Consider the following 72089-nt stretch of genomic DNA (forward strand, 5'->3'; position numbering starts at 1 on the left):
TCTGAACTCAAGATCCGGTTATTTCCATTTATATTAACCCAGTAGGGGAGTTTTATCATTTCGACAGTCGACAACGAAATCAAATTCTCCGACATTATATGGCCTTCTAATAAAAACGGGGTGCAAGCATCTGCTGTAGAATTGCATTTCTCCTATCAAGCTGAGCAACGATCTTCAATTGATAATTTCTTTTTAAATAAACCTGCACATTTATTTTCTGTAGAAGCACCTAACATTATCCACTCTTAACCTTATCGATTATTATTATTATTATTATTCGAAACAAATACCGGTGTGATATTTTCAATATCAACATACAGTTTTAGTTCCGGTTATATATTGCTACGATAATTCCAGCTATACATAATTATGTTCTCCATAAAAGAATTAATAATAGTTAATTAGACCTTTAAGCTTAATCAAGTTTTAATTGCGTGAGACGTGTTACATTTTCTGGAATGTCTGGGCTTACAGCTGCTTTTTGTAGAAGTAGTGGTAGCAGGAGCAATAGTTGTTATCATTGGTGGTAGTGTTGTCGTCGTTGTTGTATTAGTAATTGCAGCCCAGTACTAACAGGAGCAGAGGGGGATGTTAAATGTTATTTAAGGCCTGTAGACTTTGGTTTTTCTTTCACTCTGCTTGAAATATATGTCAAAAAGTAACTAACACTTGGCTTTTCAACCAGAAATTAAATCTGACTGAAGTTATATATTTTAAGAAAGCATGTTTACACGTTATGTATTGGATGGGTACATGTATGTGTAGTGATGACAGCTTGTGTGAATTGTAACTCTTGAGCAAGAGCTTTCCTCTTGTTATATTGATTCATTCCATATACAGTTACAACAACATCGAGCAAACAAGCGCTTCAAGATCAAGATTTCTTCTATGAACATAAATCAAGATAACATTGTAGAGCTTCAAGACGTAATATGTAATCATCATCATCTGTACTTTCATAATCTGGAAAATCTTTTTTTTTTCTGAGCAAGATTGCGAAAGTCCTATCAAAATGTGATAGAAGCTTTTGTTGTCTTACTAATATATATAAAGGGACAGATACTAAAAAGTATTTACAAAAGGGATTAGCAATAGTACGAGATTTGTTAAGCAATAGGCATCCCAGTATTCGGACTTTGAAACCAGCAATACATCTTAACGGAACACTGTAAGGAATTGTCTGCATGTTAAGTTTTAAATGTTATCAAAAATAATAAGTATAATTTAACAGATATTTAAGCACCTTTAAAGTCTATCTTAAACATAGAGATAAATGGGATTTATAGCGAAGACATGAAATACAGTACTGATTAAAGCAATCAAATCGCCGATCAACGGTGCTTTTTAGAGTAGTTGCAGCTAATAAAAACACTCTTGTCTGATTTTGTATCTAATTATGGTCACCCGCTGTTTTCTGTACAGGATATTCACTCAGCATGTTGGCACTTAATAGTCACAGGGAGAATAGTAAAGATTTAATTAGGACTAAACGCGGAAATAAGCAAAACGTACACTTTTAATTAAAGACTTCTTAGTTAAAGGTGATAAAGGCATCGTGTCGTTTAAAAAGATCAAAGGCCCCAGTAAGCAACGTTTCAAAGTGCGTTTACACAGACTTATTCTGACCTACAATAGAAAAATAGCCTTAATTTTATTAAACCTCAAATTTTACATGCATGCCCTTAGCGGTTTATCTATAACCTTCAGGCATACAAGCATATTTATATCAGTAGTTTGCAGATTCCCACGGGTAGTTAAATTGTAGGAATAATAAAAAACAATGATAGAAAACAGTGTGAATTGAAAAAAACAGAATCTCAATCAAATGTATTGAACACTTTCACAGGTACAGTCTTAAACAACTAGTCCTTAGATCAGTGGTCACTCTTATAGCCATTTTAACAGAACTATTTTTCTTTTGCTTTGTTTCATTTTAGTTGGCTATTCGATATACACTAGAAAGCTTAACAAAAACTAAGGAGGGTGCAGAGAAGTAACATCAAGCAGAAACTGCAAGGGAAGCTCTAATCTAATATTCAGGATAACAAGTATGAAGTCAATTGTGCTATAATTCAAATAATAAACCGTAGATATAGGAATAATGTATGGAAAACGCATCCTATGTTTTAAGTGCAATACTTTTCACATTATAAACAGGATTACACTGTACAGCAAAACAATTAAGGGTCAGATTTTAAATTTACTTTAGTGGCTGTTTTAAAACGTGTTTTTTAAGGAAATGTCTAAAAAATAAACTCTTACTATTATTATTGGTCCTGTGTTGTTGTATAATTTGCTTATTTGTAACGATTATCGTTGGTGTTTTGTTATTTTTTTTTAGTGGGAACGAAACATTGCCACGTTGTCATCTTATTTGATTGCTTTCATTTCAAACAATCTTGAGATCCAAGACAGATTTTACACAAACGGTTCAAGGCCTTCTAATTAATTTCCCAGATAGCTAATCGGAAATAGGAGGGATTTGTATTTTGTAATGGGAGATAATTAACGTCTTATTGAAAACATGCCCAGTGAAGGTTAACACACAAAAGTCTGATTTTTTATTAAATAATTGATTGTAACTTTACATCTTATAGCTGTCCCATGTCTTTTTCATTTCTAGTACTATCCAATACCAATCCAAACATATGTTTGTGCTCTATTGCTGTATTACACTTCCATTTAGTACCATTTCTACCTCCGTCTTTTTTATTTTATCGTTTACCACATTTCTCTGAATTCATATTCATCTAAAAATTAAATGTTTGAGTGAATAATTCGTTAATTTAAATTATATATTATTAACCGTGGTGAACGGCGTAATATGACTTAAAACACAACACTGCCGTCCTGTTTAAAACTGTCGATTAAAACTGACCTTTTAATTCATAGTTCGCCGCAGTCTTGAGATAAGATCACTTTATTGGCCGTAATAAATGTTTTAAGCAACAGGTAATTTTTAATCTGGCTTGGAATGATTATTAATAATACATATAAAAAGAGCGGAAATTCACCTGCACATCTTCCATTCCATGCGCAATGCCATGAAGTGACAAACTGTCCCCCATTCCAGAATCCAGCCCATGGTGCGCTGAATGAAGAAGCACATCTGGCCGTCTCACAGAGGCATAGTCCCGCCTCGGGTCGAGTCCGGAGAGCTGCGGTAAAGAAGCCCGAGGCTGGGACAGTAAAGAGCCAGTTTCAGTTCCAACTTCTTGTCGTTGCCTCTGCCCCCAAGGGTGTTGCTGGGGTTGATGCAGAGGGTTTAAGGAGTAAGGGTCATTAACGTGGGCATACGGATCCTGGCTCTGGTGGTATGGAAGCGGCTGATAAGGTGGAGGAAAGTAAGGCGGCTGGAAGTCCGAAGATGGAGTATGGGAGAGCGGGGGAGCGCTGGAATACGGTCCCTGCGATACTGAACCTAGCTGGGACAGCCTGGAGCTATGGCTCGGGACTCCGTCGTGCCGGTCCTTAAGAAAAAGAAAACAAAAACAAGAAAACAATTTATTTTAAAAACAGCTGCGTTGTACAAAATTGACTGAAAAGAGCGAATAAATGATAAAGCATTAGGCCGTACACACAAAATGGCTTGTCCTTGTTTCAGCTCTGCCTCGGCATAAATTAATCATAAAAAAGTAGAAAATAAATAAAAGAAAACAGACGGGATCTTTTTGATTTTATGATACTCTATTAAAGCAAGTATAGGTTTATTCTATTCTTAAAGTAATCATCTAAAGTATTTCTAAATGAAAAATATTGACAAGAATAGTACAATAATACAATGTTATCCATTCTCAATATAATTTGTTTCCACGCTCGGTTTCCGTTCTATATTATCTGACTATATATTTTGAATACTGATAACGTAGTGTCTGGGTTTAAGTGTGCTGACGGATTTACCTTAACACTCCTTACTGAGGTTGTAATGTCAAGTAAACGAATTAATATATTTAGCCAAAATTGCTATCCAAATCGCCCAAAGCTATAGTTACATTTTCTAATTGTAATTCGTTTTTGGTACAGAAACACTTTCTCCTTCAGCGATTTAGCTAACACCCCCCAAAAAAACATAGGTAAAACGGTATAAGTAAATTCATCTGCTGTAATCTACAATTTATTTTCCAATTTCCATTGCAAAAGCCAGGGCTGCTAAAGAGAAAATGGACCTGTGTAAAAAAAAGCAACGCTCCGACTCACCATGGCTGAATACGTATGGACTAACATCTGGAAGAAAGTCTGTTCACAGCAAAAAACAATAAAATTATGAAGAAATCAAGAGCGACGAGCAGTAGAAAAAGCAGCCTGAGGTATTTCCAAGACTATCCATCAACGGTTTCTCCAAAACGAATGGAAATGTTTATATATATGTGTTTTTATTTTATTTTTCCTGAGCTCCTGTTCCAATCCTCTTCTACCCAAGGCAAGACTCAAACTGTTCTCATGTACCTTCCCTCTGCGTCTCTACACCACCTCATAATAATTGTTATTCATGACTATTAATATTACAGGAATACTTAAAGGGAGAATGGAGGACAAATGGAGCGTGAAGCTGGAGTCAGCTCTGGCGCTCCCCTACTATTGTAAATGACGTTCATTCAGCTGAGAATTACTAGATGTAATCAGACAAGGGGGCTGGCAAAGGCAGACTTTCCGCAAAAGTTTAGTAAGCGAGTGTCAACAAGACAGCTAATGCAACCAGTACGGTTCCTTTATAATCTATAAAATCTTTTGCTGGGATTAACTGGCCAGCGCTGTTCCAACCAATTATAAAAAGGTTATATTTCTACACCTGGTCTGTCTATGCGTGGTTTGTATGTATGACATACTGATTCATTTTTGAATATTTAAAGGGTATATAGGCCTCTATATGTATGTGAATGCAATTGCATGAATATACTTAATTGTTCATACAACAGACACTTTAACCTTCACGAAATTTAAAGTTTCAATCGATTTCAAATTAAAACAATAAACATTTAATATAATAAGTGTTCTACTCATGTCTCTAGTTTTTGTCATACGTTTTACGTTTATTTTCACTATCCTGTGTATCCGTAAAGTATTGGTCCGTCTACATTGCTTTCTTCTATTCATTAGAGTAAACAAAACGTATCGTACCGAAACACTTTAAAGATGCATTAGACAGAAGGTTTCCTCGAAGGGAAGGCTGATTAAGTTTACTGGACAAAAGATAATGAAATATATGCTATTGTTAGAAGCTTTTGCAAGTTTCATAGACCATATCTGCCTAGTTTTACTCTGTGGTCGAACATATAATTATCCCAGAGGTGTCTTTCACTGCTGTTTCAATTACTTGCGTAAATTACATATTTCCAGACTTCGGTGTTTAAAAATCGGGATCACTGCAATTTATAAACACACGTTCACAATTTAATATTCCTCTCTTACGGTTTGTTCTGCACGATTTTGTACGCTACGCAGGAAATGTTGAGGTTGACGCTTTGCAGAATGTGCCGGATTTCGCCAGCTTGCAGTTGATAATTAGCCTGACGACGGCTGTGAGAGCTAAGACATTTGTGGTTATCTGGAGGGCGGCTACCCGCCGGGCTGAACTAAAGAGCCCATAAAGACACACACTGACTTTCATTCAGTAGCTGTTTACACTCCCACATAAGCCCGTTTCTAAAGTCTTTGTGTATTTTATCCCATTCATTTAAATCTCGAATACCTCCGATGGCACAGTTTAACATTTGCGAACGCGTGGCATTTCCTTTTCTCTCTCCCTGTCAGCTGGCTTTTATTTTTGACTACTTACTAAATGTTGCATGTTCATGATATTTCACGTCCGTTTATAATTTTGCACCACTTGAATTGCAAACTTTCGTTTATTACTATTAATTTTAGACAATTCCAATTATTCTTATGTAAAGTATGTAATGGACTTCTTCTCAGTTTGCGACAATTTTCTGGTTCGAGCACTTTGCAATATTCCCTTTTCTATTCAATCGACGGTTAAAAAAAACTGAGAGTTTAGGTACAGTTTCTAAAACCAATTGCGTTATTGTTGCGTGTCCTAAACATTATCTCACTCCCAGAATTATGAAGTCCTTAGTCTTCTGATCTTTTTTAGGCCAAAGAACAAATACCACTCAATAGCAGTTTTGAGTCGAACATCGTATTATACTTTACAGACTATACAGAAAATCACACATAGAATGTCAATAAAATATACTTTTGAGCATTATTTTAAACAGTAGCCCAGTTATGAAAATAAAACGTCTGCGCCCCCTTTTCCACACAAAAAATATGCTGTCTATAAATCTGCTTTTACCTGTCTTATACAAAAGTTGATTCAACTCACTTATCAATCTTTAACGGAGTTACCTTTTAGAAGAATGATGGCACGAGTTTTTAACCAAGGAAGCTTTTGAAACGTGCAAAAATGACAATCATAATAATACGTTTCGATTGCTTGTCAGAAATGTTAATATTTTGCAATTAGGCCTATTCGATGTCCACTATGTGATGATCAGGAACAGACCATTCCTAACGACCGAAGCTGTTCCGTTGTTGAATGTCTTACCATCCCTATTTTGTGAGTTTATATTTTTGGCTCAAGCATATCCAAAATGAATAAAACTCTTCAAATTATTTTCAGCACTCCTAAAAATCAATACTAATGACACTTTCATTCTAATTACGAGTTTGTGATAAGTATTACTCCTCTCTCACTCAGTAAAATTAAATTAATAATAAAACATTAACAGCAATGATGAAAATACAAAAGCAAAAAAGGAACCCCTCCGCGTTATTTGAAATAATTGTCATGAACATTACCTCATAAATATCTTCATACTTGACATTTTCTACTAGTTTCCAGAGCATGTTTGCAGACTGATCTCTGTTAACTGAGTGCATTCATGTGAGGAGCAGATGCCTGAATTCTTAGTACCCCTTTCTCAATCTCTCTCTCGCTCGCTCTCTCTCACCCCCCTCCCTCCCCCTTCAGACATACACATACAAAAACACCCCCACCACCACCTTTGGTCTAATGACCCGTATATGACTGAAATAGAGGGGATATCTACCAAACTGAAGTATCCAAAATTCTTGTTAATAAGAAAAATCAATGGGCACCTCCTGTCTATTGTTCCGTTGACACCACTTCAAGAAAAAGAAAAGCGAAGCGTTAAAAACCTTAACTTTCGTAAAAAAAAAACAGGGCTTTCATAATACGTTTTTATGGGACTCTATATGATTATTTTAAGGTTTATACTGTACCATGAAAACAACAGTAGTAATACCAAAAATAGTGTTTCTCTGAATGGGGTCACTGATAAACAGCAAGCAATTGAGAATTTACGCCTTCTATGAAACATCCAGCGGTACATAGAAAATCATTTTAATGGTGATTCCGGCAAATTTAAAAGAGAAAATATTGTTCTTCCACACATTTATGTTTTTATGAACATGCTAAACTGAAATTAATGTTTTCATTATTTATCCGCTATAACTATAGGTAATGACCCATTCTATTTCCTTCATATTGTATTTCTGAAATTTGTCCTAAAATTATTTAAAAATCATTTTTCAAGCTCTAGGTATATATAGATTAAAGATCTAAATTACTGACAATCACAACAACAATAACATCGTTATTAGACACAGCATTAATAATATCTTCGGTGTGGAACGTCTGATTATATATTGTTTCTCAATGCAAAAGAAAAAAGAAAATATCTTTAATATATAATATATGAAGTTTAATTTAAAAAAATGCAGTTGTTTTTCAGATAAGGTGTCATGGAAGTGTTCGCGTAAGAAGCCTTAATTATACTGTATACGCGGTATTTCAACAGTATATAATAGTGTTCTGTAGTACACTGATTATACTTGCAGAACGAAAGTCTCACCTCCTTATTGGTGAGTCAAATAGAAAAAGAGAAAAAAAACTTTAAACAACATATAGCACATTAAAGAAATATATAGAACCTTACATGATATTTGACTATTTTAGTATCTTTCACATTTGTTTCAGTACAGCTTACCGAGTTTGTAAACGGCCGCACGAATTTCAACATTCTTTAGCCTAACAGGTAAGTTATATCTATTTATACTATTTATTATTGTTTAAGCTCTTGTGTCATTGGAAAGGGAAACTATTTGAAATTACATTGTATTTTATTTAAATAATATTCGATTTTTTTGGCATCACTCACGTTCGCTTTTGCTGTTTAGTGTTCTTTTTATTTTGAATCGGAAGCCGATATTTCTGAATTTGGTTTGTTCTTAGAATTTTTGTCTTTTGTAGTGAAAGGGCAAATAGTTAATATTTAAGGAAAGCATGTTCCCAACTAATTTATCATCTGAAGTCTCTCGAATCCTACAAATTAATAGCTCGATTAAAAAAAAAACTCCATCTCCAATTTTTATCGAGCAAGCCTCATAACTGTCACTTGTTTCCACGGGACGGGAAAGCGGCATCAGTGAATTGTGACTCCAGATATACGTGTGTTTATATCGCCCCCTACTGGGGACTGAGCTTCCCAAGTTTATTTGGTGCGTTTCTCATTTTTCATATATCATTGAAGATAGGACATAAAACATTACTGATGAAAGGGAAAAGACTGTCATATTTCAAAGGTTGTAATATATCATGGGTAGCCAACACCGGTTCTGAGGAGCCACAATCAAGCAAGTTTAATGGGTCACCACTGAATCATCAATTCCCGAGCACCCGGAACAACTTTATTTTGTCCATTGAAGCATGTGATGCACTCAGTTAATTGCTCAGACATCACTTGAAATAAAAATTAACAACACCATATACAGTAACTCTCAAGGACAACAAGAGGCCTTTCCTTGCATCAGTGAGCCAACTATCTTCTTACAATTGTTCAAAACTCACATGTAAGGCCTACTGGACTATAGCTCTCCATCATCAGAGTTGTCCAAACTTGTATTGAAAGCAGCTGAAAGCAATACAAGTAATTCTCCTATATGTGTCATACTTGTGCACTGTCTAGTGTCATTCCATTACTAACATGGCCCTGATATACATTGTGTCAATAATTGTTTAATTGTTTTCAGAGTTCATCTGAATAATTAGCTTGCAAACAACAGTTAAATGATGCAAAATGCATGATCTTATTTTAAGTCATTAATGATTTAATCATTGACCAAAAACATTCTAACAAATGTGTTTTTAAATACTAACTGTAAACAGACATTAAAACAATGGACATTAAAACCAGGTAATAGCATAAAAGAGAACAATAATAGAGTAATAGAGGATAGCGGTGGTGTCATTCCTCATCTTCTCTGAGCTGAAAGTCCAATAAATTCTCTTAGGATAAATATTAAAGTGGGTCCAGAACACATGAAAACTTAGATCCAACTGCTAATTAAAGAAATTATAAACTATGTGCTTGTTGACTTGTTGTTTTCTCTTTGACAGGTTTCTCCCTTTGACATTTTGATGGCAAAGGCCATTAAGAATTGGGATACAATTCGCATTTGGCAGGTATGCCAAATTGTGATTTTTTTTTCAGAATCCTGCTACATGTACAATCCACGCGTGTTGACGCACTGTGCATTATTCAAATGTGGAACTGAAGTGCCTTGTAGTTTTTCCGCCTGGCTAGTCCACAGTGTTAAAACCAAGGTCCAGATTAAAATTGAATCTTTCACCTACCGTCAGTTATAAATTTCCTACCCAGCATTTAAAATGGTAAGTCTTGCACAGGGCAGAAGCAGGAGTCAGTTTCAAGCACAGGTTTTATAGATCGAGATTGCTAGGTAGGTAAAATTTAATTTAAGCCATGTGAGAATAGATCAATAAATATGTAAACATTGTTATATGACAATTCATATTCTCCTAAATGCATACTAATAGCTAATACACTCAACTTTTATTCCTTGTTATTTGGGGGCAATAGATCTATTGCGTTTGCAGAGAAACATACAGAGGACATGCAAACATACAGATTGAGCATTTCTCTGTTTTTTTAAATTGTTTTTCTAGATTTTGCATTTGACTGGTATGAATCAAACGGTTATTTAGCTAAACATAACAGTGTTCCATTTGCTATTGAAACGTCAGATACAGTAGTTAGAATACATGTTGTGGAATGGAATATAACAGGGTTTGGAAAACAGAAGCAGACAGGAAGCATATTCCCTTAGGGGATCCCCTATGAGCAAAACTGGGACATTTCTGCAAATATACATATTTAATTTCAGGATATTACATTTTTTACTAGTTTGAATGAAGTGCACTTTTTATTTTCTTAATATCCATTTCAGATTTTGACAGGTTGAAGTCTGTGGCACCTTAATTTTGGGATATGCATAGTTTAAGGGGAGTGTCATCAGCAAATGTTTTGCATGAACACATATGCAGATATGTGGCTGGTAATCATACAAAGAAACCTGTGACCGTGTGGAACCCTCAGAAAAAAGAGGAAAATGTTCTGCCTTTCAGAACATATTGCAAATTAGTTCAGCAGAGTATTTTAAGGTCCTGCCAAAAAGCAAAACACCACGCAAGCATAATCTGGCCACCAAGTACTCCTGCACCAAACAGCATTCATTGAAATGTAAATGAATAAAACAGTATATACTACAGCTAGGTTTGAATTGCAAGTCTGCCTCAGGCCAATTGATCCTAGTGGACAGAAAAAGGAGATAGAAAAAGCTTGTGGGGCCATAATATGGTAATAATTTATACAACAGGAGATGATGCCTCTGCTGTGCTATAAAATAAATTAAATGGAAGTTGTTTTGTTGCTTGTTTTCAAAAAGTCAAGAATCTACAGGTCCTTAGACCTCTGCACAATATACTTGAACACATGTGACTGCAACAACCATCAGGATAAATGAAGAATCTGTTAATTTAATAATTTTGTATTAACAGGCCATTCTCGGGACTTCACAGTATCGTACTGGTAGAAAATTGAAATGGAAAACAAATGCTCCATTTATTTCCCCTAATTCCTCATTCTGAGGCATCAACTTTTCATTCAATTTTATGAATGCAATTCAAAGGATTATCCCATGTTTTTAACTAACAAGAGAGATCCTGACAATGGCATATTTAAACTTTTTATTAACATATCAAATTAAAAATAAATAAATAAAAGTGTTGAAATGTTTTTTAAATGGTATCTTGTATCAGGCCTGATGTAATAAAGTCCTGAACTGACATAATAGAAAACCCCTGTCATGAGAAATGTAAAAAAATAGTTTTCACTTTATATGAGTTTAGGATAACCTACACCTTGCAATGTAGAGCAGGTTTCACATAAAAAAGTTTCTTTTATTTATTTTAAAGCTTCAGAGGTCTAAAGTATAAGTAAAAGTCATCAGTAGAATGTATAAGAAAGTCATTTTACGGTAAGAAACCAAAAGTTTCATATCAGATGGTATTTACAATCATTTTTAATTTACATTCAATAAGACGCAGGTATATTATGACTGCCTTCCATCTGCCCACCTGTGATACACAGCATCTTTGCATTGTCTTCTCTATCTAAGATGATTGTCTTCCATAAATCTGAAGTTGAACAGTACGGCCAATTACAAGATCTTGCCACTCTCCGGAAGATTGAGGAGATGCTACCTCAGGAGATATCTGGTCATGTACTGTGTAATTGGTGAGCTCTCTTCAACACTTTGACTTTGCTCTCTTCGCTTTGACATTTTTAGGTCTCAGAGTGCCAGACTCCTTCCCAAAGTTCTTTCCTTGATCTGTTTGGTCAAGGGCCATTTCCCCAAAGTTCATAGTAATGTTGCTTTTCTGTGATATTTGCTTTGAAATTTTTTTAACCTGGTGTGATTGTCTTGGCTATGCTGGGAGTAGAAAACACTGGTGCTGGTGCATCTTCCCTACCACTTGATACAGAAAACGTCCATAAACATTGTGGATGACATGACTCTAGTTTCTGTTTCAGCACCCTATAATAAAGTAGGAATGTTGACTGGATGGTAGGCCATCAACTTGATGTCTGTTTTGATGTCAAAATCCTCAAATGCCTGCTTGTTCAAGGCTGCACATAGATTTCATAAAATGCTGGATTTCTCTGTTAAAGTCAACCTTTTAATGAAATGTAACTCCCAGGATTGGGAAGTTTGTGCAGGATTACTTGTCACAGTAATGACTTCCTTGAAATCTGGAATTACGTCTTCCAGTCTGTGAGATGAATGTGTGGAGATGTATTGTTTGTTCCTGTCAACTGTGGTTAAAAATGTTTCGCAGTTATTACATCAGATCCTGCGGCTTTGTGGTTTTTCATTTGTGTAAAGGATGTCATCATCTCATCACGAGTTCCGTGTTTGTCTCTAATTGGGTTTCTTGATTGAATTGGATTCTGGATTAAACAGATCTTTCATAGGAATTGCCTGGCTTTTTGTCATTGATCAGACTCCCATTTCTTTAGGTCTCAAACCAACTGGGTCCTGCATTCTCAGGCTGTACACAGTCCTTATGGCAGCAAAGAAACCATGGATGTTGTTTGTGCCTCCGAGATGTTGAATTTATCTTGCTTTGTTTGTTCTCCATCTTTGTCGTCAAGTCAAAGCTCTCCTTTGAACCTCTGCCTTTGCTTGCTGTTGGGTCAGGATCTTCTGCTTGGATTTTGAGTCACTCTGCCATTCAGATAAACCAATTCTGGTGCTTCTTGTTATAAAATCCAGGTGTTTGCTTGAAGAAAGATCACTGGTAAGATACGGTTTGAGGTACACTGTTCTTCTGTTCTCAGTTGAGGCTTGAAATCTATCCTCTAATGCATTCTTGAAATTATTTTTGATTGGATCCTTTTGTGCTTCAACATGAAATTTGTGGGACATGCATTCTTCCAGGGAAATATTTGAACAACTGAAATAAGAGAAAATAAGGTTAGAACCTTATTACTTATTCCTACAGAGAAAATTAAACTCATTATTTGTGATAAAATTGGAAGGATAATTTTCTTGCAAACAAGATAAGCTGGATAATGGAATTTCAAGATTGATGTAAATTTCTTTCATAGTAATTGTACTTTGACCCTACATTATTCTAGATTTAGTTCCTTCACAAGAAAATCTATGCATACACTGAAATCCAGAACTTTCAGGTATAACAACTCTTTTCATCAGCTAGTAGACAGTTTGTAGGAAAGGATTTTAAGTGCACTGTTGATGAGCTTGTGTTAAACTACCCTTGCGTAACGTTTAAACAAAAATAATCTCCTTCTTATTCAATTTATTGGAAATGCAAAAGGTTGCCAAGTTGTTTAAGTGTAATTGGCCAATTCACATACATGATAAGAATCTGTACTTTTTCTCATAATTTTTCCTTTAAACCATTCTGATTAATTGTTGTTAAATCCCATTCTTTGTTTTGCATGATTTATGCAAAAACAGGGCAAACATGTATTTACACAGTCATCCATTCTATAACTAACAATGTATGAAACTGAATCATTGTTGAAAATTCTAGTCAATGCTGTGGCACATATTTTCCAAATTGAAGAAAGAACAACAAAACTGGGAAAACAGCGCACTGATTTATGTGACCTGAATATTTCTATTTTCTATTTTACAGGTACATTGTTTACTTTACAGGATTCCTAGATATTTATGACTTTTAAGATGAACAAAACATACATATTTTTGCATCCTCTTTCCTGGGTTATTAATAACCAGATGATCATGCTATTTTACAAAAAGTCTGTATTCTGTCAGGGTTTGAAAACTGGTAAACAGGGACATGCTAGCCTATTGTACAGATTAAATATCAGCCCACAGACTGTATTTAAAGCGCTGTTCAAACACCATGTATTAAACCTAAATCTAGAGTATTTATAACTAATTCTCCTTTGAAAATGTATAACTGGATCCCACCTCAGATGTGTTTTGTATCAAGCTTTGCAAAGCAATTGTCTTAATTCCCCTACTTATGTTAACATGTAACACTGGCAATAAGGCAAGAATCATAAGTGCATGATACAGTCTTGGAGACTGTCCAGAGAATGGCCTAGTTTCAGTCTAAAGATGAATACAGAGAGCATTTAAATCAGCTTTGTGACTGCCAATGTTCTGTAGCAGACTACATAGATGAAAACTGGCACAAAAACAATCTCAATGGGTAGAAGGCTTGAAGCTCTAACAGATGTCCCTGTCAGTATGTGCAAATAACAGGCCAATTTTCTGTTATTGTTTCAGAAGGTGAATATTGTTATATAACCCAAATGAGCTTCCTTGTGATTTTCACAGCATTCACCTTGTCAGTAACCTCATAAATAACTGAAGTATAAAGGCACAAATAAGATACAGTATACATTTTGTGCATATATAGATATATTTTTTCTTTGTCAGAAATGGCAGGCGAAAACAAGAAGCAGAAGTCTTGAAAACAATTGGTACCAACAGCTTGTCACTCCGTGCCCTGCAGAACTGGCTTTGAAGCTCCTGGCACATTGGAGCAGCTGCAATGTTGTTAAAGAGAATCTAGACAGTAAAGAAATTGTCACAGGATGCCGTATGCATCTTCCATTGCTTGTTAATGTGTATTTGACCACAGAATAAACCCTGAAAATACAGCATGTAATGCTCATGTTTTCAAGAGTCAAACTTTATCATCTCTAAATATTTAAATTAATACAGAGCCATCACTTTACTGAGACACATAAAGGACCAGAACTACAATTCAATAAGACTGCTGAGTACGGAGTCTAAGAATATAAAATTCTTAGTAATATTCTTAGAAAATAGAGTAACAGAACATGTGAGTGGCTCATCTTGGATACTGTCTGCTTGGTCTTCCTGATCTCTCCAGACCTACTCAGGAATGAATCAAATTAGTTATTTCTCAAACTGATGGAACAGTGTGCTTGTTATTTTCTTTTTTCCCAAGAAGATGCCTACATCTAATCATTCTTTTTGCATACTTAACTTGACATAAGCATGCAGCTCATCCAGGTGACTTCTGCATAGATGTAAGCAAACAGTTTTTGAATGAATAAAACAACACGAATTATGGATTATGGAATTCATGTAAGTCTCTGACATTTGAAGATATGAAATAAGGAGATTCTCCTACTAATAATCTGTGTTTGATTTCAGTCGTCTTGCTTCTTACCTATGCCTACTCTGAAGTACTGTAATGATTGTTCTTAGGCTGTAACAATAACCTTTACTGTTCACAGACTGCAATAGTTTTGAGGATGTTTTTTCTTCTTTCAGCATGTGACTCTTAAATTTGACAGCATTTCTCTGTAATATACTGGTACATATATACAGCAGGTGTTTAATCAGCAAAGCTTTCATGTAACACATTTTTTCTCTTTCAGACATTACCTCTTGCGTTTGATTCCAGCCAGAGGCACAGTTTGTGTGGACTTTGTACATCCCTCCATTGACTTTGCTGACTCTTTTTCTGGTTTTCCCATTTTATTTCAGAAAGAGATGCTGTGTAGGTTCATGGGTATCCCTAAGTTTACCATTCCATCTATAAATCACTGAAACCCTGAAACCCTATTGGAATCAGAACTTTTTGAAAGTGTTTGGAAAGATACATAAATACAATAGAAAAGATGAAGGCCAAGTTGTTTATGTGCATTGCTCTTTCAAGTTTTAACTCAGCAAACACATTCAATTCAATAAGACTGCTGAGTACGGTCAGCATAACACATTCTAGAAGTGTTATGCCTTTTCAAGAATGTAAGACAGCTTACAAGCATGAGAAGGCCACCTGGCCCACTTAGACAGTTTGGTAACATCCTCATCACTTTATTAACCCTTTACAATTTCTTGCATTAGGAACTATCATTTCACATATCACAGCTTGCTCTCCATGAGACACAGACAGGGAGAGAGCCTGGGAGAGCCAGAGCACAGGGTCTACCATTGAATGGCACTCCTGGAGCAGTTGGAGTTAAGGGCCTTGCTTAGGAGCCCAACAGAGTAGGATTCCTCTGCCAGCTGCAGGATTTGAACCGGGAACCTTCCAGCCACAGGTATAGATCCTTAGCCACCACTCCACCCCTAAAGAAATGAGCAGGTCCTTGATCCAAGGATCTCATTCTGTTTGGGTCTGTTTCTTCCCACAATTCACTTTGCTAATGGAGGGCAGGTGAGGATTTATCAATGTACCTCACAGCTCTAGGTTTGGTCCTGTGCAGTGTATGCCGGCTCTTCCCATGCTTTCATGGTGTTTCTCCAGGAACTCTGTCTTTTTCCTACCTTCCTTAGAGATAGGTTAATTGGCTGTGCAAAACTGTTTGTTTTTTTTTTCTCACAGGAAGGAGCAGTGGGTCTCTTTCCTCGTTAATCCGCACTGTTTGGCGTAGTTTTCCTACAACGCCAACCCTATCTTAGACAGTTAATATCCAGGTGGCGGTAAAGAAGATTGATGGAACTGTTGCCAAACTGCACCCATTTAAAATCAAAGCAGCTGCTGGTTGTGTTCAAACTTAATCCTAGGAGGAGTCAAAGACCCTCTTTTGAGGCCACTTTTTATGGCAAACCCTATACCTTTTTAAATAACTCATAATAATCCGTATGACTTCTTTAATTAGCACTGTGAGCAACCTAATAAGCCACTTTACCATTTTTCAAAAAAAAAAATCTGAAAATGAAGTATTGTCAGGATTCACTAAAGCAGCAGTCTCTGTAAATCTGTGTTAAAGCTCATGATCTTACTAGACATGTCTTAAGAAATAAATAGTAAACTCTTCCCTGCTAATAAGGCAGCGAAGTAAACTTTAACTTGCAAAAGCTTTTTATTTTGAATGTCACACACCTATTCAACTAACGTGTTCTGAACGCTGTGCAGATCACCTTGCTACCACAAGATGGCGACAAGGGACTGTTTGAAATGTACATTATTGAAGAATTTACGTGCGGAAGGTAGCAGCATGGCAATCCCAAGTACAAGTACTAGTATCACCCGCAGTGGCAACATTGGTCACAGATACTCTGGTAACTGTTGTCTCAGATTTCCTCTTTCATGACTGTTTCCTACACCTGTAGTCATAGGTGGCTTGAACTACGAAACAACAAAGCCTGAAAGTTAACAAATAATTTGCAGCAGCTGTATCACAATTCACAGAAAAGATAAATATTTTCAGTGCATTCTCCAATACTTCACGCTGATGTATTAAAATCATTCATTGCAAATAATGGAGGTATCTGAATATTTTACTCTCATACAGAATTTAAAGGTTCTGTTTGACTCTTACGTTTGTTGCTGAAGATGTGTGCATCCTGTTTTCCCTTTCAAATCACACTGTTATTAAACAGCAGGAATGAATAACTTTGTGATCAAGTAGAGTTTATGATGTACAAAAGAAAAGAACAACATAACATTTGTCAACAAGAATTACAGGTAATCTGTATGTATTGATGCTTGCAGATGTTCGATGTGAAGACTTCTGTGTAAACCAGTTTTCTGGTTTAATTAACTGTAAATTAATTAAATTGATGTAGTTAGTTAATGAACGAAACAAACTGTAAATTAATTAAATGTATGTAGTTAATTAATAAACAAAACAATGTAATAGGTCATTCTAAAGTGTCAACATAGATGAGGATGGCAAAACACACATATGTCTATAAAATACACAGTGTTTTTGTAATTAATTTATGGAAAATAAACCAAGTAATTACACTTATGGGAGTTTAGCAATACCTGGAGTGTCAAAGAAACACTATGTGAAATTAAACAGAAACACAAACACAACAAGGTAAAAAGACAAATCTGTAAAATTATTTTATTTTCTTACCAGTACTCCAGAGGTTATTTCATTTTCTATTCTAACGTTTAAAAATTTCACATTTTGTCATTTTAAATCACAATTCATTTTTTTAATAAGCACAACCTACTCCTCAAATTGAAAAATGAACCAAGGAAATATACAGTATAATATCAAAGAAAAATAGAAAAGTCACAATAGTCACAAAAGTATTTAAATGCTTTGCTATGGAAAAGTTTAATTTATTTAGGTGAAGACCAAGGAGCTTTCAAAACAACGTAAGCTGTATAAAGGCATAGATCAGGAGAAGGGGATTAATTTCAAACACCCTTAATATTCATCCATTCATTTTCTAACCACTTTATCGAACACATGGTCTCAACAGAGCCAGAGCCTATCAGGTACAAGACAGGTACATCCTGGTCAGGAGATCAGTTCATCGCAGTGCAGACAGATACAGCCGCACAACACTCACACCAGAGGCAATTTTCCCAGAAGCCAATTAACCTACCAGAATGTCTTTGGACAGTTGGAGAAATCTGGAGCAACTAGAGGAAATCCACATGAGTACAGGGTGGACAAACTCCTCGCAGATGGTACTCCAGGAATTGAGACCTAACCACTCCTAATCACTGCACCATTATGCCATACTCCTTTAATATCTATGAGCATATCTTAGAGGAAAAGCTGCTAAATTTGAACAAAACATCACCTTTCAGCAGGACAATGATCTAGAGCACAAGGTTGAACCTACGCTGGAGTGGCTTAAAAATAAGAAAGTGAATGTCCTTCACTGCTCCAGTCAGTTCCAATTTAGAATCTGTTGTAAGACTTGAAATTTGCTGTCCATAAGTGATCCCCAAGCAACTTGAGAGCTTGAGCAAGTTTGTCAAGAAGAAATGGAAAAAACATTATTGAACTAATAATGGTATGTATATAGTCAGTATGCAAAGTTGGTAAGGATTTACCCCCCAGATACCTGCAGCTATAATTGCTGCCAAAGATGTTTCCACCAAATACTGAGATCATGGGACTGCATACTTATGCAAACAACATACTTCATTTTCATTATTTTTTTATGACATTTACTGTAGCTTTTCTTAACCTTAGAAGTATTCATCTTCAGCATTCTGGTTTTGGATAAAATGTAGGAAGAATCTGAATGCTTGTGCAAGGCACTGTAGATAAGAATTGGTATGGCACTGTGTATGTTCCAGAATATACTGTATGGAAAGTAACAAAACCTTGAGAAACCGCTTTGACTTCTGATTTGTAGTATCCCTTTTACTCACAGAGGGGAGAAAAAACTAATTTTATAATTTCTTCTACATTTTCACCTCAGAAACAAATGGAATTCATTTCAAAAGCCCTGTAATCTAGAGTGTATCAGTGATCGCCACTAGTGTAGTCTTCATATTTATTATTTGAAGGGTGACTTATCTGTGTAAAGTTTAAATTAGACTTTCTAAAGATCAAATAAGTAATTACAGAGCTGATATATACAGTATATATCACTCCACTGCAGTATGTAATGCAAGTGATCCAGTACAGCAGTATGAGGAACGCAATTAGCATAGTCAATCATTTAGTAACCCATACCATCAATGAATAATGTGTGAATGTGAAAAGGTTAGTTTGAGTGTAGTGTGCAGGGGGAACTCAACTGACATTTCTAGCAAAAGTAATGACTTCATAGGTATTAATATTCGATAGAAATTAAAGTTAAACTGGGTATTGAAGAGCATTTCTACCATTTTTCATAACATACAGATAGGTGCACAAAATAAAAAGGGCTGTTAAAAGACAAACAGATCAGGCTTATCATATTCACCATTACTGCTATTATTACAACTTCCAAGCTAATGCCATTATCAAAGATCATAAATCTTACATTGATTAGTTTGAAAACATGTATACCTGCGATTCAAAATAGTGAAATGTAAACAACTGTAGAAAAATACAGAAAGATGAATGAATACATTAAATTGGTGAAAGCAATTATTTAGCATAAAGTCAAAGCATAGGAGCTGTTAGAATCCTAAGGTGAAGCATAGCCTCAGTCAACACAAAGTGAAGTAATTGCAAATCAAAGAGCAGAAATTGAAGAAACACAATTGCAGAGTTTTTAGTGCTGCAAATTGCCTGAGATTTTCTAGATATCTGGTGGCAGAACCGAGGTTCGAGCAAAGCCAAAGAGCAGCACCAGAGGCAGAAAAGTAGACAAAAGGAACTACAACGGGATCAACAGAAGATGGGCGAAGGGGACAATGGAGGTTTGGAGACGAAATACCGGAATGAATCTAGGAGAAAGAAAATAATAAAGGGAACCTTATGTAAGGACAAAGGACGAAAATTGTATCTGAGTCAAAGAAATAGGTGAAAAGAGCACACAAGAGGGGCTGCACGGCAGTGTGAATACAAGGTGGTGATACAGGAAAGCCAGCTTGGAGAGAGCTGTTGGTCGACTCATCTAGGAAAATCGGTAACAGTGGAGAATATGATGTTATAAATGGCGCCTCCTGCTGATGTTCTGATGATAAGTGGACAGCGGCATGTTAAGGAAGGAAAGTCGATGATAAAGGGTTGGGTGAAGGATAACACCAGACTCTTGGCAGAGAAATTGGTTGGAGTCAAAAGAAAGAGATCAGAATACAGGGGAACAACACAGAGAAGGTCAGATGTCAAAAGGTGGAGTCTGAGGTGACGTGCTGGCATCTGAGAGGAGATTGCAAACAGGCAATTAGATACCTAAAAGAAATGTCAGTGTTATAAAATGGGTTGGAAGGGAAGATCTGAATATAAAAATAATAATAATAGATTTTAAGAAAAGCCATGGTACAAAATAACTGCACCCGGGCTATGGGTATAGAGCAGGGATCACTAAATCTGCTCATGGAGAGCTTCAGTCCAGCAGTTTTTGTAGGTCAGCATTAATTCTCCAATTTATACAGTTGCAGAGCTATTGAAAAGGCATCGTAAACAATAATGGGTCTACATGGGAACTCTACATAATAATAAGTGTAAATGCTGATGTTCTAACAGAAAGCAGCATATTTTAAAATGGAATCTTTTTCCTGATCTTTTGTAAATCACTGCTTGAAGACATGCATGGTCTCTCATAACCAACATAATGCTGTTACCAGTTACCAGAGTATGAAGTGAGAGGGAGAAATAAACACTGGAGTTCTTATGCTGAAAACGACAAGACAAGACACAGCCTAGGAGTTTTCTGAATGCCTAATAATAATAATAATAATAATAATAATAATAATAATAATAATAATAATAATAATATGTGTAAAATTAATCAAAGACTCTTTTATGAAAGGTTGATTGTACATAATATTAGATTTTAGAGTGTATTTTTATACAACCACTAGCAGGGGAACACTAGCAGTGGCCTCTGCAGACAGCTAGGAGTGTTTGAACAGGATTTCACAAGGGTTTTAGTTATTGTCAGATCATTCTCATCCTATTCTTCTAACAAAACTGGGTATCTTTGGTCATGAGGGTAAGGAAGCCAGTGGACAGTGGGGTCACATGTTTTCCCTTAGGAAGACAGGTTAAAAGAGCTTGAGGGTCTAACAGAGGTGATTATAAAGGGACTTCACAAAAGTACTCAAAATCCTGAGTGCTACTAATAATAATTTAAAAGACTGCTTCAGGACTGGCACTAAAATAAGGAACTAGGGACACACGTGGAAATTATAAGTGGTGCAGGTATGAGTGGAAAAAGAAAGATTCAAACCACTGCACTCACAGCACATCTCTCTGGAGTATGCTGAAGAGAACTGTGTGTGTGGTATTTAGTATTTTTATATAACACCTGTTTTAAAAATGGCTTATTTCAGAGTGTGGTCACCAATGAGTTACGATGATGGATTTGGTCTCTTCAAGAAGTCTAGCTTTCACCCATTGTGTATTTCTTATGGTTTGCAGTGGAAATGAGGGAGAGATATGGGTAGAGAGAATCTGAGCTCTTCCCTTATTCAGTTAACAGCCCTGATTTACATGCCTTCCTTACCTTGCATGATATAAAATTATGAACATGAGTGAATAAGGAAAACAACAAGGACATTTAGGATCCTCCAAGGTCTGAATACTATAGCCACTGAATAAACTGACTGGAACTGTTCAAACACTCTAATAGATAATCATTTGTAATAATTTGTGTTGGTAACATTGGTAGGTATTAGAAATTAACTCAAAGACTGGTAAGAAATGCTACTGTGAACAATTGCAATCTACTTGGGATCCATGAATGGTAATCAATCACCACAATTAAAATGGGCTTAATATATATGGGTAAGAAATGATTTATTTTAGGACAGTTTGAATTAGTATTTTTTATTTAGAAAAGTGTTAGGTGATCTAGGTGATGATCATTGCAGCTGTCTTTGATAAATTTATAAGACTCCAGATTGAAGTATTAAATATTGCAGCAAATATATTTTTACATGAAATTCAGCTGATTAACAACCTGCAAATGTACTTTTCTTCCATGGAAATGCTTGACTTCAACTCCAAAGGCTATGTTGTTGGTATTTTTCCACCTGCCATATTCTGTACATTCTGTACAGTACTTGGCTTCATGTAATATTCATTTCTTTCAGCGTCTAAAGAAATCCCTTCTTGGCAACATTGTCTAGACACTTATGAACCTGAAGATCACTATGGAATAATGGGTGCCAAACACGCTTGCATCACTGTGGCAAACCATCATGAGCTCTCCTGTAAAGTAAGAATGTTCACAGAGGTGAACAGGAACTACAGTATGTTGGGAAATTAATATTTTAATACATTCTTGTCATATCATTGACCCTGTATTCAAACATTTCTGGAACACCTTATCCCACTACACAGCTCTGTATTTCCTATTTTCTGTTAATACCCCACAGTTAAATGACAAGCACACTGCTCAAACATAGGCACCATTCAGCAAGATTTCCAAGATGCAATGACATACCTGAGAGGCATAGCTACTATATCCAATAAAAAAGAAGTTCTTTTATGTTGTATATATGGTATTATGAAGGAATAATTTGTTTCAAGACAGATCAGACCATTTGTCTTCAGCCTACAAAACAAATGTGACAAATGGTCAATGGAAAGGAATGAATGTCTCAGAAAGAAGTGTTGCTTCATAAATGTTCAATAGCATTCGCCTTTGGATTTGAAAACACACAATATCCAAACTTTTGTCTGCAAAAAAAAACGAATTATGTAAACAATAAACTGGACAATGTTTTATTTGTGACCAAATAAACACAAATTAAACTTACAGTTACAACTTGTTCATATATACAGTACATTAAACAGGTCTCAATATACAAAAACAATTATCTTTCAAGTACAATTTAAAAACATTATACTTAATCCCTTGATTCAAATATTCAGAGTCGGTAAACGTCCCATTATAATGATTTACTTAGAGTCAAATTATAGTTCTGATATTTATATATAAAGAAATATAAAATTGATATTAGCTGTTGCTCAACCCAATGTTTCTTTTTCTCAAATAACACCCATAAATGATTTACAGGTAGGTTGTAAAAGAGCATTCCAGAATGATAACAAATTCATATACCAGTAAATTGGATTAGCAAGCAAAATAGTTTCAGCAGTTATAAGCAAGAATCTACGCTACCTACATTTCAGCAATTAAGTGGTGTACAAACCACTGGACACTGATCAGTTTCTTCTGGGTGCTTCAAAGGGAACTTCAGCAGCACAATTCACATACTGTAGTTCATCTTGGAAAACTCAGAATGCTAAAAACGTAATTCGTAACAAATAATGCTACAGTAAAGAGTGGGTGTCTTATTCCTGTCTTAAAAAAAGTAATTCTAATGTTTGATCATTTTAAATGATCCTGTACTATAACAGCATAATTGTTTGCTTTCAGATGTAGTAAAGACACTTATGACAAAGTCTCCAGACCAACAAGGTGCAGAATAAAAATGCAACTGGAAAATAATTCTAACACGCATTCTGTTGATCATGGATGTCTGTGAGCTCCATTGATTCAGTTAAAGGTCTACAAGGAAAAGTACAAATTGAAATCAAGACACAAAGAAGGAAATGTAATTGTGCTGTTCCCAGTTCTCTCCCCCTCCAGGAGAAGGCCATAGAAACTTGATTATTTTACGTATTTATTTGATACTACATACAAAATCAGTTAATTTATACCACATACCACTTTTCATTTTAATTTTAATCGGACACAAGTTGGACTCACTTTAAATGCAAGATTTCTTTCAGTTTCCCAACATTCTCAAGTATTACAGGGGCTGTTAGAGGGGGAGCTAGCTTTTGGGGGGATTTTACTTTCACTTCTGATTTTATTGTACCCAATAGCATGTTTGTTTGTTTTTTTCTGTCATACATTACTTGAGTAGAAATATGACTCTGCATTCAGTTTATTATGGAGGCATACATTGTCCATATAGCAACTGGAATTCTTAACCAATTTCAAAAGTAAAATGATTTTCAAAATCAAAATACATTTGATTTCAGTTCCCAATCAAATGGAGTTACTTTTGAATACTTACAAGAAGTGTCATGCATCTTTTGGGTGGTTTGTTTTATACAGAATAAGTAAAACAAGATGTCTAATGCTGCTTAAAATGTATTGTTGCAAAGGCCTTTTAGCTTAATGAAGTAGAAAATGCTACTAGACTCCTAATTGATTACAAGCAATCCACAAACATTTTAATTCTGCTGTATTCAGTTACAGTTACTAGAAGTAATAAGCAGTATGGTGCACCTTTGTAAGTTGTATTATGTTTCATAAAAATGTTGTGAACTACAAGATCCTGTTAATATTCTCTATTACTAGAATAATACAACATTTATATATTATTAATAATAAAATATATTGGTAGTAGTGTTTAAATATGAGATATAGGCTATTATTAACAATATATAAACCTTAATAATACAAATAAAATTATTAAACTACAAATCCCAGTATATACTATAAGACTATATTATAAAGCAGCACTATGTCAAAAGTGTAATATAACAGCAATTTATTTATAACAGCAATTTAAAAAAAAACATTAGTTATTGCTCAGAATTAAGATATTCATAGAATGTTTGTAATCAATTGATCCCATCATAAGTGTTACTGGAGCAATCAACTGTTTCATTTTTCATTGGATGCAGTTGGTATAGTTTGCTCAGTGTAGTAAATGGTTAACAATATAAAGGCTCAATGGAAGACCCAAACATACTTGGTCCAGAATTAAGCCAAATAAGGCACCAAATGATAATTAAATAGATAGAGAAAAGCTGATGCTTCACACAACACACAGTATGTTCATTGATGCAAACAGAATGAGAGAATAATATACAGTTTGTTTCTAATTATAAAAGGCTTCAATAAAAAATCCAGGTTTATTAATATACTTTGAAATATTTGTAAATATTAAATGTGTGTAATGTATTGCCATTTCAAGCATTGAAAAAAGAGAGATTTTCTGATATCCTTGCAGCTTCCGGTGTTGTTTAAAATGGGCATGTATATGAGTGATTTCTTGTGAACTGTTAGAGAGCATTGACCCTCTTGTCTCTATACTGTATAACTATATACCCATCTTTAAGGGAATGCTATCTAAAACTCAGGGACTTCAGCAGAATATCGTGTGTATAATGGTGAACAAAAAATACTACAAGCACAACATTCAGTATTTAAATAAAATGTGGAATTCTTTACAATCTTACATGTGTACAGTCTTCTTAGAGAGTTTGGTCCATTGTGCCAAAACTATAAAATCTTCAGCAGCAGAAAAGCTCTTTCAACCACGCAAGCATGTTCTACTCTGTCTTTTCCACTTTGCCATCTTTAGACTGGGTTTCTGTTGTTTTCCGCAAAGGAATTTTTTCAGAGTTGGTATTAATCTGATTGGAGTCCGGTGAAGCACCGTTTTTGTTTGTAGAGTGTTTCTCTAGGTAGTTTAGCATTTCACTTAAAACAGTTTGAAAGGTGCTGAGAGCAGCGCAGATAGCTGGGGTTCCAAATCCATGTGTGATTAGGCTGAAAAGAGAAAATGTTACAAATGTTACGGAAAATGTCATGATTCCACGGATAATTACATGTGTGCAAAATAACGCAAATAATTCCCATTAAACTACAAATTATGCAATCTGTGAAAATTGCTTTGTTTTGACATTTTGTGAAGAATCTATCATAAATCCATGCTTTTCAATACCAAAAACTCATAAAATGAATACTTTCGTAATAATGTGCTCTCGCTCTTTCTGTGTTTGCATGTGATCTAAATCAGACGTATGTTGAGAGTGTGTGCTTGATAGTATCAGCATTCTTGCTCTAAGGGACTGCAGCCTGGCTGTGTAAAAGTGTTATCTGATTACTGTTATTAAAAGGTTTCCTGTATGCTTAGTAGGAAAATACACTATGGTTTTAAAAGTTGTTATGCACAGACTCCGTTCCTCTGTCCATTATTGCATTCCATGGGTAGTGTGAGCTAAAACAATATTTCCTATGGATACTTGTGCTGTCTATGGACAGATTGATGTACAGACTTTCCTCCTGAAAAAGTATTGTACTGTACCCCCTCAAAAAGATCCTTTCATTTTCCGATCAACTACTGTGATCATCTGGTGATTCAAGCCACACTAATTATAGGTACACTCTCTGTGGCACTGCCCAACAGGTAACCAAAAATGACCCCATGGAACATGAACGGATTGTCTTTTACTTTTGAAATTGCCCCAGGAAACATTTCATACAGCTCCCTTATACAGACTTCACATGAAGAATGAACTGCAACCCTAAAGATCAGGTCTTATGGTTTCCACACAATGTACAGGCATGTCACCACCCATGATTTGTGCCAGTACATATATTGAAGAAGAACAAGTATCCTGGTAGATAAGATTCTGAAATACAACTTGACTGAAATACACCTTTAACCCGATAAGTCCTGGAATGATGTCCCCTTGAAACATTTTGTAATATCCCTGGAAGTTTATACACTAAAAGTCTGTTATGGCTTCAATTGCAGATAAAAGAATGGGAATTGAACTCAAGTCTGCAAACTGGGAAAGCAGATTACAAAAGGAATTAATGTATTCCAGAATTTGATTGGGACTAAATGGACAAAAACATATGATGATGCATGAACTTGTGTGATAAAATGGTGGACATGATGTTTTGATCAATCTAGATTAGATCACGTGTTTTTCAATCTTTTTCAAAGTCTCTCTGCATGTAAAAATGTGTATGCATTATGTTTTTACATAGAAGAAGGTACACTAGTTGCAGAAAGGTTAACGCAATCTAGATGCTATAATATAGTGAACAGTTTTGTGGTGTGCCAGTTCCAAAGAGTATGAGGAGAGGCCACGATTTAATAAATAATGATCTAGAGAATGTGTATTCATGGTTGATAGTATTTATTATGTTAAACATAATTTGTGCTGTTAGCCTTCCTTAGTTGCTCAATTACAATATCCAGGTATTACCTACAATTATGACCACTAGTCACTTGTATGTAGTTTACCTATAGAAAACTACAATCCCTGAAAGACCTTACCTGAAGTGTGTTAGGTGTCTCTGAATATCTAGGTCAAGGATGGGGGTAGGTCTCGAGGATCCAAGCGGAGATCTGTCTTGGCTTAATAAATCTTGGAATTCCTTGCAAATCTGTCTGAAATTAAAACATTTCGCATTTTTTTCCTTTGCACCAGCAGTTGCAGTTGAACATTTACTGTATTCAGTACGGTAAAATGTGGGGGAAAAAACAGTGTTTTTCTGATTGATGCCAAAATTTTAAACCAAACAGGCTTCACCGTTCTATTTATTTACCTTATCTATGTTTCTGGGGGTAAGGTAAATCAGCTTGTGCTTACTTTGTGGCTAGTATCATTTTCTTCCGAGCTGTCTGCTCTTTCTGTTCGATGTGTTGTCTGGCTAGATGCTCCCCCACAGCTTTTGTCGGAAACTCCGTTTCACAGGTGTAACCGAAGTCCCGGGCCAAGTGAAGAGCTTCACCTTGAAAATGAAACTCGATATGTGATTTTGTTTTCGAAACATGTTAAAAAAATACAAGTATTAAGAGTTAAAATACAATCAAGACGTTAAAGAAAGAGAGTGTTTAGTCCCAGACAACGTCTCATACACACCGGACAACTGAAAGGAGAAAATGAGCAATTAGAAAGATAAGCAGAATTAACTAAATACTTACCTTCTACTAGAGACGTCAAAAGAGTTACATTTGCCGCTTTTCTTCTTCCGGCAGGTAAATTTAGCCCAAGTCTGTCCAGTTTTTCTCTTAAGCAGCGACCTCCATTTTTGGATTTTGCTCTATTCAAAACCATAAACAAAACAAGACAATTAATTGAATTTTCTTCCACCGTTCAATAAAATGTTGTTTTGCATTGTGAACCACTAATTTTTAACTAAACTAAACATAGATCATATGTAGGTTATAGGTTCGTTGTTCTCATTAAAATATACCCTTAAAGAATTTTAATTATGATAGCATTAAGTATTTTTGTTATGTAATGTTATGTAATGATGTGACTTGAAAAAAATATACGTTTTCATTCCAGATAAACAGGTTACAATTTTGAAATAAAATATGCTTTAGCTATTTTTACCGAGTTTTAGTTGTATTTGTCATGGATGTCCTCCGTTTTAGAACTCATTAGTTCCTAACTGGTAACGCACTAGGCTAAAACATAAGACCACGTATAGGTCTGTAACGTTTCGGCTGTGGAGCCTTCTTCAGGTGTGTCAATATGTTTTCAGCATGGAATAAACCTATACTTGTTTCTTGCAGCTTACGTATCCTGACGTAGCTACTTACAGTACTTGTACTAATACAAAAGACTATCAATGTTATTATTATCATTATGATTATCAACATTTGTACAACACGAATAATTTGAAATTACGTTCATAAATGCGCTTGTTACCTTCTTAAGATGCCCCCCAGTAGAGACGCGTTGAGGCATTCTGGTGGGGAGAGGCGTCTTTTAACTTCTGCAATTGTTACTTTATATTTTGAAGTTGAGCTGAGCAGCGAAAGCCGCCCTGGCACGGAGCAGAACAAATCTGTTGGATTAACAACACATGTACCCCCTGCAACAAAAACAGACCCATCGAAAACAAATAAGCAAACTTCATTTACAATGTACCACTATATCACAATCAGATAACAGCAGTGTACTACATGACGTAGTACGTTTTGGACAGGCATTTTTTTTTCCCAGAAAAGCCGACTTCAATCATAATAATATATTGTACAAAGGGAGTTAAAGTAAAAGAAACCTAACTAAAAATAGTAGGTGACAGGTTAGCATGCAGCATGCGGCCTAAAGGTGCCCGTTTAACAGGTTATCAGTCCTCAGCAAATTTGTGTGTAGGCTACGGCGTATGACAGAAAATGGGAATGCCTAACATGACAACAATTCTTAAATCATTTCAACACGCGTTGTAGTATAAGGTTCTCTCGTGAGAGAGGTTCGCATTGCAACTTAGATGTTCTCCACCAATGCAAAGTGTGAGCACTACAGCTGATCGGGGCAAGCTAACTCTCAAGGACTGAAGTTAGATTCACTGAAAATTAGGCAATAGAAAAAGTACAATTGAGGTTAATGTGATACTTAATTTGAGCGTAATCGAAGCTGAGCCCTAAAAGAAGGCATTTAAATCAAATAAGATCTGACAATGTTTCTGGCTATGCATTAATGCCTCTGCCTTGGAATGTCAGTCACCTCTAAGCGATTTGACAAACCCAAGATCTCTTAAAGCATGCAGAGTTCAGATCATATTAATTCCCCAAAAATGTTTTGATTCAAAGTAGTTTGTATTTTATGTTGCCAAGGGCAATTGAAAAAGAGCTATTGCTGGTAGTCTGGTCCTCTTTTCATGGCCCAGAGGCTATAGCAGTATTTAAGCTGCTGAAATTTGCCTGGGGCAGCGAGGCTGAATGATCACAAAGCGAATCAAGTGCTTTTTTAGGAGTTTGCCACGAAGATTTACAGAAGGAAGAAAAAAAAGACACGGGCCAAATGTCATTATATTGTTTTTTACATGTTTAAGGTGAGCCCACCACACAATTATAATACATATAACATGCTAACTTAATTACCCAAATATAAATAAACTGAGCACATATCACAGCAAGTGTGGGGTAATACATGAAAGAATAGGCATAAGCCTGATCAAATTCTTAAAACCTAAGAGGGATTTCTAATGATTAAAAACACAGACGACTTCTCTAAATAGGAGCCTCGTTTCTTGAGTGATTTCTTTTGAAAAAGGGTATCTGAATATTCAACGAAGGCAAAGCTCCAGTCTGTATGAACAACATTAATATGATCTCTGCTGAATTTGGGACTGAGAAACATTAACATATCAAAGCAGGTGCCCGAGGCTAGAGAAGCTATCGATACAGGAGCACTAGGTAAAGCAAAGATTATTGGTTCTGATGGTTAGAATAGTGGAGCTTCGGGCTAAATCCTGCACACCATTAACTGGAAGTGATAGCACTGGGATCCCGGCACCAGCCCAAAAGAAAGCACAACACCTAGACAGAGTTAATTAAAAATTGAGAACCCAGGATATATCCTTTGTTTTTTATTAATGTAAAACTGTGTATAAACTTTATAATATACCCAAGGTTGTAAAGAGAGATTTTAATCATTGCTCTCAGTTTTCGGTTCGCTATAGTGGGCGATTTGTAAAAATATCTATCGAATTTTTTAAATAAGGCAAAAAGGGATACAATCTGTGATTGATCCCCTAGTGAAAACCTACCATTACTTTTCAGTTAGGTCTACACACTCAAAAAAAATGCGCTAAAATCAATCATTTATATTAAACAAGTAAGGCACGCCTTTTCCAGTTAAATTAATAAAAAAAAACAGTTCTGAAAATAAATCGTTATTATTATTTTACTATATAGGTAGTATAATAATATTACAATATTATTACTGTTGATACTTTTTGAAAAGGAATCGTGTTTTCAACAGTTTGTCATTCATCTTTTTGATTGCTTAACAGATGAAGAATGTCACCGTTTATCATTAGTCACACAAAAATAATTACATAATATATAAGGTCATATTGATGTAGTTTTAAGTAATATTCTAGACAAATTCGTTTAAAAACAAAATATGGGGAAGATGAGTGTATAGTTTTACACGCTACTGAACTAATTAAATTAGATGAATTAATAAAGCTTTAATATGTGACTATTTGTAGGGACGTTTCTAAATGTAGTGAGACTAAAAGTCGTATTTTCCCGGATCCGCGCTTCTCCCAACAGCTCTGGGAGCTTTTAAACAAGGATTTTTTGTATACAGTGCAATAATAAGACTTTTCTTTGTACTGTCGGGTTTATTTTTAGATTTTATACAAATTCCTCGTATCTCTCTAACTAGCTAATCATAATCATGATTATTTTTTTAATGTTTTATCATCATTTTAATATCGTTTTAGTTTAATGGTGTTTAGAAAACACCAAACATTTCTATACTCAACAGTACATATTTTTATTTTCATTTTCCAGTTTCTTATACAGTAAGTATTGCTATTATTTATTTGATTTCTTAGAGTTATATTCGAGATATATTAGTAATGTGTTTTGGTTTATGAAATGCGCAGTTTTATCTCCCCGCAATTGTCTGCTTCGATTAATTAACCAAAGTAGGTTTAAGTCTGAAATGCTTTTTATGAAAACTAAAAGTCGGCAAAGTTTGAACTGAATTTTGGCATTCTAACACAAAATCGTCTCGCTGGCACAATCCGGTTTTTCGTTGTGTCACAACAACAATTATGAAATTAAACTTGGGCTTCCAAATGTTTGAAAGAGAATGAAAAAACAACCCCAGCTTTCAGAAAGAAAAGTCTTACCTCTTCGAATTACTCCGCCTTGGCCATTTAAGACTAATCCACACTGGGTTTCCACTGACCCCTTGGAAAAAAAAATGAAGAGAGATTTTAATAACAAAACAAATTAAAGAAAGAACAGGAATTATTGGAAATGAACAGTATCAGCCTAAATAAGTGATAGAAATGTAATAAGTTAATTAAATTAAACCGTTAAACGTATCTCGTATATTCATGTAAGATATTTATTGTGTCCCAATACTACTACTGCCCACTACTAGGAATAATACCTAAAATGTTACTTGATTTTGAATAAAGTCACGAGTTTTCCGTTTTGGTAAAAGCGATTGAATATTATTACTAACAAAATCAATAAAAACAACAGCAATAATAATAAAATGGTGATGATGATGATCTCATCCAGACGTGTTTATCTAAGATGTAATCTGTAACAGTAACATGCTATTATTCTTCATTAAAATTAATTAATCCTTCCAATAGGCCATGGTCACTATTAGGGTTTTAAACTTTTGTTGTGTATACTACGAAATAATTGTAAAAAAATAACTTCTCTGATTTTTTAAAAATCTAGAATACCATATAGATTAGATGTTGTAAGCCTTTTTAACAAATTCTGGGTCTATTTTTCCTATTTTGCAAGGCTAAAGTGATTATAAAATCAATACGCAAAACTCAGAGATCAAGCATAAATTAAGCTAGTGACTACGAAAAGGTGTGACAGTTTTCTTTGTTAAGCATGGAAAATCTGTTTAGGAGATTGAAAGATGCAACTCTGGCCACAAGACTGCTTGCATCTGTTCATCTGTCTTCGGGCTGCTGGCCGTGACCTGGCGCAGTTTCACTTTCTATTCTGTTGTAAATATATATAATACATGAAGTATTCTTGCAAGAACACTTCCAAGAAATTATTATTGTAAATGATAAAATATTATACATTTAAAATGATCGTGAATGACTGCTCAGCAAAACATAATATAACCTATCTGCATATTCGTGTCACATATCTTAATATATACCTGAACACACACGAAAAACAGCCTTTTAGTGTTAAAGGGATGTGTTCTAGAGCTACCCGTGTATATTTTCGAATTATTGGCAATGCATTTCAAGTGGATAACAAATACAACAATTATTAAATTTCTCTAAAAAGTTTGTCAACGCCCTTGTTCAATCGACATTGCCGTGATCGGATGACATTGCATAAATAACCAGTTGAGTGACATTAAGTCGAAAATTGGATAAACTACGGTGCTCTTTTGCAGAGGATTTTCCTTTTGTTCGGTCTTTCCCAATCCTCTAATCCCTTCTTTTGAAAAAAAAAAATACTGCGCTTTTCAATGAGGAAAGGGGGAAATGTACAGAGAAAAGCGGCAGACGTGCTGCAAATTACTAATACAATTTCAATTCTGGTGAATTGTTACCCTCTCGGTTAAACAAATGCCAAAAGAAAGAAAGAGGAAGAAAAATAAGCAAAGAAACAGTGCATTATTATTATTATTGTTATTATTATTTGAAATTATATTAAAAGCAAGATAACTGTAAAGGCTAAAAACCTTGCTTACCTCGTTTTATAGTACATTAATGATCAAATCAAAATATTTTAAAAACATTTTTTAAAACAAGTGCTGCACAATATGGTCATACCTCTATTAGCCAATGGAATATTTTAATAAAGCTCAATCACTCGTCCTTTCTATTAGTATACATATATATGTGTGAGTCTCTTTGGCCCCTACAAAAAAATGTTCACAGGGTAGGTTCACTCCGACATCGTGTGTTTGATGTGTTTCCACTTTAATTAAATTTTTATGGGAGGATATTTACCTGTAAGTCGTCGGCTCCCGGCGGTGGCAGACCCAAGCTCGATCCCGGCAAAAGTCTCTGGTCTGGGTGCATGCCATACTGAGACCCATGGCTCATGAGAGAAAGATCGTGCCGGCGGTAGGCATCAAGGCACCCTAACTCTCTCCTCTGCTCATCTAGGCAAGAGGATTTCAGGGCTCGAGCGTTATGAAGGTTTATAAAATCTGCAGGTTCCCCATGGTGGATCTGTTGGTAGTATTGCTGGGAATGGTGAAGAGAATTCAATGAGTAGGCATCTGGGTTAACAGCCGGGTGACTGTGCTGGAACTCATAGTGGAAGGATTGATGGTGAAGTGGTGTATACTGGTGATTTGTGGAGAAATAAGGGGAAGCAAATTCGGTTCCTGTAGTGGAGTAAGTTAGTGGCGACGACGAAGAATAAGCGACAGATGAGTTGGCCACAGATTCCAGGCATCCAAGCTGCATCAAACGGTAGCTGTTAGATCCATCATGACGTATCTGTAAGAAGAGGAAAAAAGAAAATATGAGGTATGTCATTTACAATACCTTGCAGCTACCAGTATGCAGTCTGTTTGCTCTGCGTAAAAAAAAAATTCAACATGCTAAAAAATGAACTCATTGGAAATCCAGCCTTCCAAACACAATTCAAAGTCCGCTTTAAGAAGTACCTGATGGCTGTGTCATATATCTGAAAGCCTGGAAGGTACGAGAGTAAAGCACCCCTACGTACTTCTCCAAAAGCCCTCAAGAAAATTTTACATGTCTATCATTCGAGTTGAAGTGGATTAAAATGCTATGTAATTCTCCCTTACTTTGTAGCTCAAAGGTAAAATCCCCATACTGCCGTTCGTTCATTTGCAGGTAAGCAATGCATATGAACAGATTTCAAATGATAAACATGACTAATTTCAGTCTTTTTATTTTATTAACTTACCGATGCACAGTTAACCCTCATCGGTCCTTGTAAAATACAAGCAAGTGGAGTTTAACATCAATTCCTGGGTAGTACATAATGTCTGTTACAATCGTCTTCATTAAAGCTATTTATTCTTTATGGTATTATGAAATTTACGTTATAGCAACTGTTGTAAAGTAAGGAGTGCCTTTCCTGGCGACAGATGTCATAACGAATTTTTCTGTTATTCTGTACCTTATCTGGAGCAGATTTTAATTAAATATAACGGTTTCGTGGGTGAATAATAAATATGAAATAAAATACCTCCGCATCGTGAACCAGTCCCGGAAAGGTTGTTGACATTTTTGCGATCCAACACCCGGTTTATCGCTCTATCAGATAAATGCCCTTAAAATCCAAAATAGATTTTCAAGAAAAAATAAATAAATAAAAAATCCTCTCTCAGAGCCTTAAAACCTGGATGAAATAAATTTCCCCTCTGCACAAAAGCAGCTCCCTGGTTCAGATTTTGTACTTGCTGGGTATTTCTTTAGCTGATGTCGTAGGTCCCTTGGTAATATAGAAGTTTTGAAAATTAAGCATCAGCATAGAGAAATGGGAGGACAATAGTGGAAGAGCTTCATCCCAGGAGACAAGGAATAAATATTGTATCTTCGCCTAATAAGGAGCCAAGTAGTCTTTCAACATTTTTTATGATATTTTGTGGACATTTCTTTTTAGTCGTTTGTGTTTTCTTTGCAAGATCACTTCTAGTTCCTCGCATTATTCTTTACTGTTATTTGAAGACACGGCAAACCATCGAAATTACATTTTTGGGATTTTCAACAGAAATGTAAGTTATCTTTGAAAACACTTGCATCAGTATGATTGTTATCCTACCGAGAAAATAAATCGAAAATATTTTAGCCTGATCTTCTTTGTCTTATTTCTCCAGAATATTTTTTTTCAACAATTGACTTTTCGTTTGCGATTTCGTTAACGCCTTAAGGGGATATTAAAAAAAATGTAATATATATTTATTAATATAAATATTTTGTATGCATATTCATGTGTATATGCACATATACATATGTATTTTAACGATTTGTCCTTATAAGAGAAGTTTTATTGTGGTTTTGGGCATTTTACTTCTTTTGGAGCGTGGATGCAGTTTTACAGTATATCGAATTAGATATTATTGTATGTGTTTTTGGTTATTTGATCATTTACTACAGTCAGTGAAAATAAACAGATGTCACTGCAAATTAAATGAAAATTAATGGGATATAAATGTTTGAATACATAAAAAGAAAATCTACTTGGGACGAAACATATTTTAGAACAGCAAGTGAAACGTTTTTGTTTTGTTTAACCTTTCTTTATCAAAACAACCACTAAGATAATGTTAACTTGTGTAAATATACTTAAATTAGCCCTTAATTCAGTTTGATTCTGTATGTTTAAGGAACACAAACTCTTTTGTTATTAACAGCAGGCGATCACACATTAAACTACCCGGTAAAATAGAGTCTAAGCTTTTGGCGGGTTTATTAGTCTCTCTTCAAGCAGGCTAACAAGAACTGTCACCCGGCCCTCTTTGCTTTGTAAAGATCGACAATGGCACACGACTAGAATTTAACTCCATTGTGTGAAGTCGAAGTGTGATTATCCAGGCGTGCACCGGGGTCATCACTCAACACTTCTACCTCGTTTTATTAGCCCGATAGAATATAACTGGGGGGTACCTTTAGACATTTTAAGACAAAAGATGACCGAATTGTGAAGTCGTGTGAAGCCGCAAATAACTGACTTAGCCTGTACAGTACTACGGGACAAAGATCACTTTTCACCTAGGAACATGATGAAGACTGCACAAATATAAGAAAAACAAAACAAATAATTTAATTTATGCGTTACAAAAATGAACTTCGATTGGGATTCATACGTTTTGGTTTTCAAAAGCACCAGCGAACTGGCGATTATTTTTTCACTGCCAACTTCTGAATGATGTGAAATTGGGACATACAAAACTACTCGTTTAAAAACAAAAATTATACTAGTATGGCTCGACCTGATATTTAATAAGTCCTCACGCTCTACACCACTCCACCCCTCCACACACACACATGCCCACCCACTTCCCTACCCCGACCTCACATAGTCTACAAATATGACAGATTGTGCAGTCACTACTAAGAAATAAAAAGAACAACGTTGTCTGTGCATGAACTCGTTGCCCTTGCCTCAGATTGGCGTTATTAACGTCTAATTTTCGTGTTTGACTGGATATCCGTCCGTGTGTAAAGAAAGTGGCAGAGCAGGCAGTCAATCTATTTCTTATTTAACGAGTAGAACTGGGTAGTTCTATTTGCAAGGTTCAAAGCGGCGAAGCTTCATTGAGAAATAACTGATCACTGAAGATGGCGTTTGAGCAACCTAAATGTAGTCTACGTGTTTCATTTTGAAATTTTAGTGGAAGTTCAGTTTTACTAGTTTATTTTCTGTTACAATTGTTCACATTTCTGGTAGCTATCGGTAGATAAAGTCAAAGCGTTACATTACATATTTCTAACGTTTCATTGATATAGTGATAGTGGGACGAAACCTGCTAAAATCGAAACTCTTCCAGGCTTTGCATGGTTGTCCATATGATGCATGACTAAAAGTTGATCAAATTAGAAAAACAATATTTCTGCACACCACGTAAACAGCAGTGTAATTTTCCTCTTGTGTTTACGACCTGTATTCTGTTTTTCTCTGCATTCAAGTACGTCAACCACTGTATTATGGAAGAACAAAAATTATTCCAAGATCACTCTACCTGAAATAACCTTACGAAAAAAAAAACACAGTATTTTGTGCTTTAGGCAAAAGGGAACATTGAAAGAAACTGAATGGCAAATCGTGAAAGGTTTTTTTTAAAAAAGATTAGGATCCGATGAGCAAGCTCAGCGCATACTGTATAAGCGGGGTACCAGTTGCATGGTAGACGTTCTCTTTACAGCTTAATGCAACATCGGCTCAGCACACGTCGAAGATTCTGCTGTGCCATATGTACAGTCCTGGTCAGAATTCCCTTCCATCTGTTAGGCTTGTCTGTGATTTTTAATTCTGCTTAGGGACATACATTTAAATGCGTACCTCCGTGTTTTGTTGTGGCTTGTTTCATGGTTTTCTATTTCATTAAATAAAATGGAGACCTTAGGCCTAAACCTGACAGTATACATCCCTTTTCTATGTATAACGTGTACCGTATTTTGCATTTTGCCTGGTCACATTAAAAATCATAACAACTTTGGAGTAAAGACTATACAAGGTACATAGACCACAATGAGGAAATCAATGTTTTTCCAACGCATTATAGTAATTTTCTATAAAACATCACCGTGTTTGTGATTGTTGATTTGAAGACAGAATGGTGTTGTAGTTGCTTGAATACTAGACTTTATTGTTTTTAATAAAAACAACGTAAAGAACTGCAAATAAAGAACTGTAAAGAGTTTAGTAATCCTTACAGGCATCACAGTTACTGTAACTATTCTACAATAATTAATGTCTGTGGAACACATATCAGCAACTGTGGCATTTGTTCATTGTAGACCAGTACCTCAATTTTGGGCATGACAGTAGCTGCTGGTATTTTGTGCTTGGATTTTACTCCGACTTTCTTTCTAATAGCACGATGCTCTGTCGTTTTGATAATTCGGATATTGGTACTTGGTCTTCGTGCTTGGGCACGTGTTTTCCTGTAATTTCTTTCTAGGACAAATTTCATTAGATTGACGACTGCGAAGAGAGAGGGGTTAATTTCTAATTTCTAAACATGTTTAACTACATTTTGAAGACCATGTATAGACTTTTTATGCTAGAAGATAAATGAAACCATCTGCTACGCGGTGAATTCAGCCTCTAGAAATAATAATCTAATAAAAGATGTTTCGGAGTGCTTACTGTGGAGTTGTGAGTTTATTAAATATGCTTTTAGGATGCTAAAGTTCATTGTACGTATGTGAGACATATATGCATATATAATCTAAGTATTAACATAATGCTGTTAACATCGACATTTCTAGCGGTTATATGAATAGGCTACATAAAATATTAATTCACATTTGATATTTAAGCTAAAGCTAAAATTAACAGTTTTAAATAAGATTAACAACTCTCGAACTCTAGAAGCAAATATCAAGAAATCATGTTTACTGTGCATTAAAAATAATAATGTCCGTATATTGTATTTAACATGAAGTAGGCATCTGCAACGTACAGTACTAGCAAAAGTCAAATGTATCAGTACCGATCTACTACATTCTAGTGAACAATCTTACTATACAAAAATATGTAATGTATCTATGTTAAACACGGATAACAAAAGACAAAGTTTTCAATCTTTAGCATGGAGAAGTCACGGTTTCAAAGAGCTGGAGTTAATAATGTAGAGTTTTAACAGTCTTCCCTCCTGTCTGAATTACTATCAGGTGCTGTGCTATAGATTGACGGCAAACCGCTGTGGGAATTAGGCAAAGCTCAAGTAACGTGCAACTTTAGGAGGGCTGAGGTTTCGCGATGTTGACTCGGGTATTCATTAGGATAAAGCTTAACAGCAATAGGAAGAATTAGACCACGTACTTTATTGGAAACTTGTGCAAAGATGCCCTGACAGTTGGATGTGAAGGGTTACATTAATGCTATAGCAAATATTTCCAAATTAGTTTTCTGAAAGAATTAGATCAGATGGGGGTTTAGTAACCGGAGACTAAGAACACTCAAACAACGAATCTTTAAGGAATTGAACAGCAGATGAGTTTCCAAGATTTATCTTTAGTACTCCTTGATCTTGACATTCATCCAGTAAAGGTTCGTATACAGTACTGTATGTTGATACTACGCTGAAAACAGAAAAACAAATGCCCTTTGTTTTAGACAAATATTCTAAGAAGTCTGTATTTTTTCTATAATGTGCTCTGCAGGAACGAATTCGTTCATACTGAAGTTAGTAAGCTCGTTGAACTGGTTGAGTGAATGAAAATCTCCTTAAAAGGACAGTGTTACGTCTACGTCTGTGTTCTATGTTAATACATTGCTTCAATATAACACGATACCCCCCCCCCCCCCCCACACACAAGAATATTTTTTTCCTACTGATGAGTTCCAATCTGGTGACAACAATTTAAACACCAAAAGTGTTAGAATACTAAAGTAATTCTTTTAATCAATATTTTACACAATGGCGGAAATTATTTACTTTGTACAAGGTCAAAGGCAAATCTCAACTCAGCCACCCGTCCACACACACAAAAAAATCAAAAAACAATTGCAGACTGATGTTTCAGAAAGAAAAGTTTGTGAACACACTTTGTATATTACTTAGATGGCTATGTTATATATAATTTTGTTTTATTTGTATGTGGACATGAACGAGTATGCTTCACGTAAAACTTGATACGAGTTCATATTCCATTTTTAAACAAAATAGGAAGCAGCTTCCACTGTTATGGTGTGTGCATGTATTGGATGTGTGTGTGGGTGACTCATACAAATAAAAAAATGTTTTACTGCAAGGTTTGCTTACACACATTTAAAAAGCCAAGCATCAAAAAGAAAAAGTATCGGTAACAGGTGGTCAGTAATATTCAAATAGTGCGATTACAACAATGACTTCTGTTAGAATACAAAATAAGGGTTGCAAAGGAAGGCAGGCTATGTACAGTAGCTTGTTTGGTTGAGAAACAAATGATAAACACTCCCCGAATCATGCTTTTGTAAAGTAAATCTTATCATTTTAAACAACATGCCTTCTGACTAGACATTTTATGTTTTATTATAGATTTAATATGATATGTGAATGATGGTAAGGAATTAGGAGATCAAACAAAATAGAATGAATACTAGTTTCATCCTCAGTGCTTTCTTTATTTTATACTCTAGATTTAAGTGTTGTTTAGCGAGTTGACTTTATTTGTCCAGAGATTACCTTTAATGAATATATAACTAACAAGCTAACAAACAATGAATATGACACTAACAGATGAATATATATATGTGTATATCGTTACACTTTTTATGTATCAAGCAACATACAGTACGGTGTTTTAATTTATTTTAAACGTGTTAAAACATGAAATCAAGTTTTGCGGAAAAGTTAAAAAGGTGGTCTTATAAATCCACGCCATTGCATTATTTTCACATAATCTTAATGTCCTCAATAAAGAAATCTTATTAATATTTTTGTGTGTGAGCAAACTTGAATTACTAGTGTGACGTAAACTATAAACGTTCCCGAGTCTGTAACGGGGAGAGATAATTTTACTTTACAGATGAAGAGGTCAACCATTTCAGTCTCAGGCGGTCAGAGCTGAGAAGAAAGACAAATGTAACTGAAGTTTATTAAACTAATGAATCTTTTGTGGGTTCTTGTGCCCAGGTCGTTACGTTGGCTTTGTTCAGCTCTGGTTTAACTGCTTGAAGAATGAGTGGACCTGAAAGGAGCTGTTCATTCAGAACCAAGCAGCCACGTGCCAGCTGAGCGCCAAAAAACAAAAGGGCTAAATACTGTATTAATTAAAAAGGGCAATCTGCTCCATCCTCCCTATGCAGACAGAGTCTAACGGAAACTGCATATGGTTTTGTTAATCCGTTATCCTAAATTATTGTTGTCATGGAGCTATTGAAAAGCAAAAACAGTGATTGGAGGTGAGGTATTAAAAATCTTACAGTTATTCATCACCGACCGTACTGTATTATTGTTCAACGGGAAAGGTCAACCCAATGAATAAGATTCAGCCTATTTTTAGATAAAAACAATTAGCCCGAGGGTACTCAGATTTACAAGTACAGGTTGAAAGCACAGGTTGAACACTACTGTATATGTATGATAACTTAATGAGAATAGATACATCTTGAAGCCGGAAAATATATCAATTGTTGCGTAGTTTCCCGGTTTTTTATTATGGATTAGCCCTCAGAAACCAGACTTGCAATTCAGATCCACTGAATGTAAATTGTTAATATATTTTTTTTAATGAAGATGAACAAAAAGCTCAATGCTATCATTTTAATGGTCATTTTTTGATACACTGACGGAGACATATTATGTTGAAAATGTTATAATTCCCTACAGATAAACGCAGTTAAGAAAACACTATAGCAGCCTGTTCAGTGTAAGTGCTTGTATAATAATTATTCGTCAAATCGTACGCGATGCATAGCCACCTAGAAAAATAATAAGTTGTGACTGCTTAAACTGCATTAAAAGTTACTTAAAGTTTATTTTGTGAACAATTGTTTTACATAAGTTGCCTTGCATAAAGACATCGACTAAAGCTTTATTATGTGGATATTAGATACACATACAGAAGGGTATATAATTTGAATTTCCAAATAGTACAAACATTGGTTTCACACGTGGTTAAGACATTTACTTTCTGCATAATATATTTGTTCATCCACAGATGTCCCCATAATAAAATAAAATGAGTCCATCCTCGAGCAATTATTACACCCCTTTTTTGGACTTTGTTACTCTTATGAATGTTCTTACTTCAGGGAGATTTCGCATTGGGAGAAACGGAGAAAATCCATCAGCTGTTTGTGTCATTGGTTCTTTCCATTGCACCGCAACTCCTTAGTTCTTGTACTATAAAAAACAAACCTTTCCTCTATGGTGTTGAACGGTGACAAACGTACGTCTACTGTTGGAGAAGACGTTGAAACATTCGCAAACAAGTTTGGTCTAATCAATGAGCATTTTGACATTCAGACTTGAATGCAGTGCTTACTATATAAAAATACACACCTGTGATATCAACTATATAGTCTCTTGATGCATTTCACTCTGTCAGCACTCAGCTGATACGAGTATATACGTGACATCATGAACATTGTTCATCGCCCATTCATCCGCCCTTTTCACACTAATTTCGGACATTTTCTCATACCATAAAACGTTTTTACCATGCGGAGTAGTTACTCTCCCTTGAGATTCACACGGCTTTAAACCTTTGCTAAGCAAAAAGGTGACAACTCCTCAATGTTCTGTAAACATTCATTTTGCTAGTAGGACAGCAATCTTTACAAGACTACTTCTTACTACCTAGCAGCAGACAAAGGTAAGTACTATGCCAAGAGGTCAGAATATGACGCTGTCGTGCCGCTCAATATCGCACACAGTTCAATTCCATTAGCGATAGTAAAATACACTTTCTGAGTTAATCAGAAACAATTATTTGGCGATGCCAAAGTAGCCTTATAGCTTTATTAATGTCTACATTGGAACAAACAAAGTTAATTGCCAGAAGTAATCAAAGAGTCACATAGATTTGATTGGCAAATATAACGGATTAGCTACTAAATCACCTCATAGCTGTAGTAGTGTATAGTTTAGGTTGAGCTGTGGTGATCACAAGACTGGTCAATATGAATTAAAGACAGCAACGCCGATTTCTTCTCATCCAAATGACACCATATTATCACTCTCTAAATAGCTATGGCAGTAGACAACAGTAGTGGAAACCTGGAGTAAGTTGTTGATAAGCTACATACATTTCTACTATAAATTGTGTCTAAAACATATTTTGCACAGCATGGTATCTGGACAATTTTATGTACTTTTATGACAAGCTTCTCTTATCCTTCTATCCCTCCTTCCTTGTCTGACCCACACATATCTTACAAGTTGCAAATTGTGTAATAAACATTTAGTAGGATGTACCTATTTCTTCTTCTTTTTTATTTAATCTCAAACTCATCCAAAAACAGGTTTGATAAACTATATCCTAAAATTTATATTTAAATGTTATGTAGTTTAATTTTTTTTTCTGGCATTGTGTTTGGTGCATTTAATGAAGAAAGATAAGTTTGTGACCTATAATTTGCCTTCTTAATGGTGTCTGTTGTGGAACAGAGGATCATTTTTGTAGCTTTATTTATTAACGATAAAATCTGTTTTTTATATTTGTGTACTGGACTGGTCACACTAAATCTGCATGTTCCCCAAAACATGTAGTGGTGTATTAGTTGTATAAAGTGAACGAAAAGCCATGTCTTCAAATAAACGAAATATGCAAACCATGCACTCGATAAAGAACAAAGAATGTTGATTTTCATATTCCATAATTGACAGATTCAGAAAAAATGGTAGTTAGGCAGACAAAACTGGTTAATAATGCCGCTTAGTCCAATTAGGCAGTCAGCTAAAACTTTGTTGTTGTTCTTAAGCCTATACACTAGTCAGCAATGCCTGTACCCAAATGGAAAATCATATCAGCCCATTTTAGGAGATTTTTGGGTGTAGAGCTGTGAACGTGGAGAACGATGTACATTTAAGTGCAAGCTATTAGTTTTGCTCTTTCACAGGGAGATGGAACAAATAAACCCTCTTTCCTAGTACTCTTGCTGCTAGCTGTAAAATCAACCCTTTTTCTTCTCATGAAGCACACACACACTTGAGACAAGTGGGTTCTGCTCTTTTTCTTTGTAATTTGGAATCACATATTAGTTCCTATCCTACAGTATATCCTTCCAAACTGGAACCATCGAATGATCTTTCCTCCAGATTTGGTATGACAATCCTTGTACAAGAGAAGGAGAAAAATGACCTGTGTGTACTCTCCTTTGAAGCCATTCATCATTTAACGAACTTCACATTGCCTTAGAGGAAAGTTACTGCCTCTCGGAGGAGCAGCATATATCTCTGTTATGCCACTACATTTCCAACGTGTCCTGTTGTTCCCAGGATTTGCTGTGGCATTGAAAGTTTGGGGAATACAGTCTACTTAAGTCTCACCTGGAGGTGTTCATCCAGTTGTGCACTGAAGTTCAGGGAATCCCATTCGTAGTGAATTATTGACTTCACCTAGGTTAGAATCACTGTTGTCTGGACCACAGAATTCATTGTACCCTCTGAGCAAGCGCCTTTACTATTTGAAGCTTTCAGCTGGCTGCCACTGAATGCACCCATGGTATAGGTGAAGCCTGCAGCTTATTATGAATACGTTGACAATGTGAGTAACTGTTTTAAGCAACACACACATCTGCTCCTGGGACATGCACAAAGAGCTATGGGATACTGCTGTCATCCATTTGATACTATCTTGCATGAAGTCATCCATTTGATATAATCTTGCATGAAGACACTTCTGGAGTTTCCACTCCAGATGAATGACACTAAAGCTCAGCACAGCCTTCCCAATGTCACTCAGGCCTGTGCACTGTTTTGATGAAGCCGTACTCCAGCAGCTTTTTTTCATTGATGTCTTACAGTTGTTTCTCATTCCCAAGCAAAGAAAAGTTAAGCTGGTCCTACTCTTCAATATGGCACCTTACTTTCAGCTGCACTGGAAAAGGAGAACTTTGGGAAAGCACAGTGTTCTAGGGTAGTGCTTCTTTATACTAAGAAGGCAAGAAAAATCAGCCCCAAAAGTTCTGTGGTCTCACTCCTAATGACTGAAGTCTGGGAAGCAAAGAACACGTTCAAAGGACTTTTGTTTCCTGTTCTCAATCTGTTAATAACTTTATCTATCCTCTGTCTGGATAGACAGATACTTGATTGATCCTGTGAGGTATAGTGTGCAGTATAGTATTATTGTTATAAATGGTTTCAGGAATAACTATAGGTCATTGTCTGGGAGATTATACACAAGGTGTTTGGAAGTTTGTGTTGCTGTGTGATTCAACCAACCATTTTCAATAACTTAATGTTAAGGAACATAGGTAGGACTATACCCTTGTAAGGACACCAGTAAACAACATACACACTGTAGGGGCAATTTAGAGACAAAGATTACCCTGAGAAAGTGAAAAGTGTGGGAGGAAACTGGAGTATCTAGATGAAACCCAGTTGAACTTTGGGAAAACATACAAACTATAGATCCATAGTGAGATTTGAACCCAGGACCCCAGGGCTGTGAAGAAACAAGAAGCACTGCTCAATCCTGACGACCCTGAATGATGTAACAAGATAATATTGGATATCTGACATTGTGGACTTGTTTCTGGAAAGTTCAAAAGTATTCATTGCACAATGATGAGATTATAGTCTCCTATTTTCCAGAGAGGATTATTATATGTTAGCTGATTCTTTATAGTCATCTTCTATATTTTGGAGAATCTTATATGTTTTTCTGTTTTCCTACAGCATCAAGGAGAGGGGCCGTCAAATCCTCATCACATCTTTATGTGCTTTGATTCTCACAAAATTGAAAACTTTTACTGCTAAAGGAGACTGCAAAAAAGACATCTATAGACTTTGAAATATTAGGTAGGTGTTGAAGTATATAATACAGTACCTTATTTTTCTCATTTTTGTTATATACAGTAGAAAATATGTTTTTAAACAATTGCCTTTTAAGAGATTATTATTGGTTTTTTTTTTAATTATGCTTTATTGCATTGTACTGTAACATTACCAGAACTACTTAATAATATGGTACAGTGTCAAGGCCAACATTTTTACCTCCTAGGCCCTCAGCTGACATATTTCATGATTGGCTTTTGATTTAAAGGATCTCTTTCTAGCACTGTTCTGCTGCTGTCTTTATTATAAATCTGACTTAGATGTGAAACCCCGCAGGAGAAAATGTGGTACATTTTTTGAATTGAGGCTCTCTTTCCAGTAGCTCTGAACTTCTAGAACTCTAGAAATTTCCTTAGCCTTTCAAATTCTTTTTATTTTCTTTTTAAGAACTGGCTTCCTAATTCCAACCCAGATAGGATTAGTTGGTTGAATATTTCTGTGTACAGATAGCTGTGAGACCTGTTTAATTTTTGTGCTTATCAGTTCTTTGGAGCTCTTGGGTGGAGAGAGGAGTGACCAGATTCCTTAAGCATAGTAACGTTTTTTGCATGCCTCGAGGTAGCCTAATTTTGGTATGTTTGATATGAGATCACTGCAGTATGTCTGATTCAATTCCAGACTTTGAGGAACTAAAGGTGTGTTTTCTTTGGTGAATAGCACATGTGAAAAAACAGTCAAATTGTACATGCTTTTCTAATTTTGGCACCAATTATGGATTGATGAAATGAGGAAATAACGCATTTTATAAGGAAATTATTGAAGCTAACAAGATTGAGCTGTTTCACTCTAAAAATGATGTTTCTTACAATAAAATGAAGAAAAAACTAAAAGGGAAAAACTACAGATGAACTTTATTAAAATTATATTGAGATATGTTGTCTGATAAAAGCAAAATTCATTGTCAGTTTCTGTGCTTCAATTCAGTACTTAATTAGAAATATGCTATTGAATTTAGCTGATGAAGTGTCAGTGATATGGTGAATTAAAAATATTTAAAACATTGGCCAATGTTTCTTTTCCATAACAGTCCTAAACTCTTTGTGTCCAATGGCTGAAAGAGCAGATTTATTTAGAATATAAATGCTTTTTGTTTGCAGATTTTCAAATTCCACGTCCACTAACACATTTTACTGCTCAATGCTATAAATGTTGTAATAATTAACAAGAATATGACCAAATTCACACCAATAGAATTTACATTACATTTCTTTACACCAAGTCACCTCTTCTAGTAGAATTTCAGTTCAGGCAGTTATAAATTATTTTGTAAACATTTACATTTCCTTGCCATTCACACTTTAGCTTTCTGACATTTTGGTCTCGTTTTAAAACATATTTCGTACAGTAAGATTTAAACGGCTATAATTCTGTTTGTATTAGCACGCTATCAGCGATAGTGTGGAATAGTCATTAGGGTCTTTAGTCTCCAGATTTCACGGTCATGTTTTCAAATCTCAAATGGTGACCAGAAATCAACCCTCCTGTAGATATTGGTATATTTTTGTATGTTAATAAAACAGCTAAGTTGTACAAGTCAATCTGGCTAAAAGTTCCAGCCAGACAAATGACAGAATGATACAGAATTGTCGTATTTCACAACATGAGACATACAGTACATTGAGTTTTCTGAGTGAGATGCAAGTGCTTTGTGCATGTGCCTGATTTAAAGAGTGACATTAAAGCCATACTGTTTCCTTGTGATTGTTTCTGAAATGGTTTAATAGTTATTTTATAAAATAAAAATTGTGAGAGAACTACTGCAGGTGAATCATATCCAATCATGAATTAAAAATGACACTAGCTATATACAGTAACTGATACAGAAGCCCCATCTATATACAGTATGAAAAGGAGTACATACCATTTTTAGTGCTTCTGTAAAACAAACATTTGTAACTTATATTTTTCACTTTCTTTAAATGTCTGTAAACCCCATTTAGTCTGATGGCTCTAATTCTGTTTGTATGATGTACATCTCCATTCCAGACAGGAGCAAGTAGATGTTAATTCCATACTGGTAAGTAAAAAGACATACACAGCATTTTGAGCTGTTGAGTCTTGTTCAGTTGTGATGGAGGGAGAGTAAGGTAACAGGAATATAAAGCACAGGACAGCAAAGGACAGAATAGCGAGAATAGCTCAAAGGTGAGAAAGAGTGTTCATAATTAGACATACTTCTTTTTTAAACCATAATTTTAATTATAAGTAAAATAATAGTTTATTTGTGAAATCCTCTCATTTATTTTATTTGGCTAACAATGTACACAAGACAGTCTTTCATACATAGTTTTCTGTGTCGGAAGCAAGATTTTAGATTTTCAACCATCTCCCCCAGATTTCCCTTCATTTGGAGGATCTTCTCAATCTGCACCCATTCAAGACTCAAAATCCAAATCGTTGTGTTTCTTCGTTTATGGGATTATGCTGTACGTCTTCCTTTTCAGCCAACACACGCTGATGCTCAACTGCAAGCTTGTTGTTGTCCGCATGGGAGAAGTACTATGCTTCCTTCCCAACAAACAGTGAGATAATAAGATACATATTATTCCTATGCAGTGTTTAGTATTTGTGCCTGACAGAGCCAAGGCCCTCGGTTCAGTTCTGGACCTGGGGTGCAACCTGCATGGAGCTTGTATATTCTCCCCACGTTCGTGTTTATGTGGGTTTCCTCAAGGTGCTCTGGTTTCCTCTTACAGTTCAAAAACATACTGGTAGGTTAATTGGCCTCTGGGAAAATTGAGTGCGAGTGTCTGTGTCTGTGTCTATGTTCGCTCTGTGTTGGACTGGCATCCCGTCCAGGATGGCCCCTGCTTTGCGCTCGTTGCTTGTTGGGATAGGATCTGGCTCCCCCTCAGCGCTGACTTGAATGAACCAGTGAGAAAATGGATGGAAGAACAGATATTATTTCTTCTAATGCTGTGAGTGGAAACAAAAACAAGACTCATAAGGAAGGAAGTTGGCATAAATAATCGCTTTCCCTTGTTTGTTATCAATGACTGATGAGGTATCCATAAATGTGATTGTACATAGGCGATCAATGTAAGTGAAAACTTCACGTATTTTACATTATTTTATTAGTTTAAACAATGCAATGTGCTTAACATGAGATATTTTAGTTTGACTCTGATGGCATTGTGGGTGAATGTCACATATAAGAGTACTCATTCAACAAAAATGATTGAGTAGTAGCTGTTTTCTCACAAACAAACATACATTCACCAACACATAAATCTATAATTTGTTTACTAGTAATTCCACATGGAACTGTTGAACAGTCACAACTGAATAATGTTTATTACCCAATTCTGTGCTCCTCTTATCCCAATGGCGAGTATGGAAAGGTAATTTGGTGCTGCGTCATCTATTTTTCTAGTCATGATACCCAGAACTGGTCAACAACTTAATTTACCAAGTTTGCCAGCAGATTTCCTTCAGGCTTGATATGACACTTCTCCTTCTCGATCCTTTTACCCCAGAGTGCTTTGATCCAGAACATCTGATGACTGCTGTACATAGATTGTCTCTGAACTCTAAAAGCAAACATTTGCACATTGATAGCTGTGAGTCCACACGTTTTCTTTGTCTTCAACATTGCAATTTCACACCTTTTCATTGGAGTTTCCCTTTGTATCTTGCAGTGCAGACTTCAGCCACCAGAGTGCATCTTGATGTATGTGTGTTTTAAGGACCCTCAGGCAACCACCCTCAGGGATAGGATTACCTTCAGCATTCTATCAGTAGAAAATGGATTCCAATATTAAATGTATTAGGTGAAAGGTTACTCTTACATGCTTGCTTTTATGTACAGTAAGGTTGATTGGGTAATTCCTTTGTAAGCTTTTAAATGAAAGCTGTTGTTTATGGATATGCACTAATCAGAGGAGACCGAGACGTCTTTCAAGAGCTCTTTAACAGAAAAATAAATTTCATTCTTTTCACCTTCAGCCAGAAGAAAGAAACATGAAAGACAATGCTTTCAAAATGAAATGCTACTTAGGATTCTCAGAGAGAAAAAGAGTTGTCCTAAAGCATTTTTCATACTGCTCTTTATGTTTACTAGATAAATCAGGTTATGTTACAAATAAAAGGGGTAAGATTTTGATGTATTGTCCTTAGTTTGATAGTTTAGCTTGCCTGACATGACCTGAAGGTGATGCTTTTGAATTAAGCCTTCAAAATGTGCATGTTTTTATTACTATAAATGGAAGTTAGATGCTTACTGATGAAATGTGAAATTATATAATAATAGACTAATAATCAGATTTAGAAGACAATTTTATTATATTATTTTATAGCTGCTGTTAAGAACAAAAGACATCAGAACCATTTTGGTCTTAGTCAACAATAAAGGTTAGCCATCATTTCTGAAGTTCAGAATCAGGTCAGATTTTGTAACTGGCCTGTGTGTGTTACATAATTGTCATGAAAAACATTTGTTATTTTCAGAATCAAATAAAATAATAATAAAAATATGTTCGGATTTCCATTACTTACATGCTTAAAATCGGGCTTTTACTTAATAAGCAGACAGGACTTGCATCTGTATGCTTTTAAAGAACTGGGTGCTATCTGTTAATGATCATTTTCCAAACAGATGTTTGGACAGCTTTGACAACTTTGTTCATGATTTCTTTTAAAGGAATAAAAGCCTTGGTATGAGAAGGTATGCATTTTGCAAGAATTGAAATGGACAATCTCTTCTGTTACTACTTCCAATACAAGTGCAGCCCTTTCAGGCACCCTCGGAGTATTAAATAAAAAGGAGTGTGTAGAAAATCTTATCCATTTATCTTCTTACAGCTTCTTCCAATTCAGGGTCACGGGGGAGCCTGCCTTGGCTAGCAACAAGCACACGGCAGGGTATACAATGGATGACAAACCTGTCCATCACAGGGCTGACCCAGACTCACACCAGGGCCAATTTTCCCAGTAGCCAATTAATCTACCAGTAAGGATCTGGACTATTGGAGGAAACTGGAGAATGTCAACACATAGAGAACGCTTATTTTGGGGGAAATTTTACTTTGTTTCTCTTTTCCATCTCCTACACCAACATTCTTGATGGATTGAGGCAGAACATTCACAAAGATTGTTCAGTACGATCACACTGCAACTCACTTGATGTTGAACAAAAAAGTTCTGAACAAGCAGATACTGTAAAAAACATGAGTTACCTTTCATGGTTCCGAAATAACCGAAATGGCGGATAACATCATGATTCAAAACCATGATTTCATTACTTGAAATGATATGATCGTGATTTTAAGTGCCATTATTCACTATTCACAAGACAACAAAAAGCATTTTTATGTGTCCTAGAAAATATACAGAAAAAAAAACAGAAAATACAAATTTTGCAAGCCAGCCCTTTCAGGACAATGCTATTTTTTCCAGGTCATATTCACCTATTAAAGCAATTTTTTATGGAGCGTTCTGCTGATAACCATAACAATACATCAGATTTTTCTTGAATAGAGTGAACATTAAGTGCTCAATAGTGAAGTGACAATTAAAGCTAAGCAGCAATTTCAAACATCACAAAATGATACACTGTAGCTTACAAAACCAGAATATAAAATTCCCTTAGTTTTGAGGCTGACCGATAAACTAGCAAAGGTATAAAACAAATCACAGGGGCTAAATTAAAAAAATAAGGGATGAGGGAAGAAATAAATAATGTACCATGTATGGGTGTATTTATTTAAATCCATATACAGTATACTGTAGATAAAAAGTATGCAGAAAAACAAAGCAGTTATGTTCTGATCATGTATTCTTTTTTTTTACCATAAGGGAAATAATGCAATTAAAAAGCACTGAAAATGATCTTGCATCTGAAACAGCAGCATGCAAATCTACTCAGTACTGCTTTACACAGGAGGACTCTGACACACCTCAGTACTCGCATCACGAATGACCCAAGATGCCTTTCAGGAGCTGCTGCCATTCCCTAATGCCCTGTATTTGTTTTTTTCCACTGCATGTAGTCCTAGCCCTCCGACTAGGTCGTCAGCAAAAGTGAACTCTCGGTGCCGTGCGCAGGAAGAATACTTTCTGTATTCATTTTGAGGGCTTTAAAAATAGCATGCGCTATTAAAAGATGTTTGTAGGATTTGCTAAATGTAGGTTAGAGTTTTGTCTCTCAATGATCTATCTTTTTTTTTTCGGCGTTGCATTTCAAAGAATGGCTTCCTTGTTTATGCTACACCCTGCACCTTTAATAGCTCTCCCTTGTGCATCTCTCCCCTCTCTCTGTCACCATCGCCATACTTATCACAAAAAGGATGTCTTCTGATTAAGAGGCCTCATTAGGTGTGTTGCAGATGGCAGACGAACAAAAGAGAAACACTCAGACGCAGGAACATGGAAAATACCTGAAATCACACAGACACACAAAGATGCATCTCTCCATCCATTCTTCATCTTTCACTCAGTGACTGTGTAATAATACCAGCTGTATTGTGTCTTGAGCCAGCTTTTGAGATGTGCTCTGATTTCTAATTCAGACTGGCCAGCGCTTAATTGGCTGAGCAGCAACTGCAAGATGTATCTCTGCTGAAACAGTTTCGAAAATCCAGTTTTTAGCAAATGATCCCAAAGCTGAATGGATAACAAATGGTTTTGGAGATAAAAAAAGGAATGAGCTGGTAATCCTATTCCTGAAATAACTGCTAAAGATATGCAGTATCTATAGATCCGTATATTTTGGAATCACAGTTGTGAGAAAAGGCATTTAAGAAAAAGAGTGCAATGAGTAACAATATTATTTTTGATGTTATCATACTTTTTCATACCTGGTTAGAGCTCATTACAACAGTTATAAATGTGAGGAGGCCATTTAGTCAGTCTAGTAGTTAACAGTTAATTGATCCAAGGATCTCACCCAGGTTTTGCTTGAGAGAAACCATAGTATCGGCTTCAACAAAGTGGCTGGGTAGCTTGTTCCTTCTTCCTACAACCTCCTGTTCTTGGTTTTAAATGCACTTCCACACAGTTTCCCCTTGAGTGCCCTGGTTTGTGTTTCACTGGTAATTAGGAAGCCATTCACTGGGTTCACTTTTTAACTGCCTTCGAGGATTTTGAATCCTTGTGTCAGATCCCCTCCTAGTCCTCTGCGTTGAAGACTAAAAATGATTCAGTCCTTTCTGCCTGTCAGTCTTTCCCTTCAGCACTAGAATGTATCTAGCCGGTTTTCTTTAGGCAGATTCCAGAGTAGCAATATCTTTTCTATGATATGGTGACCAAGTTGCACACAATGTTCGAAATGGGGCCTTATTAGTACATTATATAGTTTTAACATAATGCCCCTCGATTTAAAGTGTATGCTATGGTCCATTTGATCCAGTGATCCTGTTTTCCCTAGAGGGAGACCTGCTAGTACTTTTTCTTCTCCTTCGTAAGAACCGAAACATGAGAACATCTTGAAATACCATCCATTAACTACCGAAGTCTATCTTTTGCCTTAATTCTGTCACTTTATTATTTTTTTTTAACCTTTAGCTTGTTGTTTGAAATTGTGTTGCCTTGGAACCAAACTAGGTAAAGACATTTATGGTATATAAGAATGTTTGGAAATGGAAGGACGTCATTTGGCACCTGAAACTATTTTTTTTGTTAGTAGCTAACTGATCCAAGGACCCAATTATATAATATAATAGAGTATATTAAACACAAAAGTAATTTGATAAGATATCCATATATAGCATTATAAAATATACATTATTATATTATATAATAAATAGTTTCAAATCTGTGCATAAGCGATAATAAATTGTTATGCCGTTATGCACACTGTTTTTAGTTTACCATATTACATTTCGATATCCGTGTTTCTCAGTTTGTCTTTTGCTGTCTTCCATCTGCAATGTGCCTGATGAGGTTTCTAAATCTAAAGACATGCTTTACTCAGGCAACCTTTAGGTGAAGCTTTAGGTGTCAGTTGTCACGAACACGGACTGAAATCCATGTCAGATCTTGTAGAAGACCCTAAGCGATGCGGTAAGAGCTGGAGAAAACAGGAGGCGTGGTAAAAGGGAACACACAGGGGTTTAATAGTGCACAAAATAATAGTGACAATCCGTGAGACAGTGTACGGGGAAGAGAAAACGGCATCCAAATCCAAACGGGTCCAAGGGCAGGTCAAAGCACAGTCCGAGAGTCCATCAAGAAATCCTTCCTGGGAGGCGACAAAGTTAAAATCCCCGGGAGGGGGGAACACACGGACAGACAAAACATGGAGGTCCAAGGGTGATGATGCGAGATCCTCCAGACCCCGGGCTCAGGAAGCTTGAGGTGTCGGGGATGAGGCCTATGCCCTCAGGTTGGACGTAGGGTTTCCTGGTGCTAGGCGGGCCTCGCGACATCTTACCCTAATGATGAGCCCCGAGGACTGGAGGAGATGGTCTTTAAATAATAACGTTAAAAGGGTACACCTGGAGAGTTTAATCACAAGAACAATAATGGGAGCAGTGGAGCGCCCTCTAGGGAGGGATGTCGGGCGTGACATCAGTGGCCATGGAAGAACATCTTGACTTTCTCAAAGTAGTCTCCCTAGATCCTTACTTACAATACAGAACTGTTACCTTAGGACTTAAAAATGACAAACAAGATGCGAGTATCTTGAGCAGTACAGTATTAAAATCAAATCAGGAAATTACATTATCATCATACAATACACCAGCAAGCCCTCACTTACAATGTGGTAGAATATTGTTTACACTTTTGAGCATCATGTTACAACAAGGACTTTGCTTCTCGAGAATCAATTCAAAAAGGAACAACAAGATTAACTCCTGGCCTTTAAAGACTATCCTGCACAGGCTGATTAAAGGAACTAAAACTCTTTAGTTTTGAACAGAGCAGATTTTAAGGGAACGTGATGCAAATATTAAAAAACAAAACAAAAGGCATTAATAAAGTCAATGCAGAGGCCTACTTCAAGAAGAATTGTGAGGCAGTTAACTCAAGGCACAATGAGAAAACAAGAAGATGTCCACTTAGAACTGAAAACAGGTGCCATTTCTTTACATAAAGGATTGGACGTGTGAAATAAAATACCCAGTCACAGTGTTAAGGTATATTTCTGAAATTCATCAAAAAGGGTGAATGAGATCCTCTGAGCAATAAGCTATTGTAATTCTCTTGTTTGCAGCCTTTCCTATTTTCTATTGTGGTTTCTTATGAATTACATGAAGTCTGTGATTGCAAATGTTGCCTAATCACTGTGCCAGATACTTGGTATAGTCACTCAGAATGGTATTTTGTTCCAATTCAGAACGTAACATATACTGTGAAGAATCTCTGAACTCCTTATGGCACCTTCTAGCCAGTTGCCTCCAGGGCACTAAGTATTTCTTCATGAACCCCCTTTCATTCTTGCTTTCATTTACAAGCTGGAACCATGCTTTTAGAGCTTCTGAGGTGCCCCTGCACCAGTGAAACATATTATTTAATTCCATTTGTCCATGAGTGTACAGGCTTTTATCTCATGGTCTTGCCATGCTATTGCTCCATAGCTTCCTCTTTATGACCTTGATATTGATATATGCAATTGATATATGGTTATTAAGTGTTGTCAGACATGGATGTCAACTGTTCATGAAATGTATTTTCCCTATGAACCCTATACAACAGGCATACTTCAGACATACATACCAATGATCCTGCCAATGCCTGTGAATCTTGAAGAAATACAAATACCCTTTGATTCAGGCAATATCAGGCATGCCACTGGATTGTATTTTTGATAGTGTCTAGTTCCTAAAAAAGGTGAATTTACAGGCCCCTTCTCAATATTTTCACTTAAAAAAGCTAGAGTGAATTTCACGCTATCCATCCATAACTGGCAATAATAACGTGCACACTCGCCAACTGTTTGGTATAAACATGCACCAGTAAGATATTCAATATATATTTAAGGGTTAAGCTTTTATTTGAAATTATTTTGTTCCCTTGTTAAATGAACATGTTATTTGTGAATGATTGTGTTCAAAAACATAGGAATAGATCGACTGAAAAACAGAATTATACTTGAGAAATAAAAGAGCCATAATATCACATACTGTATATATTTCACAGTTTTGTTGCACAATTTCCTTATCAATACTAAACAAAGCACAATGTGTTTTTTTTCTGAGATACTTAGAAGGATAACAAAGGAAAAAAAAGGTTTGCTAAATATCGCTTGTCTTCAAATGTGTTAATACACTGCAAACATTATTACATAAAATGTCCCCTATTGCAAGTTGAAAAATAATCACTTCAATTACGTTTTATTTTCTGAGCTTATTGCATGACAGAAATAAGGAACAATATAATTTCTCTAGAACTTAACTTTTGTTTTTACCTGTTTGTGCAGCAATAAAACAACACAAAACCTTTTCTCAGCTCAGTGTTTTACTCTATGAGCTACACAACATTCTGAGAATGCTTTAATTGTGTCTTCATGGAGTTGAAAGGTTCAAATATTATTTCATGTGCCCATAATCTTCTGCATTGCTCTTTTGCCCAATCAAAGGTTTTTCAGTTGCAATCATACCAGCATTTTGACAATGTCTCCATACTGTTTACTTTCACTTGGAGTGGTTTACTTAGAATTGAAATAAAAGTTTACCTCAGGGTATGAAACAATTACCCTTGAAGTTCCTAAAAACAAACTGTATACCTTTAAGTTATGTTTCTGGCCTTGTACCACTCACATGTGTAGGTTCTTTTTTCTCTGCCTCTTTTAAATCAGAAGACTCTGAAAGTTGTCAGAAGCCTTTAAAACAAGTGGAAAATGTATATTTCACTACAAGGTGCAATACATTTATTCTGAGGTGAAATGTCAGTAATACATTTGTTATATGTTATTTACATACTATTACATTACCTTTAAATGGATATCAAGCTTTTAAGATTTTAATCTGATTTTTTTGTAGTTGGTAGGATTTAAGCAAGACCTAGTGTGTATGTTTGTGAGTGTCTGCATTTATGGACTAAATGTCTAGTGTCAGAGAAAGATGCTGCACAATTGACATTGACTGATTTTCCATCTCCTTCCACCTCAACCATGTACATTAAAGTGTTTGGACCAATATTTCTAACACTTGTTAACCTTCTTTGTAATCTAATGTGGCATATGGAGCAGAGATGATCACAGCTTGTGGTCATTTTATTTTGAGGACTTTTAATAACTGCAGATACACATGGCAGCTAATCACTTCAAGGTTACATACACCACACTGGGAATGAATACAGTTTGAACAAATCCAGAAAGAAAAACCTAGCATCGAAGGTCACAATTCAGTATGTATGATCTCATCTTGTAAAAGCAAACTACAGATAGAAGGAGTGGTGTATAATCAGTTCAACTAGTGTGATTGTAAGACGTGTAGCATTATGGGGTAGCTTCAAATGTGCTGACTGAAGTGTATTGAAACAAACTGTCACCCTGGAAGAGTCTGTTTATGACAGATTATTTAAATTCTGAGAAGAATTAGTTGTTTTTATCTGAAAATTGTCAAAGTGTTTTCTTATTGTTGTAGATTACATGACATTCTGAAAAAGAAGTAGCTGTTCTTCTAAAACACTGTCAGTGTGTTTTTTTAATAAACACTGGATAACAAAGAACTTTAAAAGGCCATTGAATGTGAAACTAGGTCTTTGTTAGAGGAAACAAAACTGAAACATATATGGGTTAAATGGAGCCAACAGACTAAGGAGGCTCATCAGGGAAACATAGATAAGTTCTTTTGATTGGAAATATGAGAGATACTCTACCACTAAAGGCCTTAGATCGCTGACAAGGCTCTCTGCTGGACACTAGTGAAGTTCCAGTTTGCGATCGAAATATGACAAGGAGAAATTTGTGGAAGACACGATTAGCTTCTTTGGCATGTCTGACAATTTGTATTTTGCTTAAGAATGAGAAAAGGTTGCTCCGTGAGCCTGCTGAACTTGGCATCAGCAGCAGAAATGCCTGCAGCCTATCAATGTTGAAAGAACGTTCAAAGACAAATAAGAAAGACTGTGGCCCAGATAGTGTGTGGTCCCTCGTATCCTTAAAGAGTGTCAAGAACAACTGGGTAGCATAACTTGAGAACATATTCATAGTTTACTACTTGAATATTCAATTTGATCTCAGTGGAAGTCAGCTGTCAGCAGTCTGATGAAGTCTATAAAGTATCTTTAACATCAGTTGTAATAAAATGTTTTAAATAGTAATAATAATAATAATAATAATAATAATAATAATAATAATAATAATAATAATAATAATAATAATATTTATATACTACCTAGAATTGTTTTTCATCAACAACAGCTATAGATTGACGCCATTCAGTTTTTACATCTTCCTACTTTTTTGTTTGTTCAGAAAAGTATGAGTGTATGAGCTTAAAGTTCTTAAATTATTTTAGCAATTATATACTCATAGAAATAAGAGAAGTAAAAGAAGCTCACATCTTACATTTTTGTGGTTTTTGTAAGTTTTCTTAAGTACCGTTAAAGCAATTGAACCTCATTTAGCTGACAGGTAATATGAAAATGAATCTCTTGTTTTTTACTCTGGGAGATGAACTTTTTCAAGAATAGTCCTCAATCTGTTAGATATATGAGTATACAATAATGTTAAGGCAGTCTCCACAGAGGGATTGGCAATATCCCTTGCACTCCTCACACTGCATACAGATGATTGCAGATGTTCTAGTCCTGACAGTCTTGTTATAAAATATTCTGATATACATCTATCATAGACACATCAAACAGTAAAAAGAAATTTGAAACTGCAGTTGACACCTTTACAGAGTGGTATAGTGTTAATTGGACAAGAAGACCAATTATTTAGTAATTGACTTTGGGAGAAAATGGCATGTAATTAATTACAGTACTTAATTATTTTCTGGTCAGCAGGATGAAAGAGTTGAGAAATATAACTTCTCAAGTAATTTAATAGGTTAGAAACTTAGCTTTGGTACAAACACTGTGCTGTTATGTAACACATCTCAGCAAAGTATGTCCTTTGTATGTTCAACTCAGCCAGCTGAATTTCAGTCCTGGAAAGCTTTCTGACTTTCTGACCGGTTTCAAGGGTTTCTGTGTTGTGAGTCAAAATCTGAGGAAAAACATATTTTATTATAAATGGATATGCAAAGACGCAAAAGCAGATTATTCTGATCTAACATATTAAATAATCAGTACAGTTTATTTCTCTCTGGATGTAGATTTCTGTCTCCTTTCTCAATATGGAGAGAGCACTCTCTAGGTTTGTTTCTTCTTATGTAAGACTGTATTCCTTTTGCATGTTGTCTTTATGTTCAAATGAGTTTGGAGTGATGGATTGCTTGTAATCCAGTCTCATACAGTAGGTGTTGACAGCTGTTTAGTAACCTTCCCTCTTCTCATTGAAAATGAAGATATATTGTGAAAGGACTGATGCCCTTCCTTATTTTAGTGTACGTGCTGTACATACTGTAGCTGAAATACAGTAGACAGGTTTAGTAATATTATTTAAAAAAACTTTAAGGAAAGAAATATAAAGAAATTCTTTAGGGCACTAAATTCTTTGCAATGCCAAACCTAGCACACTTCAAGGTCAGCTTTCATGGTGTAGTAATTTGGAAACCACGTTGTGCCATTTCAATAATCAGATTCAGGATTCAGCACAGTGCTAGCTCTGTTTCTTTTGTTTTTTATATAATTATATGCATATATGTCAAATATGCAATAGAATGTCCGCAGCCAATAAGGTGCTATGGTGACAACTGACAGGCTACTAGCCACTCACATTATTGAATATTGAAAGTGCTTATTGAAAATCTTTACCTTCCCACACCCGCTGTCTTTTTGCTTCTTACTTTTTTATTCTTATTTTCATAGGAAGGTTTTTGAGATATACAAACATTCTTAAGAAAGTCATCAGTAGTGTTTATTTTCAAGTTATTATTTTCAAGTTAGATTACTTTCCATGGAGTTTACTTTCCAAAACCACTTCCACAGTTCCAATTAAAGCTTTAGTGGAAAAGTAAAAAAAGGTTCTTTTTCAACCTAAAGGATAAGGTGCTTAATTATTAGGCTCTCAAAGTCACATGAAAAAAACTTTTTGAAGTTTTCATACACAGTGCTGTATATGCTGTGAACACTAAAAGCAAAGGGCAAATTATAAGTAAATACCACATATGGACATTAGAGCCACAAGCAACCCTGAAGGTGTCATTACAGCATAGATGAGATGATCAACTGAAAAGATCTCCACATAATTTATTGATAGGTTCTACTGCTGATTCAAAGGAATATTAAATGGAAGGTTCATGGAGTTAGTGAGATGATGGTTACAGATGAGGGTAGTAGAATGGCATTCAAAATTTCATACAAGTTTAAAGGAAAATTGGTGACTGTTGGACTTTCCTTTTATTTCTTGTAATGCAGAGTGAAATAACTTATTTAGATATTTTTCACTTTGAGAAAAATACATTGTTTCTTTTAACTTGAGGATACCTGGAAACCCTCAAAACAGCATTTATGAACCATTCACATCTTCATAGAAACAATAACTAATATCCCTCATTTGTTCTACAAAAAGAGTTTGACCATGTTTAGCAATTCCCTCCATTTGCAAACTTCAAGATCAATGTCATTAATCGTCACATTTTCTAAGTAGTGGAGGACTAAATAAATATTAACCACAGAAAACATCATAATTAGAACCTTCACTCTTTGATAACTTGAAGTTAGACTATATATAATTACTGCTACTGTACAGATAATTCAGGAATAGGATAGCCTGATACCGAAGTCCTGTTCTTGAAGGATCTGGATCATCTCCACAGTTATTGGAAAGAAAGGGCTCTAAGTACGATATAATATAAGATAACATTTATTAAGTTGACAAACCCAAAGACCAGATTAAAAAAAAGTGCAGTACAGTAAGTGCAGTTTCTTAAATAGCACTCATAAATAATATTGTATTATTATTTTAAAATTAGATGCAGCTAACATTTATATACAATATACAGTATACGGTATAGAAACAAAGATGTGTTTCAATGACTGTTTATTATATGGAGTTTTGATCAATTAGAATGCCTCCTAGCTTAAACTTGTAATGATAATTCTAACATCAAACTACAATAAAGTTGTTGATACCTATAACAATCACTATACAGTAAATATCAATATCATGTGTTTATCAAAGACCATTTGTCAGATTATTGCTCTCCTATAGGAGGAACAGAAGACTTATTTTGATAATATTTTCACTGCAACATACATTTAAAATAAAAAAAATATGAATGAATCTTCTAGTTAACGGGAAAGGTGATAATTACATTAAATTAAAACTTTTATTCTACTTTTATTCACACACAGGTATGAAAATCAAGCCAAGAATCTATGCTGAAAACAAAAAAGCCGTAAGTGGAAAAGCCATTAGTGATCCATGGATAATGCATTATCTAAGTGCCTACCTTTTAGTCCCATTTAATTTAAAATAAAAGGTATCCCATAGATACAACAGTTGTGTAAATTCACCTTGCATTTCACTCTTTTGTGTTGACTAGTAATAATGATACAATAAACCCTCAGTTTAACAGACTTTGCTTTAACAGGCTTCAGAATAAAGAGACAAAATCTGTTAAAGGGTAATTGTGTTTGTAACTTACTACAAGTACTATCTGGGTTTAAAATTCAAGATACTAATGTTGTCATATAACGGTGGGTAAGTTGCTTACTAAGAGTGTGGGTTCAGTTTCGTGTGCTTTGATTTTAAACAGTACAGTATATTTACAATGTTTGAAATACCATGCTTCTATAGTTATGATAAAAAGGTACAGGAATAATTTCCATTCATAGTGTTGATTGCAATTTTTTAAAAGATCATTTATCATAAAGCATATATAGAATCTATTTTTTGCTCATATACTTTTGAGGGGGCTGAAAAAACATAATCTGTGATCTAACAGGCAAACAGCGATAACGGCCATCCCATCCCCCCTGTTGATTAGGGTTTACTGTAACAACAATGCAATTGTTTTTCTTTTGACTCTCATTACATTTCTTTGCATGAGTTTAACTTTTACTTTTTCAGAGGATAGTTAATTCCCTAGAGTATCAGCTTTTTTTAAGGTATTTTTGTTGTGTTGTTTTATTCCTGTCCTCCCCCCCGTCTGACTTCCCATAAGGGCTCAGGAAAATAGAGGTTTTGGCTTAGTTACTTCCCACATCCATTCTGCACATGGGCTCCCTCTGCAGTTTTTAAAACACAGCCTGCGAGATGGAAATCGGGCCTTGCCTCATGCCTTTGTCCATTTCAGTCAAGGCTTTTAAGATTCCAGTCGGCCATAGCATCGTAAGTCACAGCCACTTTCTCTACCTACCAGGTGCAACGCAGAATGTGATGCGCTCACCTCTGCAAACAATACAGAAAACAGAAGCCATTTGTTTTTGAGATGCAGCTACAGACATGACAGGAGAGCTTACAAATTGACTGTAGGTAGATACATATGTTCCAGCATGGGGGGTTACCATGGCAACGCATTAGTGCTGTGGCTGAGGAAACCCACACAGAAACAGCTCCCTGTAAGATGTTGCTGGGAAAAGATCTTCTTGAGATCACAAAAGAGGTGCTTGCTTGTAGACGGGTTGTGCCAAACAATACGTTTGACACACCGCAGCAGCGTCCATTAAATGCAAGACCCTTCCTTAAATGCTGGCTACCTTTTTTGATTGCTTTACCAAAACAAAATGAAACCAGGAATTTAAAAGAGGTCAATTCCAAAAACGCTTGATTTTCAGCGTGAAATTAACCTCCACTTGTTCTTTTGAGCTCACATGTTGATGCAGGTCCCCACAGTCTATATATATACAGTTTCTATACAGTTCTGGCATAAAACTACGGTATTAAAAAGCTCCTTTGAGCAAGGAGAGAAATGTGTTTAAGTATGTATATTCCCCCGGAGGATTAACCTGAAGTCGTAGGTGAAGACTAATGTGTGTAATGCAGAATGAATCTGTAATTGATCAGAACATGGATACTTTGGATAAGCTTCTGCAAAACTGCATTCTGCATTTGTTCTTAAATATTTAGAACAACAACAATAATAATAGAGAAGGACAGTTTAATATAAAATATAAGAAAAAACTGGGATGACTCTTGCCAGTCATTTCCTTCTTAGATGAATTGTTTGTGTCCAGAACATAACATAAATCAATGGGTTAAAATAGCCAGAAAACAAGCTTTAAAGGGGAACTGCAATGCTTTTATAATTCAGGGTGAGAAAGAATCAGCAATGATAAGTGCATTTCAAACCACAGTAAAAGTGAAATATACACAGTAACGTGTAAAACCTGAAATTTACATCACAAAATATATTAAATTTCCAGGTATGCGCAGCACCATGTTCTGTGATTCAGAGGCAACAAAACCTCCGGTAACATGTTGCGGCCTTTTTATATTGTAAATAAGCAGGCTTGTGAAGACATCTGTTTTAATCAAATAGAAATACTGCTCTTAACTTCAAGATGGTTTTCCAACAAATATCAGTTGTTAACTCTGCATGCAGATCACACTTGAGCATTTCTGCAGTGAAATGTCTGCTCCACAACCTGTACTTATTCGCTTGTATTTTACATCACATGAGACATTACGGTAACCATTGAGTAGGAATGGCCACTTCACGTTGGAATTCGTGGGAAGTCAGCGTTTGAGTGTTGAAGTGTGAAGTTTGCGAAAACACGATGACTGTCAGTACTTTCACAGAGCTCACAATTTGGTGCTTAATCCGAAACTTTAGAATTTTTTTCAACGTCAGTGAATTTAACGTAGTACTGAGATTTAAGAACCAGTCTGAGAAATTGGGACTGCTGCTCCCCTTTAAGTTCTCCGATGGCCTGTCTTGAAACCATTTCTCTTCATCAGCGCAGGAAGGAACACCTTATACATTGGCGCAGCTGCATGCCATTTAATGCTTTGTCTGTGAGTAGCTGTGACTCTAGTGTGACAGGATCCACTTGAGAAGCTGTGTAAAATATGGCCTTTCTCATCGAAGGCAAAAGAAATATGCTGAGAACTTCTTGATGGTGGTTTTTAATTTTACTGCAAAGGGATGCAGCCGTGTTCTTTACAAACAATAATAGGTTTTATTTTAAAAAGCCTTTTAAATACCAAAATATGAAATGTGATATCCAGTAATATGGTTATGGACATGACTGGAAACCCACACTTGTACATCAGTGTAGGCACACACTTCACAGCTTTCACATGTTAAGAGAAAGACTGTACCCATTGCAGCATCAGGACTGTAGCCTTGGTAGGGCTCAGCTTCTGGCAGGGGAACTGAAAAACCACTATTTTCAAGTTACAATCTGCAATTGACCTCGATGGTATTGATTTTGTATGCACTACAGGGACACAGCTTTGTGAATAACGTAGATATAAAACTTTAAAGACAAACAAAAGTAAAGCACACCCTTCTGGGGCAAATATAGTGAAAAATGGCTGCTTAGAGACTAAAGTCCAGATCTTCAAAACAAACTAATATCTTATGCTGCCTCACTTTGTGGATATCGGTGTAGATTTTAAATAACAAGGCAACAGCATTAGCTGCAGCCTTATTGTTAATGTACCACAGCATCCTAGCATGTGGTGCTGACAAAGCTAAGACAGATGGGCAAATGTCTGGTGGTGTGGGAATCTGTACCATGGAGAAGGATTTCATTATAAAAGTATTAATTTAATATTCAGGGCATCACAAACATTCTGAACAGGGAGGGTTTAGCTAATTATCATAAGGATTACTACTAATAACAAATAAAAATAATAATGACATAATAGCATCAACAACACCAAGTAATAATAATAAATCTTCTCAATCACCTACTCCTAAAATATTACTTCAGTTAAGTCTTATATTGACTCATGTATCTTTATGTATATTGCTTTCTTTTCAAGTGCCACAACAACTAAGGAGAGAACCTATATATTTTTTTCTAAATACTGTATAAGTGCACCTATAGTTTGTGTAGGGTATGAGCTTTGTTAAACTTGTTGCAATTTTGCTTACTGAAAAGGGATTAAAAAGATGAAAGTAATTGAAAATAATGATTAGAATGTGTTCGTATTGGAAGGAGATCATCTATACAATTTTGGATTTACATTTAAAATTTAATTAATACACTAAACTAGTTTTAGTCAGGAGATCTGTGAACGATGATTTTCAGTAGCAAAATATTAGCAAACCAGATAACAGGATATATTTGGTTGTTTTTTTTTGTTTGTATTTAAAAAAATAAAAACATTTTTTCAGGTCCAATATAACTGCATTTTCATTGTGACATAATAGTTACATTCACTTAAATCTGGTAAAATTAACTAAGCTTTATATGTGACAAGAATATTCACGTTGTGGATACATTTCTAAACACAATATTGACGCATAATAAAATGTCCTTCTTTTGGCAATATTTTAAAGCCATCGTTACACCCCATTAAATAAAGTGGCTAAAATAAAAAAATCAAAACTTAATTTAAATTATTCAGGTATTCTTAAAAATCCATTCCTTTTTCCACCATGTCATTTTTGAAATTTCTCTGTCTAAAAGGCTCAAATATATTTGCAAAACATTTATATTTTTTGTACAACATATGTGCTTCAGTTCCTATAATGTGTTAGGCAGACAAACAAATAACTGTCAAAAAGCTGTTTACATTTAATAAATGGGTCAAATATTGAATTTCAAAAGGGCACCAGTGCTTTTGTAAAATACGACTTCAGGTACCATAGTTAACTGAGTATATCAGCAAACTTTGAATAAACATGACAAAGCATAGATTCCCAGTGGAGTTAATTCAATATTAGAAATGAAGCGCTAGACATGAAATCTGTTTTTTAAAGTAGTCCACTAATCTAGAAACAGCCTTCAAAGTTTCTTTTATTATTTGATTTAATGTTTTTTTTTAATCAATAATAATAATAATAATAATAATAATAATAATAATAATAATAATAATAGCCATCTATCATTTCTGCCTTCTTTCAGGAAAAACTATAATATATGATGTGACTATATATGATCTATTATGCCACTTGAAAATGAGTCCAAACTTTCTATTCGAACAAAAAGAGAAATGGTAGATACAGTACCGTTGCAATAATTTTTTCCATGTCTATAATTTGTACCTTTAAGTCTTGACATGTTAATAAAACAGAGCTATGCAGTGATAGATTCACAGAAATTGCAGGATTATGTGAATATATAATATGTACATTACTTGTACAAAGTAAATAAGGTGCTAATTGACAGAAGGAATTTTTCAGACTCAGTTTTAATCTTTAACCCTTAGGCTATTCATTAAATATTAAAACATAAGGTCAACGGAGTAAAAACAAAAATAGCAGACTACTGTATTATATAAATTCTAAAACTAGTAATGAATTTTAGCTCTCTTTGATAAAATCAGAAAACTATCTCACACTATGTTTAAAACATAAGTAAATCAAAAGTATTTTCAATGCAATATGTTTCTTAAACTGTGATGTATTAGGTCCTTCAGGATTTAAAACTATATTATGTGGCACCATCTCCCAAAGTAAGACTCTTCAAGGTTAATGTGCTATACTGTTGTGTTAATGTTGCTGATAAGCTCAGAGAAAGAGAGAGCTTTAAAAAAGGTATTTGCTTAATTCAAATTGACTGTTATTGGGAGTAGAAATCATAATGATCGTAATTAATGTATGAATCTATAACATAAACTAAAATGTAATATATCTCACTGCATTTATTGCCACATTACTTATAAATTCAGCAGTAATTGTTTCAAAATGTCAGTAGTGCAACATTGTAAAATACCTGTGTTCATCATTATAAGAGGCTCTTGAATGATCTATCACACTCTGACATAGTGAAACACCATAAAATTGCACACTGAAATAACAAAAAAAGACTTCATACCACCTGCTAACTCCCAGAATTTAATGTAATTCAGTCATTAATACACCTCGATCAAAGACACCAACACAGCTTTGCCTAGGTTTCACTAAGTCAGCTCTGAAAGAGCAAAGATTAGAAAGCATCTTAAGAAAGGTGAAGTCTGTCTTGTTGCTTGAATTAACGTAGCAATTTTCCGCTGAATTCAATTATTCCAAATTTAAGCCTTGATTGATTCTACACTCTGAAAAGACAGATTACTGCTGAATCTCTGTTGGGAAGAAAAAAAAACTCCTATCATTATTTTCTATTATTATTTATTTTACTTTATTATTTGATTGATAATCACAAGGTAATGTTAAAAGCGACTAACTCACTGAAAAGCAGCAACGTTCTGGCGAAGCACCAACAATCACGATTAGTAATGCAAGTAATTTTCCATAAACCCCTGGAGCCAAATTCAGTAACCTGCTGTGCCTGTATACTGTGACTCTTCTTTGCCTAAATATTAATATGCATGCCCACACTAATGAGGCAGAACGGGCCTAGGTGAAATGGCTCCAAAACCACAGGATTTGGCAATCATATTGGAATCACATATTTTAGAAAAACAATTTACAATTTTGACAAATTTCTCGGGAGTGCCAGGATAATTTATTGTTTTCTAACAATCCCTGTGTATTTGGGATTCTTTTAAATGATAATGCATGACCCTGTAGCATAGTCAACATTTACTGAGACACAGCACGAGCAGTGTAAATTCATATTCCACATTTTTAGGAGATTCTGACAAACACTTAAAATTCCAAAATGAGAAAACATAAAAAACACCAAACATGTACCTTCTCTAGACAAAAATGTTGAGAACAAGCTGGTTAACCATGCTTTTGTTAAAAAAAATTGAACTTAAAGTACTGTACACTATATTCAAATGTTGCCAGGTGTATGCAGGCAAACCTTGTATTGATAGTCTACGCTCAAAAGAAAAATAAATCAGTGTCTGTTATGATCATATCAAAAGAGTTCTTGATCTTGATTGCAAATTGAGATAGTGAAAAGATATTTCTGTTATCCACTGGGAGAAAAGTGAATGGGTTGAATGAGTCCAATGTGGAAACAAAGACACTGTTTCAAAGCAAAATAAAACAAACGGGATGATATAACAATATCAAGTAACAACTGATGTGAAGAAGGAGCAGTTAACTTATTGTTCTGTGTAGTAGCTTGATAGTTTCACACTGATAAGAAACCTTTTCTTCCTCCCAGAAAACCTCCTTGTTCTTTTGTACCCGCTGCACGCTAGGTCTCGCCTTTTCTCATCTTCAAAATAATGCAGTTTTTCTTAATAATAAAACACTCTGTGTCTACCAAAATGATATCACAGCTGCCAAGTCTTACATTCCCTCCTACATTTGAAACAGTTAATTTTCTTTACATCTCTCAGGAAAGCCAAACGTAAAGCACTCCTTTCAGTGGAAAAACATGAGTTCTCACTCCTGGCTCTTTGAAATGTCACTCGGGCCCTTGTTCTCTCCCTGACAGCTCCGCAGTCATACTTCACGAATGTATTTTAATTGTGCAATTTGGAGAGACTATTCGGCTGTAGTCTGCGTCTATCTGTTTCACTAGTCTGAACTTGGCAAAGTTTAAATACGTAGTAACGAGAATGACTCTGCTCTTCACAAAACAGATTCTTCAACCAAGCCCCTGACAACAAATATAGTGTCAAAATAGCATATTTTACATTTCAGGAGAAGGGAACTTATTGTCAAAAAAACATCCAGATCCCAGGAGATGCCTCACATTAATTGTCAAGTGAAAGCCCCCTCAGGCCATCACTAGGGAGGCACATTAAATGCATAAAAGGAACTTGACAGGGATCCCTGCAGAAAATGCATCTAAATTGCTGAAACTCTTCATAGAAGAAATGCTTGCTGCTATTATTCTGAGATGAAATCCTTCCCCTCGCTCTTTTTTTCTCCTTTTGCTGTTTTAAATTAAATGTGCATGTCAATTTTTTTATTTACAATTTGGAGTCATGCAAATTAAAACCATGCATTAAGTGGTCTCAAAGCACTTCCTCCTGTATATACTGAACTAAATATGTAAGTGGCATTCATCAGTAAACTTTCTTTGAAAAACAATAACTTTTTAAATTTGAAATTCATTGTGGATGAACATTTTGCGTCTCTCTCGCAGTTGGCAAAAGGCTCCACTAGAGGGAGCACAGGTAATGCCAATAATCTTTTCGCTCTCATTCTAACGGCATGAACCCTCCATTTTTCTTGCATGATAGATGACGATGTAACTTACTGTATGCATTTACAGTACTTTAGGTATAATTTTATTTAGATTAATACATTTAGGGAATTACGGAAAGAGAAGTCTGTGATATTCATACTGTACAAACGTTGATTATCTGAATGATATTGTGCAATTAATTCTTAGTAACACTAAGCACATAATTTAGCCCAAGTCAGAATGGCAAGGCCTCATCACTGCTGGGTGAAATACATTCATTTTACTGGAAACAAGGAAAATACATCACAAAGATGTTTTATGTTTGAACGGAGCATTTTAAAACAAAATAAATGGTAACTGTGCAAGTTGTATTTTCTTTTGTTTACTTTTTCAAAAGGTTTTCAGATTTGTATATTGCTTAAAATGCTCCATAAAAACCATGTTAGATATCGGTGTATCTGACAATTTTGCTTTTGTGAAATGTTCGTTTTAATCAACACTAATCTGATTGACTTTTTAAAAGGAAACTAGAAAAATATAGTCAAGTGAATATCTGTATTCAAAACTGTACAGTGTGTGAAATAGGTAATGAATTGCTTTGTTTTATCAACTTAAAATGAATAGAAAGAAACTGGAAAGATCAAATGGTTGTTTTAAAGCATGCAAATGTTAAATGACACATTATTGGTCTGTGCTCCCAGTGCTACTGTATATAGATTAAAAAATACCCCTTGATTTCAACAGCTGTAGAGTATTATTAGATAAGTGCAATCTAGCTTTCAGTTATAATAAAACAATACATGATTCTCAAATTCATTAATTTTGTCAGGAGGCATTGATAACACAATATTTCACTGTTCTAAAAAACAAAACAAATAAACAACTGTCTAAATATACCCTTGTTTTCTTTGTGAAATACCAAGCCCATTTGTAAAATGTACTTGTAACACAATTAAAAACAAGCCCTTCTTTGATCAAATGATTATAGACTTTTCATCTTTAACTTAATACTGGGTGGTGCAAGAGTTAAACACTCTCTCTCTGAGCAGTGACCTTTCCAGTTAAAGATAAAAATCAATCCAAAAAAAAAAAGATATCAGGGATGTCCTGGGAAGACATGCCTGTGCTTATCCTTTGGATAATCTCTATGTGCAAAATACTTAAAGGTCATAAACGCTTTCCAAAAAAGTTTTCTCTCCTGTCTTTCAGTCAGCCTGCAAGACTTCAGAATCAACAATGAAATACTGTATGAACCAGAGGACACGTTAGAAAAGCGTATATAGAACAGGAAGCTATTCTTTTTAAAAAGGTTGTGGGTGTCTGGAACAAGCCATCCAGTCATGTTGTCAATGGACCAGATGATCTGTCTTTTGGAAGCTTTCTTACGTATGTACAATTAATAGTACATAAAAAATAATAAACACAAATATTAAACTGGATTTGTTCATTAAAAAAATATTTATTGAAACTGTCAAATATGCTAACAATAAAAGTTTTTTCTCTGATGTAAATTTCTTTATTTTTCTTTTGCTACAAATCCTGACAAAAATTAAGAAATTCTACTCTTTTATATGTAGCACTACTACTACTTTTTATATGTAGCAAAACATAAGACACAAAGTTGTTCTGGCCTGTTGCACATCAAAACATCTCTTTTCTTTGTTATTCAGTTAATACGTTTGCAAACCAAGGATATAAATGTGAGACATGGTATTCTAAAACTTCCACATGTCAGAATCAAGGCCTTTATTACATGTAAAAAATCTTGAAATCTTGATGGATTTCTAGCAAAAATAAATTTGGCACATTTTCATTATTACAACAAAGTTAAGTTTGTACAATACTCTGTTCTTTAACAATGTCATTGCTTCTGTAAACAGGATTAAGTCATCAAAAACAGCTGCTAAGCCTCTATTACAGTCTGAAAAGAAATCCTGGATTTTTACCCTTATCAGTGTTCACTTAGATAAAAAAGTAAATGAGTGCTTATGAGAAACTAATTATATTTTTCTTTCTCTTTCATATGGTTTAATACCAAGAGCAGCTTACCAAGACACAGAGAAATAATTCTTCAGCACTGTGTCTAAATCAGTATTTTGTCTGGTGAACTGGACTGTTATTTGCATTTTTTTCTTCAACCATGCTGTTTATCAGTTGCAGCTGAGACACATAATAGAAAGAACATGTTAGTCACACATGACAGCTAAGAAACTAGACCCTAGAGTGTTTCTAAATTAGAACAAAATCAGTTTAAGGATCATATTATACAGCTTATCCTAAGGACTCTTGTGGTTAAATTTATCATCATCATGTGGTTAACATTATCATCAAATAGGTAATGGCTGTAGAAAATAGCAGTATAACTATGACAGTACTCACTGTTTATTTAATTTTCTAACACAGGTTCTCAGAGCACTTATAAAAGATATAATGTAATTGGATCAGGAACTTTCTTAATCTTTACTGTTTTTTGATATTCGCAGTATGGACAGACCAACGTTGGGGACTTTTTGATTATATCTCGATGATATTTCAGTCCAGTTTAAAGACGGAAAGAATAAAAGTAAAACTCAGATGAGGATTCCTCATGAAATGTGTTTGCTGCAGGAGGTGGTATTGATTGAGTAGGTGGACACTTAGTAAAATACTTGTAGGGTCTTCAACAGATATTGAATTTGGCCTCCCCCTGCCTCCCAGAAAAAAATAAGTGTATAAAATGAAAGCTGAAACATATAAATGGATACATCTTCTTTAAACTGTATAAAATCACTAATATAGTGCTGCTTTATGTATTGAAAACAGAGTGAAAACAATACCAGGAATTATTTAAAAATAGAAAACAAATGTTATCAAAGTTCTGAAAGTTAAAAATGCATACTTTTGTGTACAAAATACAGCAGCCCTGTTGAATAAATGTACATATCTAAACTTTAATTAATTTAAATAAATTAAATTAGCATATCTATAGACTTCTAAAATGTCGTAGAATGTGTTTTACAAAAGTAAAGGTTTTTGATTATAGCACCTTCATTAGAGAACAATTCCCTACTCAAGCTATATGTTTATACTGGGAACAAGACATTTGATTTTAGAACAAACAATAAAGTGTATATTATATATTATATTACAGAATAAGAATAATATCACATTTTCCTAGACACTAAACACAAATATATTTGTACAGAGTACGGATGTGTGTATATAACTGTATATACTGTACATTAAGCATAGATTTTTAATTTGAGGTTTGATTTTTTTTTCAATTGGTTTTGCATAATGTTTAATGTGAATAATGTTTAAGATATTCTAATGTATCAACACTGTTGAGGGGATCAACACAATACCATAGTATTT

At 35.2% G+C, this 72089-nt stretch overlaps 2 protein-coding genes and 1 long non-coding RNA gene across 5 annotated transcripts in view; 1 reads left to right on the forward strand and 2 right to left on the reverse strand.

Moving 5' to 3' along the window:
* Positions 1-6903, reverse strand: part of tfap2b (transcription factor AP-2 beta) — a 19835-nt gene extending 12932 nt beyond the window's left edge. Inside the window, exons 1-2 of one of the 2 annotated variants that reach the window (XM_006625859.3) lie at positions 6799-6903; positions 3015-3470 (exon numbers count right to left, since the gene is read on the reverse strand). In XM_006625859.3, the coding sequence (XP_006625922.1) occupies positions 3015-3470; positions 6799-6879 (537 nt within the window). In that variant the 5' untranslated portion in view covers positions 6880-6903. Of the gene's footprint in view, positions 1-3014; positions 3471-4197; positions 4590-6798 lie in introns of those variants that run through there. The other variant, XM_015349187.2, reaches the window with a different exon arrangement.
* A 16086-nt stretch (positions 6904-22989) lies between these two features.
* On the reverse strand, positions 22990-34848 carry tfap2d (transcription factor AP-2 delta (activating enhancer binding protein 2 delta)). Of its 2 annotated transcripts, none has more exons than XM_006625858.3 (8): positions 34622-34848; positions 33403-33900; positions 31582-31642; positions 28638-28803; positions 27905-28023; positions 27570-27711; positions 27254-27367; positions 22990-25731 (listed from the first exon to the last, which is right to left on the reverse strand). In XM_006625858.3, the coding sequence occupies exons 1-8, from the start codon at positions 34658-34660 to the stop codon at positions 25512-25514; spliced, it is 1359 nt and encodes a 452-aa protein (XP_006625921.1). In that variant the 5' UTR covers positions 34661-34848; the 3' UTR covers positions 22990-25511. The 2 variants fall into 2 exon arrangements, with proteins under 2 accessions (XP_006625921.1, XP_015202382.1); XM_015346896.2 differs by lacking the exon at positions 34622-34848 and adding an exon at positions 34071-34148.
* Positions 34832-49964, forward strand: LOC107077347 (uncharacterized). Its single transcript, XR_001478395.2, has 3 exons — positions 34832-35150; positions 45432-45554; positions 49229-49964. It is a non-coding gene; the product is annotated as an uncharacterized lncRNA (long non-coding RNA).
* The last annotated feature ends 22125 nt before the right edge of the window (positions 49965-72089 follow it).

Source organism: Lepisosteus oculatus, chromosome 2, assembly GCF_040954835.1.
Source record: "Lepisosteus oculatus isolate fLepOcu1 chromosome 2, fLepOcu1.hap2, whole genome shotgun sequence".
Classification (NCBI taxonomy): domain Eukaryota; kingdom Metazoa; phylum Chordata; class Actinopteri; order Semionotiformes; family Lepisosteidae; genus Lepisosteus; species Lepisosteus oculatus.

Excerpts from the sequence above, each read along its gene's own strand:
- tfap2d (XM_006625858.3), bottom strand. The coding sequence starts at position 34,660 with ATGTCAACAACCTTTCCGGGACTGGTTCACGATGCGGAG. Across the intron at positions 28,804-31,581 it reads AGGCGGAGTAATTCGAAGAG|GGGGTACATGTGTTGTTAAT; the intron begins GTAAGACTTTTC and ends TTTTTGTTGCAG. Across the intron at positions 28,024-28,637 it reads CTGGGGGGCATCTTAAGAAG|AGCAAAATCCAAAAATGGAG; the intron begins GTAACAAGCGCA and ends GGTTTTGAATAG.